Genomic DNA, 60679 nt, shown 5'->3' on the forward strand with positions numbered 1-60679 from the left:
CCCTGTTCACCGCATTTACCTTTCCTCCTGTCCACCTCCTCTCGGACTCCGACAACCTTCACTTGAACATCCACACAGTCTCTTTGGTGACTTTCTTGGGTAGCCCAAGGTTTACAATATGGTTGTAGCCACAATCAAGTACGTTCTGCTATTCTCTTTATTCCTTTTGCCCACTCCCCACGATTCTCGTCCTCCCACTCTTTCATTCCCCTCCCACCATCCCCCCCGTTTCTCTTCCTCCCGCAGCCTCTGCCCCCTTTCTTAGGTGTACTGGTCTTTTGGCCACTCTCTTTCTTGAGCGACTTGCTAATCTGTGTCTTCTCTATCTTGCAGGTGTGTTGTCGTCGGTGACGGTGCGGTTGGAAAGACTTGCCTGTTAATTTCGTACACAACGAACAAGTTCCCTTCGGAATATGTTCCCACCGTCTTCGACAATTATGCTGTCACGGTCATGTAAGTCGTTGCACTCTGCCCCCATGCACGGCAAGCACCCTGAAACGCCTTTGGGTGAAATGCGCTACATCATGCCTTCGATCGCGTCATTGTCGCCCTCCCTTCCTGACTTCGGATCCAAGATGATCACATTGGCGACTCTTCCGCAATAGATAGCTGACTCGATGACTATCATTCTTGCGCATTAGGATTGGCGATGAGCCATACACCTTGGGTCTCTTTGATACCGCCGGTCAGGAGGATTATGATCGCCTCCGTCCTCTTTCCTACCCCCAAACCGATGTCTTTCTCGTCTGCTTCTCCGTCACTTCCCCCGCCTCCTTCGAGAACGTCCGCGAAAAATGGTTCCCCGAAGTCCACCACCACTGCCCTGGTGTTCCTTGCCTAATTGTCGGCACGCAAACCGATTTGCGCGACGATCCCGCTGTTCGGGAAAAGCTTTCTCGTCAAAAGATGCAGCCCATTCGCAAGGAAGACGGAGATCGGATGGCCAAAGAACTGGGCGCTGTGAAATACGTGGAGTGCTCCGCCTTGACGCAGTACAAGCTCAAGGACGTCTTTGATGAGGTTCGTTCTGCCAGCACCCGTGATTTCGCATGTAGAGGAAGCTGACAGATGGGTTTGAAGGCCATCGTCGCCGCCCTGGAGCCTGCTCCCAAGAAGTCTAAGAAGTGTGTGGTATTGTAAAACAATCACATCTCTTACATCGCAGGCTGGTACGCGCCAGAGGATTGCACACTTGTCGTCGGGGCATCACAGACATGTCGTATGATTTTGGAGGAACGGATTGTTTTATTTCACAATACGGAGTTTTGGGAATATCACCCGGAGGAGGGGCTGGCTTACTCGACCACCGTCTAACCTGAGACTTTGATTTGTTTTTGTCTCCGATCATTGAGTGAATATCATCCATGCAGCCCGCAGCCCTGACACCCGAGAGCAAGACCCGCCGTGACTCGGTTGCACCGGGGAAAACTGCTGAGGGCTCTCCCAAGCAAGAACAGGGTCACCAACATATACTCTACCATATCGCCCATCAGCTCGTCTTCCGATTGATGCCGTGTACAACTGGCCCCCGATTTGAACCCCTCCGACCTCTTCCCACTATCTTTGCTCATCTCTCCGTGCTCATTCGATTGCCCTTCCACTGTCTACTTATCTCCCTCCCGCCTTCTCCGGTCCTTTTCCTCTTCTCTTTTCCCTTCTACTTCCTTTCTAAACTCTCATCGTCTTTATCGGCGTTGGAAGTCGAGGCGTCTTCTTTTGGCTGGCTGATGGTTCGATCTGTGCTCTTTTTCTTCTTTTCACATCCCTCAATATGTTATCATGCCTATCACAATTTGCTGTGCAATTTTCACCCAAATCATTCGTGCGAGGCCTGGATTAGATAACACAGATACAATAGTGATGACCGAAGTTTCATTTCAGATTCTACCATTCGAGATTGTGTTGCGTGTAGAGAAGAGTTGGGAAGATATGGGCCCGACCATTGACAAGGGCATGCTTTTGCTGGGATGTACCTGCATCAAACTGCTAAACGACCTCACTGACTCATTACACACATAGCATCATCAACACATGTATCGCATTTCACAGCTCGTCCTTGACCTCCTTCTCAACCGCGACGTCCTCAACCTCAACCTCGACCTCAATTTCGCCCTCGGGCGTTGCTTTGCGTCCGTACCACCCACCCAAATCCTCACCTGCACCAGCCTTGACCATGCTGGTGATGATCTCAAAAGCAACCTGAGCTGCTGCCAGAGCCGTGGTCTCACCCTTGTTGTCGTAACTAGGCGACACCTCGACAATATCCGCACCAACGATGTTCAATTTCTCGATGCCACGCAGGATGCGGATGAACTCTCGGGTCGTCCAGCCACCAGGTTCGGGGGTACCGGTACCTGGGGCGGTCGCCGGGTCCAGAACATCGATGTCAACAGACAAGTAAACTGGTTGTTCTGGATCCAGACCGATGCGCTCGATAATCCGATCCACGATACCCATGGGGCCCAGCTCATCAATATCATCTGCGTGGATCCGCATGAATCCCTGCTCAGGGCCAGGGTTGGTGTAATCACTATCGTCGACGCCCGTCAGCCGTGTGCGCAGTCCCGCATGTGCGGAGGTCGCATTGCAGATGAGGCCCTCACGGCTGGCCTTGTGGAAGAAGCTGCCGTGGTTGAAGTGCGACTGCTCCGAGAGCCAGTAGGCCGAGTACCGCACGGGGTTCCAGGTATCGAGATGTGCGTCGAAGTGAAGCACTGTGATGGGCTTCTGGTAGATCTGATACAAGGCGCGCAGGGCAGGAAGGGCAACGCTGTGGTCGCCTCCCAGGGTGACGAGCTTCGACTTTCCGGCCGAAATCCCCTTGGTGCCGTACGTGGAGGAAGCGCGGGTCACGGCCGGCCGGGAGCCCAGCTCCAGGAAGGCTTCGTACATTTGCCGCTCGGCCAACCCATTGTCGAAGGGGGTGATTGGAATATCGCCACAGTCCTTGACCGTTGCCCACGATTGGTACGGGTTGATTCCCGCGCGGGTGTTGTAGCTGGTACCGGCCATCTGGCGGGCGCTGGCCGCACGGATGGAGCGAGGACCGAAACGGGCACCTGTTGTTTTTGAGGAAGGCGTTTAGGCAATTGAGCGCGGGGAAGATAGGGCGATGTAGATGGCTGTTGGAGCTTACCTGGTCTGTAGCTGACTGCTGTGTCGAAGGGGGCGCCGATAACGGCGATGTCGTATCGCTCGTCCGGTTCGACCAGACACTTAACAGGCTTCATGTGGGCGAAGCTGGCAATGCCGGAGAAGGTAAACTTTACAAATTATCGAACGTTATTGAGGTGTTTAAAAAAAAGAAGGGGGGGGACTCGTGATTAGCCCACCTCCTGATCCCATTTCTTCAGCAATTCCTCGCGCAATCGCTCGGGGATCGTTTCGTCATGGTCGTGATGAGCGTGGGAGAGAGCGGTGCCGGCCAAAGCCAGACAGGCTGCCCAGGTGAGGGATCGCATCACGCAATTGGCAATTCTGCTTCTTTCTTGGGAACTGTGGACAGTGAGCAGTGGGAATAGACTTGAAAGAAAGAAGCTTCGATGCAACAGACTTAGGGGGCGGTGTCTTTTATAGGACTTTAAAGCACTGAGAATTGATCTTCCCCTCGTTCTTCGATGACCTCGTCCAGGCTCCGCCGAAGACCCTCATATACCGGGGAGAGGAAGTGGACGGGCTTATCGATAGGGGATGCGCTGCTGATTGGCTGTGTTGAGGAACCCGAGAGGTAAATTGACGGCCTTGTGGCCTGGTTTCTCTGACGTCGTGAGAACCTTCCCTTTCGGGTTGCTCTTCGGCATTTCCACAAGATCATCATTCCAGCGATTATTATTCAATTGCATTTTCTCATCCACTCCTTCTCCTCCACATTCTTGGCTTTGTTCTTACTATGGACTACAGTGTATGAGTGCATCAATGAATGTGTACTGTCTCGGTGAGCCCACTTTGAGTCCTCAATAATTGGTTGCATCTTCCTACCCGCCATACCGGGCAGGTCTGGTGGCTCTAGATTTAGCTCCGAAATAACCTACCGCGGAGCTTTGCTCGGTCTTCTCTGCCTTGCCGAGAACCTTGTCGAAATTCAGTACATACATCCAGACCGGCAGACCTGCAGACCGGAAGATAAACAAGCAGGCGCAAATCTTTCTAAATAGAATCCCATGCGTCGAGTCGTTGTAACAGGGTTGGGAGCAGTCACACCTTTGGGGGTAGGTAAGTCCATTCTCGATTCAAAATCAATCCGCCCGCGTCTTCTCCGCGGTGTCCTCAGTCCCTCCAACAGTCTCCACTCCTGGCACGCCCAAAAGGGAAGGTCAAGTACAACTTCAACTGCTTGCCCAGGAGGGTAGTTGGACACGAAAGCGGGACCCGATCCTTCCTTTAGCTTTTTCCCGTTTGCTAAGCTGAGGCGCAGGCATCCGTCGAACATGGAAACGCCTGATAGACGGTCATTGCGGCATCGTCAATGTCGTGCATCGCGATGCTAGGTTCAAGGATGTGCCCTGTCAGGTCGCTGCCGTTGTGCCGCAAGGGGCTCGAAGCGACGGCGGATGGACGACTTCGGAGTGGTTAAGCAGAGACGTGAGTATTGCTCTGGCCATTGCCATTGCATAGTCCCCAACTGATTGTCCGTGGCAGGATGAGCGCAAGATGGCTCGATTTGCGCAGTACGCAATGGCTGCTTCGGAAGAGGCGTTGGAAGATGCCGGCTGGATGCCCACGACTTTTGAACAGAAAGAAGCAACGGTGCATACCCGAAGTCGAGTTTTCCACTGGTGCTTTATTTCTTTACTAAGGGTATCATGTCTAGGGGGTATGTCTCGGGTCGGGTATTGGTAACTTTGACGAGATTTACGACACCGTTGTGGCGTATGAAAAGGGTGTGAGTGTCCCTTGTTGAGCATCAAGGATAAAAATCAGCTAAGTCTGTGCCAGGGTTATCGCAAAGTGTCGCCGCTGTTTGTACCCAAGTTGTTGATCAACCTCGGTGCTGGTCACATTTCTATGAGATATGGGCTCATGGTTGGCAGACAAACCCCCCTTCCAATACCCTATTATCACTAACTTGGCATCTAGGGGCCGAACCACGCAGCGACTACAGCATGCACCACAGGCGCACACTCCATCGGCGATGCAGCCCGCTTCATTGCGTGCGGTGATGCTGATGTGATGCTCGCCGGCGGAGCGGAGTCTTGTATCCATCCTTTGGCGGTTGGCGGTTTCGCTAGGGCCCGCAGTCTGGCTACCAGCTACAATGACAACCCGCAGAAGGCTTCTCGACCATTTGATGCGGATCGAGAGGGCTTTGTAGTAGGAGAAGGGGCTGCAGTGATGGTCCTAGAGGTAAAGCCAGCCTTCTTGGAAGCGGATTATCTTTACGCCAAGTGCTAACCCTACTGCCAGGAGCTCGAGCATGCGAAGGCACGAGGAGCTCGTATCTATGCGGAGCTAAAAGGATACGGCTGTTCTGGGGACGCGCACCATATGACTGCACCCAAGGAGAATGGAGAAGGCGCATTTTTGGCCATGAAAAAAGCGCTCAAGAACGCAGGGCTTCCGCCCTCCGCTGTCGACTACATCAACGCCCACGCCACTTCAACAGTTGTGGGCGATGCGGCGGAGAACAGTGCCATTAAAGCTCTGATTCTCGGTCCAGGCGGAAAGCAGAAAGCTACAGAGGTCAATATCAGCAGCACCAAGGGTGCTGTCGGCCACCTTCTTGGTGGTGCTGGCGCCATTGAGGCCGCCTTTGTCGTTCTCGCAGTCAATGAGGTAGGCGTGTTCTTCTTGGACTCGAACAAGCTTTGTCCTGGAAATACTAACAGTGCAATTCAGAATGTCATGCCGCCAACAATCAATCTGGAGCGGCTAGCAGATGGATTCGATTGCAATTATGCGCCGGGCGAGGCGCAAGACCGCCGTATCGACGTGGCTTTGACGAACAGCTTTGGATTTGGAGGGACCAACAGCAGTTTGTGTTTCTCGAAGCTCATCAACTAGGTGAGGTGTCTCATCATATTGCTGTGTGGTATAGCATGTACAGTAGTTTAGCGTGGACATGTCATACTTCATCAGCTGCAGAGGATACCCTGTCCGCCTTCTTTCATCGAGATATGATGCTTCGATACCTGCCACAGTCAGGTTATGAAAGTGTATTTTATATATGATGACTTAATTCCAAGGATTGTTCAGAGGATATTGTGGTCTGTGTCACAAGCCTAATGCCCTTGATCTATGCCTGGTGTTTGAGACTGGTCAATAGTCCGGCTCTTCTTTCTCAAGATATGATCAAGATACAAGAGAAAAGCTCAATAAGCTTCAAACAGATAGACACATATTCTACAACCTTGAATCTATTGTACAAGTACACCTTGATCTTGCGATTTTCACCTAGTCAAAGAAGCAGGGATTCCTTCACCAGTCCGCGCACGTGACCCAACCCCATGCGGGAAACCCCCCTCTCTCTCCCCGGCCCCGGACGTAGCCTCGACCATCGCATCGCAAGCCACGCTACTATTACTACAGCTGCTGCTGCTGTTTCAACGCTACGCCGTCGTGCTGGGTAGTCGCAACATCCCGATCCTAACACCATCCCTCCTCTCGACCAGTCGATCAGCATTCCCACCGAATTTTCCTCTCCTTAGACACGATCTACCTGCTTCATCTCCTCCAAAAACCCACCCTTCCGTTCTTTACATGACAGCGTCCCGCCCGTCGTCACCCTCTCTCTCTCTCTCTACGCTCCGAAACCCACACTGTGGACATAACATCAAACCTCCCAATCTTGCAAAGAAGGGCCACGGTAGTAGGGAAACGAAATATCACCAGCCGTGGTCGTGATCGTGATCGTGATCGTGGCTTCTTGGGTTTATATCACATTTACTATCTGAATCAGCCCTGCCCCCGGGGCTCGTTGTGTCGGGTTTACAAATCATGGCGACTTCCAATAACGGTGTGTTTCGCGTTTCGCGTTTCTTCTCGTCGCTATGTTTCTGTCTGTGTGTCTGCGAGGTCGTAATGGAGGGAGAGGAAACAATACCTCGGGACGGAGGCTATTGAGGGCGGATCTACTGGAGAAGAATTTCGGGCTAATTCGTGACTCACCATCGTACGCTGCAGCCCCCTCAGTCGCATCATCATCATCATCATCAACAACAACTGCTGGCAGTCTCGTTGATGCGTCCGGGTATAAATTCTCCGAGAAGGATGTGAAGCCGGGGAAGATCAAGTTGAAGAAGTCGGCGAAGTTGGGGGGTAGGAAGAAGGCCGATGGTATGTTGTTTTGTTTTTCTTTACTCAGCTCTCGTCTTCTCCCCCCGTGCTGTTCTTGTCTCTGTTTGGGAAGGGTGCGCTCAGGACACCTGGGGCGGAGGGCGGAGGGTGGGTGGAGATATTGCTTGGATGGGTTGAAGGAGGCAGAAAGAAGACGTTTGGGTTTATTACTAGAAGAAGGGAAGGATGCTAATGAAACCTCTTCCACGCGATGCAGAACCCCCCGCCTCCCCCGGCTCATCCCCGATTCTTCCGGAGATCGACGAAAAGACTATGGCCGCCTTCCCGACGGGCAAACCGCGAGAAGAAGATCATCTGGAGACGGTCATCTGTAAGACCTGCAAGAGGCCGGTCCTCAAGCAGAACGCCGTGGAACACATCCGCGGCTGTATTCGAGCGAAGCAGGAGAAGGCGCGCCAGCGGAAGGAGGCGCGCGATGCGGCCAATCGGGCCAAGGCCGGCGATAAGGATGATACCGAGGAGGTGGGCGTGGGCGGCGCCGGCGCCGGACCCGGCGGGGAGAAAGGGGACGGTGGAGAGGATTCGTCGATGAAGGGGCAGAAGGGCGCCAAGAAGAGCGCCGTCAAGGGGATGGCGGCGGAGATCGGGGCGAAGAAGGGCACGAAGCGGAAGACGGAGGCCGGGGATGGCGACGACAAGGATAGCAAGGAGCAGCCCAAGACGAAGAAGAAAAAGAAGGAAGAGCCCAAACCGAAGACCGCTAAACCGAAGGGCCCCGTGGATGTCGAGAAACAGTGCGGTGTTACTCTGCCCAATGGGGCCCAGTGTGCGCGCTCTTTGACTTGTAAGAGCCATTCGATGGGTGCGAAGAGAGCGGTCCCTGGACGTTCCTTGCCATACGACATGTTGCTGCAGGCGTATCAGAAGAAAAATCAGGCGAGGCAGCAGAGTAAGTTTCTCTTTCTTCTCTCGTGTCAGGATAGTGGAAACCGGGGGTCTAATGGACTTTTGACAGAGGCTGCTATCGACGCCAACGCCCCGCTGCAGGACGAGCAAGATAATAACGGTCCGGTCGACTCGGATGAAGAAAAGGATGCCGTGATGGCGGCGATTACGCGCTCACATCCACAGCCCCTTGTCAGTCACACCTTGATCTCGACCAAAAAGAAGTACCAGTATGTGCGCATCAAAGAGATGCTGTCCCATGCCCTGGGCGGCTCGCGCGGCGGTGGCCTCTTCTCGACCGGCGACCATACCTCATCTGCGCCTTCTCTCTTCTCCCATGGGAATCTATTCACCCCGGTGGACGAAGTCAACATGGCTTTACCGGTCTCTGCAACCGTGCCGGATAATGCGACAGATGCTGATGCGAAAACCCCGGCGGCACCTGCACCCAAGAAACTTTCCGTGGCAGCAAGCTCGTGAGCTTCTGGTCCGGGCAGGTGCGTGGGCGAATGGTTTATGAACTCAGTACTTTTTTTCCCTGTTGGATGGGTTCTTCAGGTCGCTGCCCATTGGTTTATCAAGGGGGTTACAAACGGCGATGGGTCAGCGGTTGGAGGCATGGACGGGTGGGTGACGGCGTTCTAAGGATGATTCAACTTTGCTGCGCTCTTTTGACTTCTGTGATGATATGATACCCCGTGTTGAGTGTGCTTGGATGCATGCATGCATTGTTGCGTTGCGTTGCGTTGCGTTGCGTTGCTTGGTGTACAGTTGTGTCCAAAATGGGTTGACGTGTGATTTGATAGAGATTCTAATGCAACTTCACATCAGATATTGTCAGTTAGTACTACTTCTTAGACCTTGTCAATATGACGAAAGCTTCTTCGATCTTTGATGAGTTGTGCGTGTTGTTTACCTGAAGGCTACTAAGAATCTATACTGGTGGGATGTCAACGACTGCCTCAGGCCACCACCGCGATCTCCGCCGAACGACGACAAAAGCCCGCCCACCGAATTGAGCTCAATGCGCCTGCCCTTTCTTTCACCTCACACTCCTTTCTTTTAACACCGCGCAAAGCTCGGCGCGGCTTTGCAGGCGAGGCCTCGGTCCGACCTCAATTCCTTTACACCTCTTAACATACTTTCAGCACTCTACAGACAGTCCAAAAGAACCCCATCGCCCCGCCCACCTCAACTCCGATCCGTCCATTGTCGAGTCCACCTCACCCGATTAAATCCCGATCCCGCCTCGCCCTTTCCTACGTACCAACCTACCTACGCACCCACCACCCCGCCCTTCTCTGCCTCCAGCTGCAAGATGGGAAACTCGGTTCCCGACCTCGACGCGGTCGGCGTGAAAGCCGAACCGGAGCTGGCCGACATGCTCCGGCGCGAGGTCGCTAGTCTTCTGGGGCGCAACAACCTGAACTTTCCCGGAGCGCAGCCGGTCAGTTTCGCGACGCGACATCTCACCGAACTCCAGCGGGAGGACTACTACGTCTGCGAGAAGACGGACGGCATCCGATGCCTGATGTACTTTGCGCACGGGGAACCGGACTCGGACACGCCGGAGGTGCACTACTTGATCGACCGCAAGAACGACTACCGGTGGGTGCCTGGGCTGCACTTCCCGCTGCCCGGCGATGATACCTTCCGGCAGTTCCACGTGAATACGATCGTGGACGGCGAGCTCGTGAACGACACCTACGAGGACGGGACGCAGCAGCTGAAATTCCTGGTCTTTGACTGCCTGGTGCTGGACGGGCAGCCGCTGATGCACCGCACGCTCGACAAGCGGCTGGCCTACTTCAAGGAGAAGGTGCTGCGGCCGTACAACGCCATGTACCGCAAGTTCCCGGAGGAGATCCCGCACCGCACGTTCACGGTGGAGGACAAGTCGACGCAGTTCAGCTACGGGATCGAGATGATGTTCCGCGAGATCATCCCCAAGGTCAAGAAGATCCACGGCAACGACGGGCTGATCTTCACGTGTCGGAGCACCCCGTACAAGATCGGCACCGACGAGCACATCCTGAAGTGGAAGCCGCCGGCGGAGAACACCATCGATTTCCGCATGAGGCTGGAGTTCCCGCTGCTCGAGCCGGACACCGACGACGAGGCCGAGGGGGTCCTGGAGCCGTACGCGGACTACGAGGCGATGCCCATCTTCCATCTTTTCGTGCTGCTGCGCGCCAACGAGTACCAGCCCTTCGGGGAGATGTTCGTCACGCCGGACGAGTGGGAGGCGATGAAGGCGCTGGGCCAGCCGCTGGATGATACGATCGTCGAATGCGCCAAGGATGACCAGGGCCGGTGGCGGTTCCATCGGCTGCGGGATGATAAGTCGGACGCGAACCACATCTCGACGGTGGAGAAGGTCCTGGAGAGTATCCAGGACCGGGTCACGGAGGAGGACCTCATCCGCATGGCGCCCGCAATCAAGACGGCGTGGAAGAAGCGGCAGGCGTTGCAGGAGGAGGAAGCGCGCAAACGACACCGACAAGCTCCTGGGGGCGGTGGACCCCCGAACGGCCACAACGGGGTCAAGAGGAAATTCGAGGAGTGATGGTCATTCTTGTGTTGTTCTTTTCATCTATGATTCTGACTCTCCCGCGGTCGATGAGCTTCTTACTACTCATGACCCTGACGGGGAAGGTTGGCTGGCCGGTTGATTTTGGTTTGCGAGGCGTTAGGTGCTGGCGGGTGGTGTGTGTGTGTATGTTGTTGCATGCGTGCTGCTCAATTCCTTCGGGGTTCCATTTCTCAAGGCCCGAAATGCTTTCTTACTAACTTATGTTGTGTTTCTTTTTTTCATTTCAGTGTTCTTCTGTGTATACAAGAACAGCAGCCGGCCTCAAATGTCGCATGTTGCACCCAGGGATAAAGCAAGCGAATGGATGGGAATTGTATCGACTCACCCATCTCCCCTTCATCCTCATCCCGTGGGCGACCAGTGTATAGAGTAATGGAATGAGATACATTTACAAAGGAAGGGTGAAAACCGTCCAACCTCGAAGAAACAAGACCCCCAAAAAAGAAAGCCGCGCGTTTGTTTCATTCCACAAACGAAACAATTTCATGCCATCCGTCTGGTAGTCTTTGCACGTCGACATACCACTCGCTGGATTCTGGCCGGAAATCCTTTCCTTTCTACAGAACAAATTGGGGGAGGGAGAGGGGAAAGGAACTGGTAAGTTCTTTAGGTTGGGAACCCCCTCTGTCGATCTTGGTTGGAAATGTCTTTCCCTGGTGCGTGCGTGTGTGTGTGTGTGTGTATGTGGGGGGACCAGACATGCTCTGCACTCCGTATAGTTCTATGCATTTTTTGCATGTAGTTGTAGTTGTAGTTGCCAGGACGGGTTTTATGAATCTGTTTATGTAGGTGCAGAGGTGTTCTGGCCGGGTTACCGATTCCGGTAATCAAGTGTGTAGGATCTAGTCTAGAACCATCCCTTTCATTCAGGTTCAGGTTTACCGCGTCCTGTTTTGCCCCGTGCAGGGTCTTTGTGTCTGTTTGATTTTTATTCTTATTTTTTTATTTAGTTCGGTGGGTGGTTGGGTGGGTGGAAGGTTGATCTGGGGAGAGGATGGGAGATGGGGATGGGGATGGGGATGGGGATACGGTACCAGCTAAGGTAGGTAGGCAAGATCGACGACGGAATTGTACAGTACGATTAAGTAGAGTCCGACCTCTCTCCCTCTTTTCCCCTTGCTATGCTGCGGTATGACATCAGTGGATATGGATCATGCATATGTACTGTACATGTACATGTACTGCATGCATACAGTATGCGGGATGGTGAAAGCTGGAGGTGAAGGAGGAGGAGGAGGTGGTGGTGGTGTTGCGAATGGGTGGATGTATGATGGGATGATGCTTGAAGATGGAGCGGGAGGAGATAACTAGAGTGTATAAGTGACATCAATGGCACTAATTGAAGGATGGCTATTCAACATTCAATAGATTAGTTTTTCTCTTGTGGTTGAGGGCTTGCTTTCGGGGGCAGGGCGATGAAGGCCAAAAAGAAGAAAAAGAGGGTCTGACGAGAGCATGTGCTGCTGCTGCTGCTGCTGCTGCTGCTGCTGCTGAAGCTGTTGATCATGACTGCATGGGATGATCTGCTTTGCTTGTTTTGGTTTTTTCGTTGTTTTTGTTTGTGTACAGTACGGAGTACTGTCTTCAGAATGATGGGGGACGGATGGAATGTGGGGGACGGATGGGACTTGTGGATCTTGCTTGGTTGAGAACTAGTTGTCTCTATGTTTGATGGATTCTACAGGGTGCAGTGCACTACAGTCCTGTACAGTACTGTACATGGTAGCATTGGGTGAGAAGGAAGGAAGGGATTCTGGAATGAATCATGGATGACTCTGAACTACTGGAAAGGGACAATGCAGTTGCAGTTGCAGTTGCAGTCATTTCTGGGGTATGTTTACCGAGGGCTCAGTCTAACTTACCACGCCATACGGGGATTAAGGGGAAAGGGAGGGAGGGAGGATCGGCTTCGGTGGCGTGGCGTGAGAGGAGAAAATAGAAATCAGATACTCGTACGGAGTACTCACTAGGAAGATGAAACCGGGGGCTGTTGCCACTCATTGAGCACTGTTACTGTTGACTTCACAGATTCCTGGGGGAGTCTTTCTTTGTTACTGAGTATCTTTCTAGAAGGATGGGGGGATGCATGTTGCTGAAGTGTATGTACATGCTGTCCACATACTCCGTGAGTGGACTCGTCAGTCAACATATCTTTCCTCCAGGTCAATTCCATACTCTGTCCAGCGTCTGGCATCCATCATACCCTGAGATACTCGAATAGTAGTCCCCTTGTTTCGCTTTCCCCACAAAATGCACACGTACGTTTCTCCATCCCATCCCATCCCTTCCCATCCGCCCTGGCTGAATCCTTACCCCATCGGGTTTTCTCCATCCCTTGGCGACCCGGTTTTTTTCTTTACTTCTTTAATTCCTTTGCTCTTCTCCTCCCCCGGAAGAAGCCCAGCTCTTCCCCGGAAGTTCTCCCGCCCTGCCCTGTCCTGTCCTGTCCTGTCCTGTCCTGTCCTGTCCTGTCCTGTCTTGCCGTCCCGTCGTCGTGGCAAGCATGCAGGCTCCATCAACCCACCCTTTGGACCGAGTCGCTGGGTGAGGCGGCCCCAGCCCTGAACCTAGTTGGGATTCTCGAGTCGAGGACCAGGCCCAGGAGTAATAAATAGTACAAAGGATCGAGCATGAGAAACGATCCACTGTCCGTGTAAAGTCCACTTGTTCGACTAATTCGCATTGGAATTCCATCTGTCGGTTTTGAAAACCCTCGGGCTACTTCCCATCCCCAACAGATTCACCCCTACGCTAGATATTCCTTCTTCAACCAACGAATAGCTGTGCTTCCTTGTATACTGTTGACTGTACACTGCTGGCATCGAGTGGCTTGTTCGCCCTGCATTCTGTCGGCCCTCCTTACCCTTCTTTCATTGGGTCATTGTTCTCTGTCAATGAGGATTTAAAAAGCATCTCCCCGTACCTGTTCAATCCAATACGTTCCGCTTGACCAGACACTGCTCGGAGCACTACTTACTACAACTACTATTCTTACTGTTACTGTTACTATCTTAATTCCACTTCTGATCCACTAAACGAGGTAAGCAATTTACTGACTTTCCATTGACACAACTGCGCCCCGGGAATCCATTTTGCCTCGGCGAATTTCGGAGCTCCAGCATGTATACCCCCGGAGCTTCCCTCTCGGCCCTACGGGTCCTCGTCTGCCGAATTGTCACGACGAGCTGCATATCACTTATATTTACCTTGGCCCACGTCTTTGTAGATACAGTTCTTGCTAACTCTTCAATTGCAGTGCTATCAATCTTCCAACCTCCGCCTCCACACCAAAACCCCAAGAATCACACATCTACACCCCGAACTACAACCGCCGTCACAACCATAGCAACAACACAACCACCGACGAAAAGCATAACAAACGGCAAAATGGCCAACACGTCCCCGCAACGTCATCGCCCTACTCTCATCACCCCCTCCTGTTCCTCCACATTCCCGCAGGACATCTCCGCCGCCATCCTCTCCGCCGCCAACCACATCCCCAAGTCCATCGCCGTCGAGTCCGCAGCCCGCACGGCCAACGCGGCCGGGTCACCAACCCCAACGACGAGTACAGGGCTCCTGGAGGTGCCCATGCCGCCGCCTCCACCCCCTCCGTCGCCGGTCGAGACGAGAGCGCTCTGGGGCCGGTGATTCTTAAACTAGAAGCAGCGGTCAATAGCTGTGTCTTCCCTCTCGCTCTATTGCAAGAACTCGGTCCAAGCTGGGTGCTGAACCTTCTACTTGGACCCAGCTACACTATCTATGGGAGGTAGTTTACATTCCAGACTACAGACCGTGCAGGTTCCCTTGGTGTCTTTTTTTTTTTTTTTTTTGTGCTTAACATTGGGTTGCGTGTTGGCTTTCGGTTGATTTCCTGGTGTCGGTGGGTCAAAAATTCCTTGCCTCTTTTCATCGCTTTCGGAGTGGTTTTGCTACTGGTCGTGGGGGGTTCTTTTTTTCGTCTTCAGTATGGAGTGGGGGTTGTCTTTGCTATCTTTGAAACCTGGTTCGTTTCTGTTGGCTTATCTTCAACGGGGATGGAGATGGGGTGTATATTATGGAGATGGTGGGGGCGGTGATAGCTTTGGATAGTAATCATGTCAATGGAATGAGAGATTGATTGACCAAACCAAGTTTGATGCAGCGGACTCGAGTCAGAGTACTACTGCAGTGCTTTGGATCGATTGACCTTTGGGGAAGTAGATCAGTGCCCGATACATCTACTCTGTATGTTGTTGTCTTATGTTTTGAGGGGGCGAGAGACACCAAATCATCTTGGATATTCGATGATATGGGATGAGATCACATTTCGTCATTTGTTAGGCCGAATAAATCATTTCCCTAATCCATCCCTCTCAAAGCAAACGTGCATGCCATCCAAGCATGAGGATCAACCCTGATGGTGAACGCGTCGCAGATCCCCGGACTCCCGGTCACATGCAGAGTGGGAAAGGCGCATACACATCTATATTATACGTTGTGAGTACCTGCAGCCAGAGACCCTATGACGCCATGGTTCATCATGGTCGACATGGAAGAAGACCGACCTCAGTACAGTACATCCGTACATGGTATCGTGATGGGAGCTCCAGTGTCTAGCTTCTACGCGGTTGCGGTAGTTCTCGTCTGCTGCAGGGCGCTAGCTACCTTAGTTGGAACTTAGTAGGGTAGCGCGCATGCATAATCATCGGGCCCATCTCGGATTCCGATTCGGGTACCGCCAACTCTCTTATTCATACTCTTTTCTGTTCGGCGTTCAGGATTAGTGCTGGCGAGCCTCGGTAGGGCCAAGTGAGCCCGCCGGGCAGTGCGGTGGAAATAGTACTCGTGACTATTAAAGCTTGTTTCCCCCCTCAAAGATGGACCTCGGCTGGGAGCCTCGGATCATGGGCCTCTCACGTGACCCATCTGAAGAGGATCAACCGTCCTGAACAGAGGATGCTGTACAGTCAATCCAAGAGCATGGATCAAGGCTGCGACTGCTGGGTATCTCGACGAGCCTGCGAGAGTAACTCTTCCGGGTCAAGGTACTGGTCGTGACTTGGATCCCGCGTGGGATCCTCACCCGCAACCTCCGGCTCTCCCTCCACGTCTCCCATCTCAATATCATGATCATTGCCGTTATCGTCATCATCGCCCTCATCGTCGTCGTCGTCGTCGTCATCGCTCCCCACCTCCCTCTCAACATCCTCACCCAGCCGGGTGTACAGCGCCTCCAGCTCCGCCATCGCAGCCGCATCACCCTGCAACGCCAGCTCATTCAAGCGCTGGATTTCCGCGAGCTGTTCGTCGGTGCGCGCCCAGCCGAGCGCCCGCCCGCCCAGCGACGATGCATGGTCCGACTGAATCCGTTTCGTGCTGAAGACGGTCCGCACCGTGTCCGTCTCCCCCTTGCTCCGCTTCAGACTGGCCAAACGTTCGAGGAACCGCATTTGGTTGCTTGCAGGGTGGTTGGGGGCACGGATGATCCCGGTCGTTGATACGGTGGGCGCGAGGCCGGCGGGAGAATTGTCAGATTGTCCAGGGCTAGGGTTTACCCCTTCATCTGATCCCGGTGTTGCTGCTGTTGTTGTTGTTGCTGCTGCCGCTGAGGATTGGCTAGCGGAGATGAGATTGGCTTTGCGGCCTATAATCTTAACGCTGGGGGCGGCGAGGAGGTCGTAGTTGTGTCCGTGACGGAGAGGGGTATCGGGGTGATCTGTGCGGTGGATACCGTACGGGCCGTGGGGTGCAGTCTCCCCTGGTTGTTCCTCTACTCCTCCTCTTCTGCCTTCGTCTGGACGAGCAAAGATCAGGTCCGTGCCGAGTTGGTCGGCCCAGGTGCCGCTGAAGATTTGGTTCTGGTACGAGATTATGGGATTGGGGGTATGAAGCCCAAGGATCTGTAGGTCGTCGGATGGGGACTCGACATGAGTGAACCCAGCGGCATCGGCCTCGTCGGAGATGTTGGTGGCTGTTGCTGATGAGGCGGCAGTCGCGGAAGGTTGTCGACGGCGAGGCGGTCGGAGTGGGCCGTGAAGAGAAGTGAGGTCAAGGGTGAGGTAGACGGTCTAGATGGGGAATAAGAGATTAGAAGCTGAATAAAAAGAAGAAAGAGCCGAAGGAGGAGGAGGAGGGAGGGAGGGAAAAAACAAGGCAGGGAGGGAGATGCCAAGGCGGACCTCAGTTTCGGTGGGATGATATTCATATTCATAGTCGGAGTCGATGTCGGAATCGGGATGGGGCTGGTCCACTAACATGGCCGGATCGACCGGGATGGGCGGAGGAAGCGACATGGTGTGGTTGTTCTACCCTCAAGAATCGTGAGTTGATGAGTTGATGAGTTGATGAGTCTATCCATCAACCATCATCCATCAACATGAATCGAATAAGTTTAAGACCGGCATATCAAGGCGGTGAGCCCGCAATTGATCAATCGGCCATCGTGGGCGGCTGCCCGATTGGGGTAAAGATCTATGGTACTTACAGTAAGAGTAGTAACTAAGTTATAGACGGTGTAGTCATCCTCCTCCTTCTCCTCCTCCTCACCTACTACTACCGTACACTCGACCTCGTTCGTTAGCATCATTCATCGGCATCTCTCACCGCATGATCCAGCTGATCATCCACTCTAAAGTCAACTCCCAGTGACGGACTTCCTTCAAGTCTAACTGGTTTCAGCCTTAACTCATCGATTGACGAATGACTGCTGCATTGCATCATTCATTCCCTTGGCTCTGCTTTGGGCCTTAGGCTTGTTTCTGTCGTCTCTCTTGCTCTTGCTCTTGCTCTCACTCTTTGACTTATCGCTCCATCATCCCCACTCCATCATATCATTGTTGATCATCATGGCTTTCTATCATCACCATCACCATCGTCATCAAGACAGCCGCAGTAGCAGTAAGTGAAATCCCGTTCCGTTCAGGTGTCTACACTGTTTGTTTTCTCTCTCTATGCATTGTCACCGGCTCACCGCGGAACGCGGGCATTCCTCTCTCCACCTGCATCCGTCCGTCTCCAGTTCCAATCCACTTCTCCCCTCCCCCCTCTATTATGATCTAATCATTTGTCCCTCTTTCCCATCCTTCCATTCGTCCCGAGTCACCGATGCCCTGTTGTCCTCAGCCCTAAACCATCCCATATATGGCGATCCTCTTCATATCCGGATGTCCCCGGATGCGCCGCCCTGGCTCTGCCCTACCCGGCAAGCTCCATGACCAACGAAAGAGCCCTGACTCCATTCCTCAATTGCTGTTCTCGACCTACGGACCTGGTCCGGCTGACGGATCATGGCCGCGTTTCGCTCGGCTTCTTATAGTGTCTCCCCTGCTGCCCTGGCGCCCAGCTCGGGGTCTGGTTACTCGGTCTGATTACTGCTTTTCTTCCTCTACCCTCCTCTGCTTATTATTATTACTCTCCTCGTCGTTGCTCTGTGCCTCCTCCCCTCTCAGGACTCATGATCTTTCGTCCCCTGTCGACCCTCTCGATGCGTTCGCATTGATCGCTGAGCCCGATCCATCCTCGACCACGTCTGCTACTTTCTCGAACGGGCAACTGGTCACGCACCCTTCGTCGACCACAGCCCACCGTGATTCCGAGAACCAAGTTTGCGATCAAGACAAGGTCAGGTCGGTAGCCTTATCGGCCCAATCGCATTCGCAACCCGCCGATCCAGCCGTCTCTGCGAGTGTCGGTCAACAGATGGTGCGCGCAACGACCGCAGCGATTCTCACTCTATCCTCACTGATTGCCTATGTCGTGATTAACAGTGTCGCTCGCGCTGTTAATCCGTCGGCCTTCATTTGGTACGAGGAGGATCAGGACGAACGTCGCTGGATTTCGTCATCTCCATCCTGGCTAGACCGGAAAGCTTGCCGCTGGTTCGGCCTATGTGGGACCGCCCACTTTCGCTTGGTGCGCCCCCGCTTCGGCCACCGCAAGGCCGTCGCGGCGGCTGGCCAAGGGTCCAATGAAGACTTCTCCGCCTGGCGTGCCGCCCAATTCAATGACTCCGCCCATCCCGAGGCCGCTTGGGATGAGGCGGAACGCTCCCGCCGCGAAATCCCGGACTATGTCTTTCAGTATGCGCCGTTGGTTCATTTGTTCTCCGATGAGCAATTCTGGCCCTGCGACATCGCCGAACACCTGTACCATATCACGCCGATGCTCAATTACACCCCCGTCCAATCGTACTGGAATCATCCCACTTTACATGACCTGGATCAATTGAACCAGTGGCAGGATGGGCACAATGTGTTTCTCACCAGCAACGATAATGTCGAGCATCGACCTTCGTGGATGGAAGGCGACAAGAACATCCCTGACGATCCTGATAGTGATTTGGAAAAGTCTTGGCCTGACTGGGATGCGCGGGTCGATGGGCCCATTCCGAATGACACACCTGGCGACCGAGCGCAGTGGTACGATTCAGCCCATGCCCTCCGCGAAGGGGATAACTTGGATGGAGGCGACAACGATGCTGAGTGGTCGCCTGAGAAACTCGGCTACTTGCGCCCAGAGGATCTACAACAAGATGAAGGTTTGCGGGACGAGTTGCGCAAACGTTTTGGTGGTGAGCCCATCCATGTTGAGACTACGGGCGGGCGCAGCAATGCGCCAGCCATCCTGCTGGTGATGGACAAAGGCAACGGCATTGTGGATGCCTTCTGGTTCTTCTTCTACAGCTTCAACCTTGGCAATGTGGTGTTGAACGTACGATTCGGCAACCATGTTGGGGACTGGGAACACTGTCTTGTGCGCTTCCATAATGGCCGGCCCAAGGCCCTCTTCTTCAGCGCACACTCAGCGGGAGAAGCATACAGCTACGAAGCCGTCGAGAAGATCGGCCAGCGGGTAAGTCATGACCCATCGGCACTGCTCCATGCGGCCCCGGTTCGCTAGTCTCTCCCACTAACCGTGAATCAGCCCGTCATATATTCCGCACTTGGCACCCACGCTATGTATGCTACTCCTGGTGTGCACGCCTACATCCTGCCTTGGGGCTTGCTGCACGATCAAACCAATCGCGGTCCATTGTGGGACCCGCTCTTGAACGTGCACACATACACGTATGACTTCCCCAACGACATGCTCCGGGCCTCAACTGTCAGCCCCTCGGCGCCTATTGAGTGGTTCTACTTCAATGGGCATTGGGGCGACAAGTTCTACCCGTTGGGCGATGAGCGCCAGTACCGATTTGCGGGTCAGTATCATTATGTGAACGGGCCTCTAGGCCCGCGCTTCAAGCACCTGAATCGGCGCAAGGTCTGTCAGCAGTCTGACGACAGTCCTTGCGTGATCAAGAATTACATCGGTGAACAGGCTCGCCCTCGCCGCTGGGCAAGTGCAGGTGTCGAAAACCCGGGTGAGCATCCACGTAATTAGAGGTTAATGTCGGATGCCTATTTCTATTGTTCGTTCTTATGATTATTTCTGCTACTGCCATTTTGGTGGGATTATATACCCCTGCATGTTTTTGTCTGCATGATTGCATTGATGACTGGCGTTCTGTTCGAGTCTGGGCTGGAAACCAACGAACCACGAGGCGATGATAGACATGAAAATCACGGAGTACGTACCACTAACCATTTACCTACATGATATACATCGTTGTGTTTGTCCAGGCCGGGGATCATAGGCAGTGGACTCACGGCCTGTTCGTCGTTAATATCTTTTATATGTATCTCGGGTCATTTTATATATATACTGGTGTTACTGGATGGTTCTGGTAATGAAGAGAAACATATTCTGCAACTTTATCTCTCAATCAAGGACATCATGCTAAACACGTCAAACATGCCCAAGTTGAACCATGCCTTGAGGGCTGACCTGATCTCTGAACCTTGGCGATCAGCACAACTGGCAAGTTTGGCGGTTTTTCTGTGACTCTGCTGTTTAGGACTACCTAGTACCAACTTGAGCATCGACAGCCAGTTGGTCAGTCCCCATAGTTTCGGCAGTCCACGAGTTAATGTCCCATGATTCCACCAGGTTAGGGTAGAAAGTAGCAGGAGGGGAGCGGAGGCGGGGCGGCAGGGAATCCAGGAGCCTTTGATTGGGCCCCTGGAGACTATAGAGCAAGGCGCACACCGTGGACACCGCGGCGTCCTCCCTTAGTAGTGGGAGTGAGCATCCCATAGATATTACCTCAGATCATCCAGTCCAAGCATGGGTAGACCTTGGAAACGGGACTTGGACCACCTAGTGCTAGCAACGAAATTACCTCCCTTACTTACCTACCTACCCAACCCGATCATAAAACCACAGACTGTGCCCAAGCATCAGTAGCTTCTATGACCTGGCGGGATGGCAGGCTTTTTTCAGCAGCACCATTCTCTGACAAGAACTTCTGTTTCTGTGTTGCATGCGGCGATCATCGATGGCGGGTGCCAGTGAGGGTGGACGGTTACCGAACGGGGAAGGAGGTATTTAGATTGTCATTCATGGAGCAATGGGTTCAACTGTACCGCAGGGATCCGGCTTCCCTTGCAGAGTCAGCCATACATCATGGCTTGGGAGAATGGTGGGATCTGGGGTCTTTGGGAAGCATCAGAGAGAAAATCCCAGTAGAGATAGTGTCCGGGCTATTGCGAAGGATCAAACATAATCCCAGCCCCGTAAGCTACGGTGTGCTCTATATGTATCATGGAGGTCAAGCAGGGCAACATGAAGATTTTTGTTAGGGAAGATTACTCGCTACAATCATATAAGATGGGGAAATTGCAAGGCAAGCTAAGTATGGGCAGGCAGGGAGGGGTAATACCATGAAGCAAAGGGATGAAAAATGGTGAAAAAAAAAAAAAAAAAAAAAAAAAAAAAAAAAAAAAAAAAAAACTAAACTCATCGCAGGCACTGCGAGGTGGCGAAAAGACGGAAGGGAACGATCAACAACCACCCAGGTTTCGTCCAGCAACACGAAGGGAATAGGTTCTAAGGGATCCCCGGATTAAGATGAAGAGTAGAAACAGCGCTGGGATCACATGAATAGCAGCATGGAAAGCAGCAGGTCGCCTCATATTCGGAGGACGATCCTCCCCATATGGGAATGAGATTTGAACGTTGACCATGGGTCAGGAGATAAAGAAAGAAGCCAGAAGGAACGACTGGACCAGAAAGAACATCATCTAGACAGTCGACTGGCCGTATCGGAACAGCCCAACCCTAAAACAACAACGCCGGATACACACACCACACACACACGCACACACACAAGGTGAAAGAAAAGGCTGAAAGGGTTCTCGAACGATGTAAGCAAGACGGGGTAATGGAAAAGCTGCAAAACACCCAACCAAAGAACAGAACGCCAAATGGAATCGCAATCCATGAACCAGACCAAAGAATGATGAAAACAACAAGCATTACCATGTCCGTCAGACTCCCCCAAACTCTCAAACTCCACATCCTAAGGAAAAAGCCGAACCGGTGGGTTGAACCCTTCTCGGTTCGGACAGGCCGGTTGCCCGATGAAGGTAATCTAGATATATCACTCAATGAAATTAAATCCAACCCCAACTGAAGAGATCAACGGTCAATTCACGCTCTCGTAGATCGCTTCCGAAGACCGAATTCGGCTTCCTGAAGTTCGCGGATCAGACGAAGACTCTCAGCATCCGGCTCGTCGTCAGCCGCACGCTTCGTGGGTTTGTTGGGTTGGCCCGGGGAAATCGAGGCTGCAGTAGCACGCTCGCCTTTCCTCTCATCCATCGACCAGAAGCTCTTCTTCGCATTATGTGATGACGAGGGCCGTGATGCTGCTTTCTTGGTCCCCGAAGACGGGCCGGGAGTAGGCCTACGTACACCGGTGCTTGACGCGCCGAAGGATGAACGACGTGCGCTGGGCGTGTGCGTCGTCGACTTGCTTGTTTTGATCACATGAACCTCAGGAATATACCGGTCGACCTGGCGAGGCTGGCGGGAAGAGTGTCGCGAGCTAGACGTGGGCGTATGGAGAATCACAACATGCTCTCCTTCACCATCTGCATAATCGTTGGGAACGTCGGTATCGTCCGCCAACGAAGTCGGTGGCGATACGAGCGTAGCTGTGGGCTTAGACGCAAGAGCAGAGTTGCCCTCGTTTGTCACCACAGTGTCGGACTGAAAGGCAGGCGGTGATGCGTATGAGGTCTGCCCGAGCTGGGCCTCCTTGTCCGTTGCCGCTTGTTGTGGAGAATCTTGATCCTCGGGAGGGAGATCGGCATATGGGTCATGGAGGTCCAGATCCTTAGAAGCATGACCGACATGATCTACATCCAGCATAGCGTGGTCTCGACCACCAAAATGAAGCGGCCGAGACACGGGAGAAGTACTTTCTTGCTTCATCCGTTTGCTGATACCGAAGCCGAGTCCTTCTTCATTGGGACGTGGCCGTTTCACAGAGGCCGCGGCTCGTGGCTTTGCTCGCTCTTGAGCTTTGATAGGATCAATTCTTCCATACTCATCATGGATACACCGGCGCTATGATCAGTTAGCATATGTATACCAAGAGATGCGAAACAGTATAACGAACCTTGCTCTTCCGACAGTCGTCACAGGCCTTGCTCCGGCCTTTCTTACCGGTGTTCTGCCCTTCGGGGCTGAGTTCATTAAGCCTGTTGGTCGATGCATGCGGGGTGCCCACGGTGATCAATGACGCTTCAAAGCGATCCATGTTCCTACAGACGCCATTGTCCTGAAGACCTGCTTCCGATGCAATGGCCGCCAATGAGTTCAGAGCAGACGCTGCATCATGCGCCGGCGAATGGACCCCGGTACTAAAAGCACCCATGGCCGTCTGTTTGGATGATAGGCTATCATTCTGTTCGTCCTTGTGATGGCAGCGGATTCTGCGTTTGCGACAAGCATCACATGCAACCCGTTTGGGACCGAGCCCCGAGCCCCGAGGTGCTGTTCGAGGCTTAGGCACGGTCTCCTCTTTAAGACCTGCATTGGCGCTGGAAAGGCTCGTTGGAATATGGGAATCCGTGATCGAAGGCACACGGGAGCTGCTCTTGTTGCTCGATTGAATCGGCAGGTCCTTAAGTGGCTCGGGGAGTCGCTGCACAGCCTGTCGCTCTGCATAAGTACGCTGGCTGTCCACGTTGCGCTCTGAGCGACGACTAGGTCTTCCAGCTGGCTTTTTCTCGACAAGGCTGAGTTTTGGGTTGCTCTCGATCACGCCGGGGCGGGTCCACTGAGGTGCTTTCTCGTTTCCACGCTTCCATGCGACCCATATCCCAAACTGCTTAACAACGTCGACTGGATCGCCTGGCGTCCTGGGTATTGATCGTTTGACTGCATTCCTAGCATCCATCGTTACTCCTTCCACAAGGTAGGACCCAGCGATCAAGGCGGTACGCAGAAGGTATTTTGCAAGGTCTGGCAGACCTTCCAACTCTGCTTGTGAATAGAAGCGTGAATTATGATAGGGAGAGCCTGGCGGGGCAGTGTTCGTCCTGTCTCCGAACTCATAGTATATGGGATAGTCTCGATGAAAGCGATAATTATCGTCCTGTGCAAATGCGTCGAGAACGCCCTGGGGAACCGGGTCTTCCTCGAGGTACTTCAACGCGGTATACCACTGAATTTTCTGGAAGAACGGGTACCGGAATTTCCTTGGTACCTTGGTGCCCTTCTCAATGTTTGCAATCTTGATCTGCATCCCGTAATTCAGCCTTGTCAGGAAATTGCCACCAATGACCAGACTATTCTCCGGAGTCCAGACAGCATGGATCCAGCCAGAGGGGATCAACATTGTGTCGCCTTCGACAAGGTCCACGCGGTAGCATTCCTTGGTTTGGTCACCGAGAAAGGTGGTATCCTGTGCGGGCGAATTGCACCATTCCTCATATTTCTTCAAATGCTTGTCCGTAGGCGGGATGAAGAAAAAAGTCTTCTTGCCTTTCAAAATATGATAGTAGACGGACGACCCGCCAAAGTCAATATGAAAGTCGGTGTAACAGTCAGCCACCGACATCAAGCAGTAAAACTGTACTTTTGGGTAGTCCCCCACTGCTTGGAGTTCTTGAGGCCAGACTGAATCTTGCAGGTCCAGATCACGAACCACCTTTGGTCGTCGGATGAGCCTGCCCAATGGACTCTGGGACACTTCTAAGCTGATGACATTTCGCACTACCTTGTCACCTGTGCTCTCATAGTAATCAGCCCATTTTTGCATGGTCCATCTCTTGTCCTCTCCTTGTTGAGATTTGACATCGATGACTTCGACCCTCTCTTCGGGTCCGTAGAGCTCGGCCACCTGTCTGACCGTCAAGCCTTGTGGTATCACCATGTCCAGTTGATCCTGGCCGCAGTCTACCACCTGCTCAAAGCTTTGCTCGCCCGCATCGAGATGGTCTAAGAGTTCATCGAACATCTCTTGCGTGGGCGCTTCCTGCGCTAGTGCATCCAAGTCCGAAGGAAGCGTTGGGGCCGGGTTTTGAGTATTCCACTCGGCAGGGATGACTATCGGTTCTGTCATACCACTTCCTCTCTCGAAGTACTCGGCCGTGATGAGCTCCGGGCGCATGCGGGGGAAATTCTCAGGGAGGAACCGAATCTTGCCTTGGCGAATAGGTTCAATGTAATGATGTTCTAGTGAATCTGTTGCAGCTTTGACAAGCCCTTGGTTCAGACCAGCATAGTCGATTGCGGTACGGGCGCGAGATGACTTGCGAACAAATGTCGTCCGTCCATGCAAGGGCCCACAGGCGCGGCAGATGAACTTATCCACAGTCCGCACCTCTCTATCATTTTTGAAACCAGCGCAGACGATATGAAACCAGCGCTTGCAGCCATCACAACTGATCCAAGTCACATCACCTTGTTCACCAGTGTCGGTTGGTATGCGGACGAGATTACAAGCAGCACAGCTGGCCTGACCGGACTCCTCCGACTCTGTGTCGTCTTCCGTCTTGGGAGGCAGGTCCGCCGGCATCGGTCCTGCATGTGGACCGCGCATAACATCGGCAGCCTGAACATTGGATTGTGTGCCGCTGGAAATGTGTTTGTTTGCTGAACCCCAGTGATCGTCCTCCGCACCCTCTTCATCCTGCCAGAGTATCGGGGGAAGAGTTGAAGAACTGGTGTTAGGCCGCAAGCCCTGTATTGTTGGTCGCGCAATGGCTGCTGATCCATCGGACTGTGACCTCATTCGAGATGGTGGGAGGGCGCTATTGCTTGAAAGAGTGTGGGTATGGTTTTCGGTGTGAGCGGCCCATGATCCCACCGCGGACCCAACCCTATCGAAACGCCGGGTTTCACTTCCGGCGTAAAGAGCGTGCTCATCTATGCTGACTCGTTTGGCGGGCTGAATGGTAGGCTGGAAGTTGGTGGGTCGGGCAAAGTTCAATAGAAGCTCTGCATCCGTCTTCATGCTATCAAGCACCGCGGAAGAATTTGCATCGGGCACGGGCAGCGACCGGTGGGAATGGAACGGCGATTGATCTTTTTCGGAGCGCGGTCGCTTGGCGGGACGTTCGGAGGATTCAATGGGTTCGGAAGGGAAAAGCGACAATGCGGGTGTCGAGTTTTGAGAAGGGGGACGGTAGGAGAGAGGTGCGAAGGTAGGGCTGGTGGCTAAAGCGATGGTCGCGAGAGCGTCGATGGTCGAACTCGATCTGCCATGACTCGGTCGATGAGCAGCGGAATGATCTGCAGCATGATAGCCGCTATGACTCGGGGGGTATTGGTCACGATCGGAGTCAGCCACCCTGGCGATGCTGCGGTCAATCCATGAGGCTCGGATGTCGGAGGTTGAGCAGGGTGAAATCGGCTCGACGGCGCGTCGCGGAGGTGAGGGAGTGCGGTAACGCGGTGGTCGAGTCCCGAGATGGGTCGAAAAGGATGTTGCACTGATCATAATGAGGCCTGAAGATGGAAAATCGAGCGGGAAAGGAGCGAGAAGAGGCCCGGAGGAGAGACGAGGTGCTTGCGGCAGACGGGTGCAAAGCGGGGGATATTTGACCACACGGGCTAAAGACGGGCCACCGCAGGCAAAGAGAAAGTCATTCCTGGCAGAATGGGAAGCGCACGAGGAACAATGAGATTGAGTATAGAAGTCCGAAAGGGAAGGGTTGGCGGAGGAGAGGTGGTAGGGGAGACGGAGGAGAGAGGAAGTGGACGGAGCAGAGTCGCACGGCGGAGGTTGAGGGGGGAAGTTGAGCGAGCCTCTGCCGACGGGCGGGAGAGAGAGAGCGCGCGCGCAAGAGCAGACGACGGAAGAGAGCTGCACTACAGTAGGGTGCGGAGCGGAGATAGAAAACGGCGAATTCAAGAAAAAGAAGATCAAGGAAATTTAGCGATTGAAAAGTTGCGCCTCAAGATAAGGCCAGAGAAGGAGGAGGAAAGAAGAGGGGTTTGACAAGGGACGATGGGCGGCGATGGGAGGCCGAGAGGAGAGGAGAGGGGAGGAGGAGAGGAGGAGGAGGAGGGAGTCGCCGGACGGAGGAGGACGACGAGGCGCCCGGCGCAGAGACACACAAGAGGGAGAGAAAGAGAGAGTCCTCGGCTGTATGCCTCAGGCAGCCGTACTGCCTAAAAAAGTATTGCTGTTGTTCTCCTTCGTGATAATCGTTTGCGGCACCAGCCCCTCCCCCCCCCCCCCCCATGCATGACTGCAGAGTACTCGAACACCATTCTAATTAATCATATCCTGATTCCGAAGCTAAACAAATATCTACTGCATCTTTCCAACAGTTACGAGAGCTATAGGAAGTTGAATCATCTTCACTTCTTGATCAAAGTGAGGCTCCTCCTCCGAGGCCACTAAACCGGATCAGGCAAGGCAGCCCAGTCTCCCGAACCTCGTGCTCGTCGCGGATATTGCTTCCCTCTCTCTTGCTCCTCTCTTGCCTTCTTCTCCTCTCCTCCTTCTCATATAACTTCCTCCAGACCCCCGTTGGGTATCTGACTCGACCTTGATCCCTTCTTTCACGTCTTTCTACAGCATCTACTGTCCCGCCCGAGAATGAGCCGAAAGCTCGCCCCCGAAGCCAATCGGTAGGTTCTGTTCGAACAATTCTACCCCTCCCCTTCCGGTAGCCCGCCATAGTCTCGCGCTGCGCTCTTGGGCTTCAGGATGCTTGGCCATGGGGTCTTATCTCTATCAGAGGGTTGGAAGTTGGATATGGTTGAAAGCATGACTAACGGGCCATCAGGATTCTCTTTGTCAAGAACCTCAAGTATGCCCTTCCTCGCACTCGGAATCTTTTGAACCCGCCTGTCGATCGTCGCATCGCCATTCAAACGGATACACTCAGCGACATATGATCTCGTCAATCATGACATGAATGCTAACAATTCGGGTTTTGTCCAGCTACAACGTAACAGCGGAGCAACTCTTCGACCTCTTTGGCAAATTCGGTCCCATCCGGTAGGCGTCTCCGTGACTCACGCGCCATCGTCCACATTATCGTCAACTCCGCAACTAACGCTGTCTCCGGTAGACAAATACGTCAGGGAATCGCAAACAACTCCAAGGGCACTGCCTTTGTGGTATACGAGGACGTTCACGACGCCAAACAGGCATGCGATAAGCTCAATGGATTCAATTTCCAGAACAGATATCTCGTTGGTATGTTATTTCCATGCGGGGGAGACTCTGAACGGCCATCGGATGAGGAGAATTGCGCGGCTGACCTTCGCTGCTCCGACTTCTAGTCCTGTACCATCAGCCTGAAAAAATGCTTAAATCGAAAGAGGACCTGGCGGAAAGGCAAGAGAATTTGGAACGTCTCAAACAGCAGCATGGTATAGAATGACGTGATGATATGCTTTTTTTATCGCTTTCTCCGCATGCCCTTTGCCGGCATCTGGTTGCGTATTCACATGGGTTGGTTGTGGGGTTTTCGGCGTTTATTGTTCTCCTCTGGGTTTGATGATGGCTCTTATTCATTCATGGGTCTGAAAGGGTTGCCGGCGGGTAGAATGAGACTCGGGCTTGGCTGAAGTCCGGAGTAGAAAGTGGTACAGAATGGGTTATTTCAGGGCTGGGATCGATTCCGATGCACCGGTTAGTCACTGCTATCAATATAATCATTTCGATCGCCGGCCACTTGCGGCTGTTGCGGCAAACCTATGGAATGCGGCGTGAAGGTTGTAGAAATAATACCACTGCACTGTATCTACTGGGGACGATTAGGGCCCAGGGCCCCAGAATGCTGACTTAGTCCATGTCTCCACGATCGCCCACCAGCTGCATCATACGTTGCCAGTGGATCAGCCCGGTGAAGATCATGTAGTTGTATGCCTGGTGGTCCCTGCTCCGATCCTCCCCTGAGCGGCCTGCGTAAGGCTAGCCAACTAGTGCGATAGCTTATCTTCTTGCCAGTTTCGCCTCAACTATAGCCACTCTTTACTTATAGGCAATGAAGTATCCACTTGCGAGTCGTTGGGTGCGGTGACTTAGTGCAATTATAGCTAAGGATTCCATATCGTTTTCTATACACACTGTAGTTACAGTCTGAAGCACTGGCTCGTGCCATACATATGTACAATAGGAGAGGAGCCCCGAAGATGGTGAATCATCAGACTCATCACAAATCATACATGTTCCAAGAGAAAGTGCCAAATCGATGCCAGCTCGGAGCCAGGAATTCTTTAAATACAAAAATGCAAGAGTACTCTCATGAGACCCCAAGCCCAAACTACTATGTACGTTAGTGAACTAACCTAACCTAGCGCTAAAGCGGTGGCTGCCGCCGAAGCTGCCTGAAACCTCAGACATCGAGATTTACCGCTTCGGTTCTAGACTCGTGCCGTCTGCCAGCCTGCCGGCCCCACCGCCGCGACCGCCCTCCAAAGATTTTCTTTTCCCCATGAAGATTGGAACCTCCAACCACCAACCTTCCCTTCACCACCTTCTCTCCAGCATCTCGACCTGCACCGCGGCAGTGATCCTTTGCGTGAGCCTGCTTCTTTTGACATCTCGACATCTTCCGTCCTTTCCAAATCTTCCCCATCTATCATCATGGCTGATACCTCTGCTGGTAAGAAAGAACCTGTCCCCATCCCCCCCCCCCGGGAAGCCATTATCGAAGAAAAAAAAATTCAGTTACTAACGAGAATCTCCTGTATTCAGCCTGGCCCTTGGCCGACGAGAGCCTGACTCAGAGCCTTCTGGACCTTGTCCAGCAGGCCTCCCACTACCGCCAGCTCAAGAAGGGAGCCAACGAGGGTAAGCATATTCTCTCTTTTCTTCTCCAACCGCGCCTACATCTTCTTTCCCTTCAACCTTTTTTTCAAACCTCGCCTAACCCCATTCCCCATCACCACAGCCACCAAGACCCTCAACCGCGGTACCGCCGAGCTGGTCATCCTCGCCGCCGACACCTCCCCCCTCGCCATCGTCATGCACATCCCCCTCCTGGCCGAGGACAAGAACTGCGTCTACGTCTTCGTCCCCAGCAAGCTCGCGCTCGGCCGTGCCTGCGGTGTCTCCCGCCCCGTCATCGCCGCCAGCATCACCACCAACGAGGCCAGTGACCTGATGGGCCAGATCCGCACCCTCAAGGACAAGGTCGAGAGACTCATGCTGTAAAACGAGCGGAAGTCTTCTCTGTCTCTCTCTCTCTGTGTGGGCTGGTGATAGGCCGGGTAAAATGATGAAAACATCGCCCATTCCAGCCGGGTCGTCCCAGCCGGGATGGATTTTCATGTCCCCCCCTTCGGTATGCGTGCAGGAGCTAGTAGCTGGCTTTGGGAGAGGGTGACTGGTTGAGGTGGGAGTTTCACTAGTGGATGGGGGACTGGATTTTGCTTTTGTTTGTCTTTCTCGGTGCTGTCATTCAAGACTACAGAGAATTTTCTTTTCTGTAACTCTGCTCGCTGAATACGTTTCGAGTGGAAACCCATGTACCCCTCCGCTTTTTGCTTGGGTTTAGACAGTTTATTGGCTTAAATGTCGAATCCCACGATGTTCGCTTGGCTTGTCAGAAGATGTGTTTGATTCTTCCTGCGTATGGAATTGTAGTATACTGTTCTGAAGCTGGATATCCAAACCGGTCGGTCTATCGACCAAACCATAGTTGCCAGTATAGGTCACAGTCGTGCTGTCACGCCAGCCAGCCGAGAAGGGCCTCGAGCTCACCAATTGAACACGAAAAACATCAGCTTGCTACGTATGCAGGGTGTATTTCTCACTATAATGCATTTGTATTGAAACGCCCCCCTCACTCACTCCTTCACTCTGGGAATCGTTCTCATTCCTGACTTTGCTCCCAGTCGAATGAGCTTCAATCCATATATAGATCACGGTAAGATGATGTACAGATACATGGTCTCCGTAAAGAGACAAAGAGAAGATTGCAGGGAAAATCCACAACAATGAGATACGTCCATCCACCACTCTATCGCGAACCCCGCCTTTAAACACAAGATAAGAGCAGGCTCCATGGGAATCATGCGGTGCATCAATATGTACCGATACAGAAAGGAACAAAGTCACAACCAGACAGCCTCCAAAAAATACAGCCGTCATGAAAATAACGTCACAAAAACAGATCAAGGCTCATTAAGGGTTACTTTTGGTGTCAATCCGGCCCGGGTATGGTACTGAGGAAAGCAGAAATATCAGACAAGCAATAAGCATCTCGCAGTATGCAGTATGGGCCATGACTCCGACAACCATTCAATCATCATGCACAAATCAGATGCACGGAAGAAACTGGTGGAGTGTTAGCACATATCCAGGAACAGATCGGAGGAGGCAAACTCACGTTCATCACAATCAGCATTGGGATGTCGAATACGTCGCGCTTCACTGTCCAGCAGTAGGCGCAGTCAACCTTGCCATCCTTGAACCCCAGCTGATTCATTCCCGCCTCGCTAGCGATCCCACCCTTACGCAGGTGGTTGTTCCATCGTTGGCTATCTTCCGATGCCAACTCCATATCCTCTTTCGTCTTGTACTTCAACAATTTGCATGTCCGCATCACACTGCCACGGGAGTCCCCAAACGCCAATCGCGCAAAATCCTCGTAGAATTGCACCACACTGTCATCGTCCAGCAATTCGGCAAGAAAAACGGGGTGCGGCCGCCCTGGGGTTTGATTCTCGCCCGCCGACCCGCGCGGAGTGAAACTGCGGGAGGAGGCCCCTGAGCTTGGAACTGATGTACCCCCCGTGTTCACATTTAGATTCGGCTCCTTGCCCAGAAGCACATCCTTCTTCCATCCGGTTAGAATACTGAATTCCTTGCCCACCGCGGCAATCTCACCCGTTCGACGGCAGACAATCGTAGGCGTTCCGCAAGCGTTGATAAAGTCTTCGTACTCCCAAAGGGTCCGCTGAAAGCACTTCTCCATGAAAATGAGATCGTCCCTATTTAACGTCTTTGTTGTCGCGATGAACGAGGGTCGAATCGATGCCAGCGCCTTGGCAATTTGTAAAGTCTTCTGGGGAGGAAATCGCCGTTGAATGAAAGCAGTGAGATTGTGGAAGCGACTAGTATATGCGTAAGGCTCCTTTACACTCTCGTAGATCGAGGATGGATTTCTTTGACGCCGGCGCACTCCCACATGTAGATTCTGGTGCTTCAGACTGGGTGTCGTGATGGCGGGTCGTTGATTGGTTGGAGCCAGGCCATTCGCCTTCTTGGCAACAGCGACGGTAAACGGAGACTCTTCGAAGCCGCTCGTCATCTGAGGACTAGTTGTTGCGCCAGGGCTGTTGAAATGGCCCGGGCCGCTTTCGATCGCAAACGCATGAGGCGCATCGGCTTTGGATAAGTGTCCGGGTATCACGTTCCCTTGACTGGACTGAGGGTAGACGCTGGGAACATTAACATGCGCCTGGCTTGGAGCCTGGCTGCTCGGCCATTCGTTTAGTAGCGGGTCACCGAACATGAACGGCTGCTGGTTGCCGGGACTTTCCCCGAACCCCGGCCCTCCGGTAATCGGAGTCGACGCAAACTGGGCAGATCCACTGCGACCCATAGACCCGCGCTGCGTGGCTGAATCGCTAGGCGAATCCCCAGCACCTGTCGCCATGTGTCCCAGCATACCAAATTCCAGCGCACCGTACCGGTTTTCGAAGTTCATGCTAGAAAGATCAAAGTTGAACAAGGCGGGGTCACTGGGATCGAAAAATGGACCGGCGAACGGGTTGGGGTTCTGGGTAGGCGGACCCGAGGCACTCGTGGTCGTTGGCTGTTGATTGACTGAGGACGGAAGGCTATTGTTTCGAATGGTAGGGGTGGCCTTGAGATTGTAGGACGGTGAGACGGGCGACTGCGATGGGAACGAGGCCTGGTTCATCGGGTTCTCTTGGTAGACATTGTAGGACGTAGATTGGGGAGTCGGGTAAAAATTGGCTCCAGAGTTCTGCGGTGCGGCCGTGTTGACGGCGTTGGCGCCGTTCCTTGACAACGGCAAACTGTTATTGCGCATGGGATTGTTGTAGAAGTTTCCCGCAATACCCGGCATCAGGGCCCCGTCGGGCGCATCATGGAGGTACTTCGCCTTTTTCCGGACCCCATCCTGACATGCATCCTGCAACCCACGCTTGATACACCGCTGACACGGCCTCTCATCACCTGTGCGCAAAAAGCTCGATTAGTTGCACGTCCTTAATCCAGGTACGCAATCGGCAGTCCGCGACGCGTCACTCAAGAAGCGCGAATTAGAGCGCCTGAGCAGGCAGATAGGAAGAAAAGCACGAGAAAGTCCAATGCAGGAGGGGAGGAGAAAAGGAAAGCTAAAGACAAGGTCAGTCATACCGCAAGTCAAATGCGCCCGCTGGCAAGCGAAACAAGCCCTGCGCGCCTTTTTCCTCCGCGGTCTCGACGGGTCCTTTGCATTGGCTGCCTTTTGCCCAAGGGTCACGACGCCTTTGTCCTTCTCATCACCGTTCGCCTCCGTCTTGGGGGTTTCCGAATGCTCATCGGCAGACCTGATGTCATGATTGGGTTCAGTCGGCTCTACCGATGGAGCTGGGGAGCTCTTCTCCTTGGCGTCCACGTCCATTTCGGCATGAATAGCCCGACGGAGCGGTGACTCGGTAAGTCGGTCTAGGGTGAGAGCCGAGTTGCGCACGTGCTGTTGCGTGTCGAAAGGAAGCTTTGCCGCCTCAAGGTTCGAACGCGAGCGATATAGCCGAGGATGTGTCAGAGGCTCAGCGCCACGGTGTTTCCCTTGGAGTACGATCTCTCGGGCGCCCTCCAGAGAATCGATCTGGAAAGAGCAGGTATGTGGTTGATTCGTGGTTTAGGCGCATGAAATCCAAGCACGGATGTCCAAGTGCGAGAACGGAACGAAGAGCGGAATCGGCCGCAGAACGGAGGGTTGTAGAGGACGGACGGGCGGAGGAGAGGAGAGCCGAAGGAAGCCTTGCGTGCGGGACCGAGGGTAAGATGACGAGGTGGTCTACAACTCGATAGAGAAGGGTCAAATGCGATGAGTATTGAGAAAGCTGTGTAGGACTAAAATCCCGGCAATATCTTCACAGTCACGCGAGCGACAATTCGAATGGAGGGGGGAAGGATCGTTAATGTCGTAATAGTGGTAAGGTAGTTGGAGTGGAGAGCGAAGACTGGGCTCAATTTGTCAAGGCTGCGGGGAAAATCCAAGAGCAGGCGCGCAGCCAGAGTCGGTCGGGGAGGAGTTATAAGGCACCGAACCCGGGGGGAGAGAGAAGGAGGGGAGAGAGGGGAGAGGGGATTTGCAACAGGAGGGGTAGAAGACTCAAGAGGAGGGGAGAGGAGAGCAGTCAGTAGAAGGATAAAACGCGGGGGTGAGAAAGTCAGAAAACAAGAAGAAGAGTTTGCGTTGAGTAGTTAGCGACAGAAATGAGGGAATTGACAGAAAAAAGAAACAAGGGAAAAAGCGACAGACACGAGGGCGTCAAGGATGCTGCGATCGATGGTTGGAGTTTCGGTACGGTTACCGTACCAGATTTACTCTTAGATACCAGACACTTTCTGCAATGCATGCATGCATGCAAGCAAGCAAGCAATCCACTGTCGCGTGTCGCGCAACTCTCACCATTCGTGTCCGTGGTAAGTCGAAGCAACTTGGATGAAAAGGATGTTGTTGCGGTCTGTTTCGAGGATCAAGCCCGAGTGGTTGCTCGTTCAAGAGATTGGGACTGTGAAAGCCATCAAGGGCCATGTGAAGATGTACTCCGTAGAGATGTCAAATTATGGAAATGGCTGTCGCATGTGACACCAAAGGAAGACATCATCACTCCCGAGTCTCCAACGAAACAAACTATATCTGATCTCCCGTGTTACACCGCCACTGTTCCACGATCGTTTGAAAAACACCATTCAGTAGTTGAAGGAGCTTGACATTCATATCATGGAGTTCAAGGATAGTATAAGGCACTAAGGGACCGATTGGACTACATGTAATCATCCTAGTTGCGCAATTGCCCAATTGAAGCAGATATTCCCTCACTGTTGGCCTAGAGAATTGTCCCTCGAAGTTACCGGTTAACTAACTACCGCCTGTACATTACGTACTGTACAATACAAAAGCCTTCTTAGTTGACTTGAGGTATAACTACCTTACTGCTTTAGTGTCAGAATTCTCCCACGTGTAAGCCTCTAACCTCCCAGGAACCGAGAAAATCAAACACAAAAATCCAAAAGCAAAGAAAAGCAAAACTGCACTGCAGCCCAGGAAAAGAAATGCCTCAAAGATGAACCGGCGCACCAATCATATTCTGGCTGTATTGGTCTGACCCCGAGTTTTCCCGTTGGGTTGGCCCTGGTTGCCCGATCCTGCCCGACATGACTGCTGCTCTCTGCTCTCTGCTCTCTGCTCTCAAGTCTCAGTCAAGTACTCCGTACACAATCGAGGTTGGCATGGGATGGAGTATGCCTCGGCTATATTTGAAATGATGTGATGTTTCTAGTCTGTTACAAAGGTAGGGAAGGGAGCAGAAGTTCGCAAAGAGGTGTGGCAAAGTATAGTTCTGACCATGTAAATATGGATGGATGGATAGTTGTCGGTGTTCACTAACAATTGGTCCGCTGGAACTAAAGAACGGTGTGACTCTAACCCGTCCAGCTAAGCCATAGAATCTCTATTTATTTCTAGAATTGTTTCGTGCCGGCTGTGATCTAACAGCTAGATCCGCCAAGGTCGCCCAGCGCCTCGGGTCGTCATCGGTCGTTTAAAAAAGCCCTACAATAGTAGTGCCCGCATTTGCTGTAGGCCACTTTTATTGTTCCATATACATCATCCAAGAACCCATTGGATCTTGTCTCGCATCGGCCAAATCTAGCCGGCAAAGTGCTTCCCGGTAAGACGATGTCTACATCTTCACAATCTTGGAAGATATAGTGGGGACGATCATGCAGCAAATCGGCTCTTCTTCCGAATGCGGTTGCCATAAAGATAGAATATGTACCTAATCAGAGGGAAAGAAGCATTGCAGTCAGCACTCATAGCCAGATTGACTCCCGGGATAGTTAGATTGCTGCCAGAGAGAAAGAGACGTGGATGTGCTTTCAGGCGTCAGATATGTCATGTTGCCGCCGCTGCAGATTTCTATGCAAGGGGGCATCGGCGGTCGCACAACGACATTGCAGAGATGGCATTGAAGGCAGACAAGACGACGCAGGCAACACACCATCAAACACGCAAAAGGAGTACTTACGGGAATGGTGCCATAACCAGGGTCAGAAAAGCAAGTAGCGATGTTGCCCAGTGATACCCCAGGTTGTTGTACACTGGAGTCATGCGTTAGCGGTCGGCGATTAGGATGCATTTCCTCCAAGGATGGCAGATCTCAGCGTGGAATCAAACACGCTTGAAAGTAGAAGACACCCAACAGGTTTGATCTCGCATGAATTTACCAATCTTAGGCTTTCCATTCGAGCTAATATCCGGGGAACTTACTTTGAATACCGAAAAGAGGGAAGACTCCGCCAAAGATAGAGCGCGCAAAGCTGTTCGCGGCCAGGGCACTGGCAGCATAGGTCGGATATGCGTCAACTAGAAAAGTGAAAATCCCCGAATATACGAGAATGGTCCTACGTGCGACGAATCAGAACTGATGAGAGGCGAAGAAGCTTCAAAAAAGACCATGTCTGAACGAGTGGCGCATGAAGATTGGTACAGACAGGAAGCTCAAACGATGCACAAACTTACCCTGCTCCAAAGAAGGCACTGCCGATGAGTGGTACGATCCAGTGCACATGGGGATAAATTGTCCAGGCGAATATGAACAGGCCGATGGTTACAAGGGGACCCCCGGCAATTGCTGCAACATCATTGCCATCAGAAGCTGATCACAAAGTTAAGTATGGCTAACATACCTGGTGGGAGCCGCCATTCCGGCTGGAAGTCATCCAACTGTCCAGTTGCCTTCTCGTGATTTTCCTCCAAGCGGACATAGTTCCGACGCCACAATGGGTCCGTGAAAATGGCAAGGAGCATACCGACGAAGAGGCCGAGGAAGCAGAGACCTCGCTGCCACAGCTCAAAGCCATAAACATTTTCGAAGACCAGCTGGAATGCACCAAAGAACAGATAGAGAATACCCAGCAGAATCGCCGAGAAGATACAAAGGTTCAAACACATTGGCTCCAGGGTCAGCAGGAGCAGGGGTCTGTAAGTAGACCGCAAGACTGTCTGTGCTACCGAACGTTGCAGTTTCTCAATCGGTGCCTGCCACCTCTCATCGCCTGTCTCTTTGCGCAATTTCCGGGCTTTGTGTCTGAGCAAACTGCATGACCGTTGTCAGGCGGCGGTCATGAACAGGATCAAGGTACAATACAGAAAAGGCCACTTACACGGGATGATACGTTTCCGGGACAGAGGAAACAATCAAAACCAACAGAACGCCTGTCCATATCAGGAGGACATAAAATGTCCAGCGCCTTGCAAGAAGATCAGCCGAGAAACGTTCATTGATGGAGCAGAAAGGAAGCTTACCAACTGGTAAATTGGTTGATGAACCCACCAACACTGGTGTTGTCAGCATGCCTTGCAACGTCATTTATGGTGACCAAATACCTACAGTGGACCCAGCTCGGGTCCTATGAAGGGAGAGCTGGTGTATAGCATCATTGGGGCGCTAAGCTCATGGCGGGCGAACAAGTCGCCTACAGTACCACCGGCGACACTCAAAAACGCACTGCCAGCAATGCCACCAAAGAAGCGACAGATAATCAATGTTTGGATATTTTGGGCTACAGCACAAGGTATGAGCCAGATCAAGAAGAATGAGAATGAGCAGATGTAGATATATCGTCGACCATAAAACTACCGAGGTGTCAGTCGATTTGTCTGCATATGCCCGTTGACAGTCCAGCTCCCAGAACAGGGAGCAGAGAGTTGCACAAACCTCGGACAAAGGAGCTAGGAATAGCGGCCCGACCGCTTCATGAGTTCGAGGTTAGCATTGCCAACATTTTGGAGGGGAGGCTCCTTCACACTAATCGTACTAACTTACCAAGGCCCCAGATGAAGAATGATAATCCCAGCGTTGCGACCAAACGAGAGCAGTTGAACTCCTCTATTAGCTGGCTGTAGGTGACAGTGTACATAGACGATGTGCAGGTCCTTCAGACAGAAGGCCATATCAGCATTGGTCAAATGAATGATCCGGCATGGGGACACTTACACGCAAAGCGAGCCAAGAGAGCAGATAATCACAATCAGCCATCTCCGCAAGGTGTTGAGATTGCGTGGGTTCATCGGGTCATGCTCGTCCCAGCCGACAATGAAAGCCTCAGGGTCATCGGCGGCTAGCCCTTCCTTTCGACTGGGGACCTTCCCGACCTCGTCATCGTCTGGCATGTTATAGCTATAGCCATCGGTCAGGGAGTAGCTACGCGAGTGCACTCGGCGCATCTGGCTCTCATGTGACGTGACGCGACCTGTGATGGGAGCGTAAGCCCCATCAACCTCAAACTCCGGATTCCTGGCAGTCGTATGGTTTCCAATATCTTGATGCGAACTCGCGGAGCTTCGGTCGAGATGTAGCTCGGACGTCTCTCGCGAGACCTCCTCTGTCTGCCCAGGTTCAGACATGGTGTCGGGCCGGACAAGATGAAGGACTGTATACGACCATGGAAACAATCAATCGCTGTGGTCTGTTGAATCTCGCGAGCATGTGTGCTCCTCGGCCTCTGTATGTTCTTGTTGCCGGGTGACCTTCGTCGAGCTGAATCCCAGTTGCTGCGGAATACGGAGTATATCTTCTGCAGAACCGGAAGCGATCTGCAGGCCAATTCGACGGGAACTGACAGCTATCGGAGAATTACTCCCGGGAAAGCTTGTGACGGCTTGGTCAATGTGATACGCATGGGCATAGGAGAAGAGCTGAAACCACAGTTGCAGAAGAACGAGGGGGACAAAACGATGGGGAGGGATTGACCGAGAGAAAGTCGGGGGAAATGGCAGCAGCTGGTCAGTGGTAAGAGACGGAATCCCCACTCCGACCAGGAAAGCGAGCTTGTTCCGCGGGGGTGCAATGAATTCTCCACTGGTGCTCAGTGACCTCAGCGTGCTCACACTGCACAGGCTCACAGTCACGGCTAATGGCTTACATATAGAGACTACTCATAGAAGAGGGCCCAGCCAAGAGCATTCATTAGCTTATCGCGCTGGTCGTTTGCAGGTTCGACGGTGTGTCTCGGTCATTAGTCTCGCCCCTCGGCCTTGAGCAAAGACCGAGCAGCAGCCTATCTATCGGTTGACTCCGAATCACTAACTACATGTGTACGTACAATACGTACGTACTCGAATGATACCCGAGTAGGTTAGTTGATACCAAAGATAATTGACTCAGAACCACGCGCTTTTCAGATATTGTCCCTTATGAAACAAGCCGACATCCGCTCTCTCGTGATAGATATCCAGAAGGACTTGACTTGCAGCGAGGACCAAACCACTACGTGAACCATTTGACCAAAATTCTTACGGAGATGGTTTCTATTACACTTGAAAGAAAACCTAGCTATCGCCCAAACACAGTCTTCGCCCCACAACCCGCAGAGCAAGATCCCGGCTCTTAAACACAATTGATTCAATAGCCGCCTTTTCAGTCCCAACCTGAAGGAAAGAGAATACCCCCAAAACGCCAATCAATTCCACAACAAAACAATCGCCGACACACAAAGTGAACAGTCCCAAGCGCATCACAGCCCCCAAATTCACACTCTCTTTCTCCCCCCCATCCACTCCTGCCCCACCAACTCATTCGAACTACAGTCAAAGATGTACATGAACACACAGGGAGAAAGTCATTGCACAATTTAGGCGGTAGCCGGCGTTACTTGCGAAGCCGCCTCTTCGCTGGCTCCCTCCTCGGCCCATGAGCCCCAAAGAGCCCGCTTGCCACGGATTTTGAGAGAGCCACCGACAGTGTCAGGGCGTTGTTCAACCTGAACCGCATCCTTGGTGGCAAGGACGAGGACCTCGAAGAACATCTTAGTCGCATCCGCCTTGGAGGCCTTCTTCTCGGGCAGGATTTCCTGGAACTTGACGCTCTTCTTCTGCGCCTCAGCCGATTCTCCGAGGCGTTCGCGAAGAATGTGGACAGCGTGCTTCGTGCCCAGAGAGACCGGTCCGCTATCTTGAACGATTGTATCTTCGGCTTCCTCCAGCGTGTGATCCATTCCTTCGTCTTCACTCAGGTGCAGAGCGTGGTTGTCTTCTTCGTCGCCTGGGAAATCGATGTCCGAGCGCTGGTGGAGTGTAGAGTCCATACCCACGCCCTCATCAATCGGCAAAATCGTGTCTTCTTCGCCGAGTTCCAAAGCCGGGGCGGTAGCCGCCTCCACGTCCATGTCTGCGATTCCACTGTCACGCTTGCGCTTCAACTCACCGGCCTTCTGAACCGTGTCGAAAGAAAGCAGGTCCCGAAGTTCAGGCGCCCAACCACGTCCCCGGTCACCGCCGAGCACACTCGACACAAAGTCACCGTTCTTTTGCATGTTCATTAAAGTCAAAAGCACAGGGTCCCGGGGTAGCCACGACGAAGGCTTCATGATGTGCGTGCAGTCCTTGGCCTGGTCTTTGACTTCATTCTGGGGGCGATCGGCCACCTCGTCCAGGCCCATGATAACAACCTTGCGCCGCTTCGCCCGTTGCTCGTGCTGGGCCATTGTCTCCTCCCCAGCTTCGTCATCTCTCTCTTCGTTCGCGGCGGCCTCCTCGTCCGAATCGAGAAGCCTGTTGACCCGTTCTTCCGACATATCGGTCAGGACGGTGCTTTCGCGCTCAAATCGCTCATCGACATCAGGGACGGCTTCTTCGGCGTCGCCAAGATCCATAGGGTCGTCCAATTGCATGAGGTTATCGTGAAAGCCGTCATCGCCAAGATCCATTTTGTCCAAGGGAGCGTCGTCTTCACCAAGATCGAGGTCCAGTTGCAAGTTGTCGACATCGTTGAATTTCCCACCATCGCTGAAAAGATCCTCTTCGACGGGGCGGGGGGCGGGGGCATCTCGACCAACTTCCATACTGAAATCGTGACCCAATGGCGTCTCATCTTCTCCCAGGTCCAGATCAACCAGCGTGTGGTCTTCGAGGCGCGCAGGTTCTTGCGAGGCCGAGCGCCGCAAACCAGTATCAGGCAGAAGTTGGCTTCCAAAATCCATAGATCCCGGTCGCTTGCCTTCAGGTTCCAAGTTGAGCGACTGCGGGATGAGAAGAGCAGAATCCAGGTTCATAAACAAATCAGATTCGGTGAGAACGTCAGGCAATGTGATACCACCGGGGGCGACGACCGTGGTTGTCAAGTCATTGTTGTTTGTTAGGCGGAAGGCCTAGACAGTTAAGTAGTTAGAAAACAAGGAAACGAATCGATAAACGTAGCGGCGAGGCGTACCATCTTGATTTTCATAAGAGCCTCGTTACAATCATCCAAGAGATAACGCGCTTTGCGGCTATAGATACGGACAACACCCAACAGCAGCTGACCACTGAGTCGCAATGCCATGGGCGCCTGTCCTTGGTCGACAATGGCGCTGACACTGCTTTCGATATCGGACTGCAGGATATGCGACTTCGAAAGCTTGCGTTCTAGGTTAGCGGACAGCCAGACGCGGGCTAGCGGCCCGGTCTTCGAAAGAAGCGTCTCCGAGTAGAACATATTGGCGCTGAGATAAGAGAGATCAAGCCAAGTTTAATCGTAAGATGAAGCCAACGATAGAAGGACCCTTCCAAAAAGAAACCCGCCCGGTGCCGGGGGGGGGGGGGGGTGTGGTGATAAGTTCCCTGGCAACCAACGTACGATGACGCGCCGGGAGTCAAAAACAACAGGATCAGCGAGTGGTGCTCGCCCCCTACGGCGTTTGAGGAGGTGCGACCACACTAACCCGACTGATTTGAATCAGGTAGTAATGGGTAAAATGTGATTGAATAGTAGTCGCGTCAGTTGCGACCTCAGCGTAAACCCTACAACAAATAGGTTGGAGGGGAAACGAGATGGGAAGGGGTGGTTGAGTTGGATTGAGAAAAGCAGGCGGTTGGGGGGGGGAGTGAGTGGGAAGATGAAAGGTGGTGGTGGTGTGGTGGGTGTGGAAATGGGATGAGAGGAAACAAGAGGGAGCGCGTCTCAATGACTGGTGGTTTCCAAGGCGGAAAGGACTGACTGACTATTACGGTACTACAACATTAAAGCTACGGTTTAACTGTTGCCCAGCCTCCCTCCCATGTCAGCTGATTGGCGGTAAGGCAAGATGGCTGGGGTCACGTGCTGTTGTTATCCAGCTTTTTGTTTCAACAGTTGTTATGTAAGCAGACACTCAAAGCAGGTGCACTGCGGCTCGCACTAGTCCTAGTGCGGCATTCACGGATCAACGCGTCATCCGGAAACGCTAGTCTGCATCGGGTAAAGCGAAAAGAAAGTCCCAAAGAGGCAGCAAAAGACTCGAGCATCTGTGGTTGAAGGTCCGATTCAATCCTCAATAATGATTCTATTTCACCTGCCTGCATAATAATACAGCGTTTGCGCGTTTCACTTGATTCCTGCTTATCGTGACTCTCCGATTGTGATTTCTTTAAACTCAAGGCACATACATACATACATACATACATACATACTCCTAGTCAGTTACTACGACTTACTGAGCACAGTACAGTACTCCCCCCGTACCAACCACGACTAATCAGTGGCCGCAAGCCGACCCTCCCCTCGCAGCAGCGGCAGCACGGCCCTGTCCTGTCCCTGTGTCCACTTGCTAGTGACCAGTGACCACTCCCCATCCTGGCTTAATCCCAACTGAACTATTATCGATGCAGTTACGGCCTGCTCGCGCCTACGAGTACTAGAACGTGGCTTTCTCGCCGTACCCGCCGTTTTGGAATTTTCCTGCGATCTGGAACATTCACCCTTTCTTCCCCTAAAAGCCACACCCCTCAAATCATACACTCCCTCAAGTTGAAGTTTGGTTCCCGACGGGATGGTAAGAGCTGGTGCTTGATCTTCTTGGGCCTTATTTTTCTTCCCTTTCTTTCGATAAAGCATGAGAGATGTCAAGGTCCGAAACGCCCTCGCTACCTCTTCATAATGCCCAGACCGATTTGAGGCCTCAATCGACGACACCGGCGGGTGTACGTTCTACTATCTCCCCCTCAGTAAGTGGACGAAAGTTTTGACTTCGACGGCCGTCGCATTCGCATTTCATGATCTGTCTGCAGCTTTTGATGTGGTTCATGGGCACGGCTAATCTCGAGCGCCACGCACTGGATAGACATCTACCTCTACGTACTCGCAGCTAAGCCCACAAGAAACCGCAGAGCGATTGCAGACCTCGCTCATTCATGGACTCACCCCGGCGGAGGCGGAGGTTCGCCTCGCACGCGATGGACCGAACGAACTACCTCATGAAGACCCGGAGCCTATCTGGCTTCGGTTTTTGAAGCAATTCCGTGAGACTCTGATTCTGCTCCTTCTGGCCTCCGCGGGAGTATCCTTCGTCATGGGTAATTACGACGATGCAATCAGCATTACCCTCGCCGTCACTATCGTCGTCAGCGTCGGCTTCGTCCAGGAATATCGGTCGGAAAAGTCCCTGGAAGCCCTAAACCGTCTCGTCCCTCATCATGCGCACCTGATTCGCGATATACCTTCGAACAGTCCTCCCATGGCAAATTCGGGCGCGGCAGCCACTGCGGAGATCGAACTGCAGGAGCTTCAAAGCAAGAGCCCGTCTATCTCCAATGCCGTCAAAGCGTCAACCACTGTTCCAGCAAACGAGTTGGTGCCTGGTGATTTGGTCCTGTTCACCGTCGGAGACCGCATCCCAGCCGACATTAGAATTACGGCAGCCACGGACTTGGCCATTGACGAATCCAATTTGACTGGCGAAAATGAGCCAGTGGTCAAATACTCCGACGCCATTCGCAGTTCAAAGTCCCTCCCGATCCAACCACCTCGGTCACCGTTTTATGATGCACCTGCCAGCGGCGCGGTTGGCGCAGATATTCGTTTAAATGAACAACACAACATCGCTTTCATGGGAACTTTGGTACGCTCCGGATATGGACAGGGGGTTGTCATCGGAACTGGTGCGCAGACCGAGTTTGGTAGCATTTCCATGTCGCTACAGGAAATTGAAAGCCCACGGACTCCGCTACAGCTATCAATGGATCGGCTCGGCCAAGAGCTGAGCTACATCTCCTTTGGGGTCATCGCACTGATTGTTGTGATCGGTTTGATCCAGGGTCGGAAGCTGCTCGAGATGTTCACTATTGGTGTTTCGCTCGCAGTTGCTGCGATTCCAGAAGGGCTTCCGATTATTGTAACGGTGACTTTGGCTCTGGGGGTTTTGCGCATGGCCAAGAGAGGAGCCATCATGCGAAGGCTACCCAGTGTCGAAACCTTGGGATCGGTCAATGTTGTGTGCAGCGATAAGACCGGCACCCTGACTCTCAACCACATGACTGTAACTAAATTGTGGCACTTCGATTGCCCCGAGCCATTTGAGGTTCACAGCGACATCACGTCGCTGACTCCAGGGCCCGCAGCTCGGACCGTGCTTCGTATTGGTAACATCGCCAATAATGCCAGATTGTCTCGTGTACATGCGAATTCTCCGGCTAGCGCATCCTCTGCTGCCGTGCTGTCCTCAACTGATGATAGGGCTTCGGGGAGCGTTCGGAGCAGATGGGTTGGGCAGCCGACAGATGTTGCGATCCTCGACCTACTGGATATCTTTGGCGAGGACGATGTACGCGATCGAATTAGCGCTCGTGTTGCAGAGACTCCGTTCAGTTCCGAGCGCAAATGGATGGGTGTCATTATCGGTAGCGGCACACCTAGCGAATCATCTTCACTAGCCGCTCCAGGAGGCACTAATATGGCCTACATCAAGGGCGCACTTGAGCAGGTCTTGGCGCGTTGCGATACCTACCTGACCAAGGACGGGCGGGAGGTGATCCTGGATGAACCTCGACGACAAATCGTGCGACAGGCGGCTGAACAGATGGCATCAGAAGGGTTGAGAGTCCTTGGTTTTGCTAGTGGTGTATCGAGAGACGGCAAAGGAAGAACCCTTGGCAGCCGATCGGGTACGCCTGCATCACGCACCAGTCAAAGCGATGACGATGAGCGATATACCGGGCTTGTTTTTGCTGGGCTGGTGGGAATGAATGATCCCCCCCGCAAGGATGTGCACAAGTCTATCCGGCGGTTGATGGCCGGGGGCGTGCGGATCATCATGATCACTGGAGATGCCGAGACTACTGCAGTTGCTATCGCTAAGAAACTAGGAATGCCCGTTAATCATACCCCTGGGTCCCGGCCCGTCATCAGCGGTGAGGAAATCGAGCGGATGAGCACTACCGAACTCTCCCAGGCAATTGCTTCGACTTCGATCTTCGCCCGTACGAGTCCAGACCACAAGATGAAACTGGTTCGCGCCTTGCAAGCTCGCGGGGATGTGGTAGCCATGACTGGGGACGGTGTCAATGATGCACCAGCCCTGAAAAAGGCGGACATTGGGATTTCTATGGGCAAGTTAGGAACCGACGTCGCCAAGGAGGCGGCGGATATGATCTTGACAGACGACGACTTCTCGACCATTCTGCGGGCCATCGAGCAAGGCAAAGGCATTTTCTACAATATCCAGAATTTCATCACCTTCCAGCTCAGCACCAGCGTGGCTGCCCTCAGTCTTGTTTTGCTGAGCACCACTCTGGGCTTCAAGAATCCATTGAACGCGATGCAGATCCTCTGGATTAGTGAGTAGTCCTGGCCTCATGTCATTCCTATGCCCTTGCTGATATATTTCACCTAGACATTCTTATGGACGGTCCCCCAGCACAATCTCTGGGCGTAGAGCCGGTTGATCCCTCCATCATGAACCGCCCTCCGCGCCCGAGGTCAGCTCGGGTCTTGACGAGGCCACTCATTCAGAGGGTTCTGACCTCGGCCATGGTGATTATGCTCGGCACCTTAGCCATCTACGTGTACGAGATGGGTGATGTGGATGATGTCGGTCATCCCGGCAAGCGCGCGCGCGTGGTCACGGCTCACGATACGACGATGACGTTCACCTGCTTTGTTCTTTTTGATATGTTTAACGCTCTGACCTGTCGCAGCGAGGGCAAGTCGGTCCTGCGGGGCGAGATCTCGCTGTTCAGCAACAAGATGTTCAATTACGCCGTGCTGGGCTCCTTGGCTGGGCAGGCATGTGTCATCTACCTGCCATTCTTGCAGCGGGTGTTCCAGACGGAGGCGTTGAACCTGGCACACCTTTTCAAGCTGGTGTGCATCTCCAGCAGTGTATTCTGGGTAGATGAGGCGCGGAAGTATTATCTGGCGCTGCAGCGGCGGAGGGCCGTTGGGGTGGGGTATAGCTCCAATGTCTGATAGATGCATGGGTATGAGTGGGTGGGCTGGGTTCAAGTTTCTGGGTTAATAATGCCATCATGGCTCAAATGTGTATAGAACAATGGACGGTTCTTGTGTATTTTACTTAATAATGGTGAATACAACAACAACGCAGCTTGGAGATACGAATCTGTGTGTAATGCCATGCCCCGCCGGTCTTGACAGCAGTGTAGACTGCATGACTATCTGGGTAAGGAACCCCTTGGTTAGCGGACCAGGCCATGGTTTGCAGGCGTTAGGGTTAGGGGTACTCGCAGGCGATGTAGGATAGGAGAACTTGTACACTTGGTCGGGTCATGGCGACATTGATAAAAGAAAACGGTGCCACTGGCCTGCACTCCTCACACTTTTTGTCCGGTCTTGCTTCGGGTCTATCCTGTCTACCTACCAGTGTGCAAACTTGGTGTGAGCAGCAGGCCCGCGTATCCCAGAGCTGAGAAGATACCGTTAAAAACAGATGACCTACGCAGGGCTCGAACCTGCAATCTCTTGATTCGTAGTCAAGCGCCTTACCATTGGGCCAGCAGGCCTTGCTGATGACGAGATGTTTTTTTTGATGCTCTATAGAGCTGATCTTAGGCTTGTGGTTGTCTTTCGCACTTCGTTGCGACTATGCAATGTATAACTTCTCTAACTTGTGATATCTTTGGCCTTGTTGTTGTCGGTGAGGTTTAGTGTCTCTTGGATGCTCTCTTCTCCGCGCTCGGAACTTGCTGGGGCTGATGGCAAGTTGCGGGGGTTCGTTCATCGCCTGAGTCGGTATATATTCTAGGTGGGTGGTCCCCTGTCTTCCAGAGGTACCAGGGCAGGCCTACGAATATCGAGACTGCACGCTTTGATGATCACACTATCCCCGCGCAAGGGGTGTAATCCAATGCGACGACAAGACAGGCCACGTGTGTACACTCGACGGAGGCAAGCAATGGGAGGAGAATATGCAACAAGCACGGCGCCCCTGGCGCAACACCAAGCGCTATAACCACATAATAGAGTCCTGAGACACATGATACAAATGACCACGGCCATTACGGATGGCTGATCAGATGCCACATGTATACATACAACTGGAGACTGTAGTGCCGTGCGATTAAGCACCCTCAGCCCTGAAAGGTACGGTGCATGCTAGGCTGAAAATTGGCCCTGGTCTGGTCCCAGAGGGGCCTGTCGCGCTTCCCTTGATCGGCCCCAGGTCAATTTCTACTATGCATGCCCTCTTCGCCCCGGGGGAGACTTGCATCTTCTGGAGATGAAGTAGCTAAGGGAAGCATGAGTGAGCACTGGAAGATACAGCAAAGACACCGAAGAATACACACATCCAGCCCGCCAATGAGCCACAGTCATCACGACTACAAAATATTTGCCACAATATCTATGATCCCCGTCTCGGTTATCAGCTCGAGATGCGAGAGGGTCCCACGTTCGTCGGGCCCACAAAAATCTTCTCACCTCCTACTCGTACCAGTCCCAGCACCAATTTTTATCCCCAATCAGTTTTTTTTGGGGGTCACTTCTGCCTCTTGTTTCATTCGTGAACACACTAGCCCAACCGATCCTTCAAGATCATGTCTCAACCCACACTTTTCGCATCCCTTCAAACATGGAGACCCGAGCCTGCATCTCGGTGCCCGGGGAAATCCACCAAGATAGGGTTGCGTGGAGACCTGGGGCCGGCTCCGCAAGTACGTAAGCACATAATCCGGCGTAGATTACATCATCACAGCCCGGATGGTCTAGTGGTATGATTCTCGCTGTAAGTTCACACTTTACAACATACCACAAGCAAAAAGACATCTCTAACTTTCCTAGTCGGGTAATAGCTCGAAATGCGAGAGGTCCCGCGTTCGAATCGCGGTTCGGGCCCTGATAACTTTTTTTTTTCAATCTTTGCTGTTGACTTGACGAGCTAGCTAGCTAGCTAGCTATTGGGGGCAGGCTCATGGGCCATGGTGGTTCCTCATTTTCCCGATGCCCGCTCGGGATGGCTCGGAACCCTCTCCGCGGGTTGCGCGCCTCGTTGCTTTCGCAGTCGCCGCCGCCGCCGCCGCCGGCCTGCCGAGTGTTTCGGAGACCTCCGGTATAGGCGGATCCTTTTTTCAAACTATCGTGATTCCACTCCGTGGACCGGTTTCGAAGCTATATACCTACACAGTAGATGTAGACTGTCCATGCGGTCGGCTGGAACCAGCTTTACTCTTATGTTGGTAGGTATAATGGATGCACATTGATGACTGATATGCAGGTGCAAGCATCATTGCCTTGTCCGCGGCAAACTCATGTAACTACCGGGAGAGGCCTAGATTGGGAGGAGGGGGGAGGGGCTTCGATCCAGTGCCCACAGTACGCAGTACATTGGACCTGGACAGAGGAGCAAAAAGGTGGGCAGGTGGGGTCAAGATGGACTCCATCCCTCCGCCCCCAGGCTTTTACTACTCTGTCTTCTGCAGCAGTGCAGTCAGCCCGGACCCAAGCTCTGGGTAAGTTAACCTAGTCTATGACTGCAGGGGTTGGTGGAAGAGCCGATTTGAGTCCCGATGGCCCAGGCACAATAGCCCTGGAAAAGGCCTGCCGATATTCGGATATAGGCCTATGAGTAAGTATGTACTCCGTTAGTAGTTCAATCTACGTCTGGTTGCCCCAGTGAACTACTGGATGGAGGCTAGTTCATATGTCTGTCAACTTAATTTCAGATTCAGAGGCCTAAGAATATACCCCCTCCGCTTGGTAACTCACCCCCATGCTCCTGTCTGTTTTTCCCTAGAGAGGGGTTATGTCAGTGTCAGGCCGTGCCCGATTGACCATGGACTATAGCATATTGGCGCTCAAGGGCGTAACTTATAGGTAGTTAGACCTTAACTACCGGTACGGATAGACAAGCTGACTGTATACTGCCAAGACCTCCAGCCTGCGGGTGATTTAGGGTAGTCCATCCTTCGCAGAGAAAGGTCGACCCACAAACAGAGGGGCTTCGATTGGCCAAGCTTCTTGTTATCAGCACGATGGAGCCGCTTGACGCTTGGGCTAGACTGTTTCCGGCGGTAGCGGAGCCCCAGCCCGGCTTGGGTGGCGTGCAGCACCTTATCGTTCCCTCCCAGCCAATCGTTCCCAAGCAATGATGAGCTCAGAGAAACCAACCTTGATAAGACCGTATCTTTATCTTTCAGGTTCCAGATTCAAGGTTCCCTTTCCCTCCGTCCAGGTTGGGTTCCACGGAACAGGCTGAGTGGATTCCTCCAGACAGAATGGAAGGAGGCAGACAGGCAGGCGAGACTGAAACTGTGAAACTTCCAACCTGGGACACCCTGGGATCGACACTCCTCCGCAAGAGAGTTTCGTATCCTTCGTAATAGTGATAGTCCATTCCAAGAGACAGGGGCGAGGAGTACGCAACTATGAAATTGTTTCTTGTTTCTGGTCCGAGAGTACAGTACAGGGACGACTGCTTGGACCGGAACCTATATCATTCATAGGGGACATCGTGCCGGAGCGCCAAGTCTCAAAAATGCGATGCCTGGAAAACCAGCAGTAAGCGACCTCTGCTTACAGCCAGTAGTAAAGTAGACATTCAGATGCAATCTTATGCCTCAAGCCGACCACTGTCCGTTCTGTTATCGTCGGGAAAGGAGCGATAGGGAAAGCGAGGTCGACAGGATGGATGATACGTAGCTATCTCCCTACCGTAGCTGCCCGGAGGTCCGTAGGCATAAATACATGTTCATCGAGCCCTGTTGTCCCTTTGCATGTCGGGGGATATTTTTCTTTTCTCGCCAGACCAGCCGTACCACATTGTCAATGCTGATGGAGAGGCGGACGGTGATGGAGGGCCGGTCCATACATGCACCAGGCTGAATGTGACAGTACTGACAGTACATACCCCCAGTGCAGTATATCCCCCACGACCAACAGCTCTCAAGCCACTTGCTTCAGTGACCCCTCGACTGTCCTGATGCATCGGAGGGTCAGGTCTGGGCAGTACTTCTTGTCCGCCAATGATGAGGCCAATGGAAGCGAGCGGGATGATTTCTCGTAACCTTGATTGTGATAACCAAGATTGAGGGCAGTTGATGCAGTTGATGCTGATGACGGCCATCCGCGGCTGACAGGGTAGAGTGATCAGCTTATTTGTTGACCCCAGGATTCCTCCGCTGTCCGCTGTCGCGCGACAGTCAGGAAGCATTCACTGTGCTTCTGATATATGCCTACATAGGATATACTATGTAGAGAGCTGATTTGAATCAGTAGTATGGGCAGGCGGTGCCACCGACTAAACCGCATTCTGTAGGCGCATACCGAGCCTTGCCTGGTTTCGGGGTGGTCTGCCCCGTCTCTTCCCGGCTTTTGCCACGAGGGAATATTCGATATGGCAGATAAAGCTGAGGAGAGCCATTGACATGGAACAGTCGATGAAAAATGACGAGAGAAGGCAAATGAGAAGTGTTAATGACTGACGAATGAAAGCATTCTAGATTGACGGCTTCTCATCATCAATCAGTACATAACTGTACAGTTGATGTATGTGCACCGCACAGTACTGAGTATCCTTGAAGAAAGTTGCCGTGGAAGGGAAAGTTGCAACTCGCAAGGGTTCGCCGTTCGGTCGAGGATCGTCGGGCCCGAGTTTATTTTATCCCATTTGATTTTTCAACTCTTTCACTCCCTTCGTTATCGCACGCCCTCTGATTGAGCAGACCACCTTTCTTTTTTTTTTTTTTTTTTTTTTTTTTCTTTTTCAATTTTCAATTTCAATTTTCCCAATTTATTATCATTATTATTGTTATTTTTTTGGAGTTTCTTTTCCCGATGGTCTTTTTATTTTCCCCGTCCAGTCCATCATCGTGAGCTTCTTTTCCATTTCATCATCATCCTCCTCCTCTTCCTCCTCTTCCTCGTTTTCATTCTCATCTTCATTCTCACTTTCCCTCCATCAAAGTTGCCTGGAAGCCTTCCAGCTGCTTATCTCTCGCTTTTCGACGCAGTTCCAGCCAGACAGGGCCGATCGGTTTCATCTGGGCCTGGGAGCAGAGCAATTCTTCGGTTCACCGTGAAAAAAACAGCTCCACCTTGCCCTTCCGGTGCCCAACGGGGGGGATCGGGATCCATTCTTGCTTCAATTCAGAATTCAGAACAGAACAGAAGAGTTCAGGGAGTCTTTCCCACTCTATATCTACCACTCTACCACTCTACCACTCAATCCACTCAATCCTCAAGCGTCCTGTGGTTTAATTCGACCCACTCAGGTGTCTTTCCAGAAAACTCGTTGCCAGTCAATTACATTTCGTATTTATATCTTTCCCACGCCTCCGCCCCGTGGCGGTTTCTCCTTCTCCACATCCGACGGCGGAGTTCTTCTACTACGCATACTAGACTCCTCCTACCCTCGACTTACTTCATTCATCCTCTTCGCCTCTCCAATTCCTCTTTTCCTCCCTCCGTACCATCTCTCCCCCTTCGCTGACGTTGACTCCGTTAATTATTCCGATCTCGGGTTGACTACGCCCTCAATCCCGACTCCTCCCTTCCTACCTTCCAAACTCTCTTTCGTCACGCTTTTCCTACTCACCCTCTCCTCGGTGCTTGACTTCTCTCCAGCTCCCCCCTCTATCACTTTATACCCTCGGTCAAGACAGAAGGAAGAACATCTGGTATCGCTCGAGAAATTGCCACTGGTTCATCCCGTCACTATACCCCTCCGCCATCCGCCAGTTCTCAGCGTGAGGACAACTTGGGCGGTGGTGACTCAATTTGCTCTCAACCATATCACCTCAATTGTGTGCATCTAAATCTACACTATCCGCCAATTGAACCGCCACGATGTCGGGCAACGTCGGCGTCTACATCCCCAAATATGCGTCTTACAACTGGACGGGCGCACCCTCCGATTACGAAGCCCTTGCTACCAATGAACTGGGAGGCGATTCTCGTATGTGATCCTGTGCGGGCTAGACGGCCTCCCGTTGCCCCTCACACCAATGCTTACCCCGGTCATAGGAACGGAGAACCTGAACAAATGGTTTCAATCCGGAGACCAGGCCTTCATCATCGTGTCCGCTGCTATGGTCATGGTCATGATTCCCGGTCTAGCTTTCCTATACTCTGGTCTTGCCCGTCGAAAGTCGGCTCTCAGCATGATTTGGGCCTGTATGGCTTCGTTCTCCGTCGTCACGTTTCAGTGGTACTTCTGGGGCTACTCCCTCGCCTTCTCACCCACCGCCACCAACGGATACATCGGCAACTTGCGCAACTTCGGTCTCATGAAGACGCTCGCCGACCCCAGCCCGGGATCTCCACTCATCCCAAATCTGCTCTATGCCTTCTATCAGGTACACTTCCCTACCATGCTCATGGATTTCGATTGGGAGACTGACCCTGTTCTTGGTATTTAGATGCAATTCTGTGGTGTAACGGCAGCTATCATTATGGGAGCCGTGGCCGAACGAGGTCGTATGCTACCAGCCATGGTGTTTGTTTTCATTTGGGCCACGATTGTCTACTGCCCATTGGCATGTTGGGCCTGGAATGTGAATGGGTGGGCGTACAAGTATGGTGTCTTGGATTATGCGGGTGGCGGCCCCGTTGAGATCGGATCCGGGTTGTCTGCTTTTGCCTACTCGATGGTCCTCGGTCGCCGTCAGGAACGGATGATGCTCAACTTCCGCCCGCACAACGTGTCGCTTATCCTGCTGGGTACAGTCTTCCTTTGGTTTGGATGGTTGGGATTCAACGGTGGCTCGGCTTTTGGCGCCAACTTGCGTGCCACCATGGCGTGCTGGAATACCAATCTGACTGGAGCGTTCGCGGCCATGACCTGGGTTTTGCTCGATTGGCGTCTTGCACGCAAGTGGTCCATGGTCGGCTGGTGTTCCGGCACTATCTCCGGCCTCGTCGCAGCTACTCCGGCCTCGGGTTATATCCCTCCCTGGGCCAGCGTGATTCTGGGTGTCGTCACAGGCATTGTTTGCAACTACTCCACTAAGGGTAAGTCCGATTATATCCTCACTGCCTAATAATGCTGATTCTAACAATCACAGTGAAATATTGGGTTGGAATCGATGACTCCATGGATGTGCTTGCTGAGCACGGAATTGCGGGTGTCGTCGGTTTGATTTTCAACGCCTTTTTCGCGGATGATGCGATTGTCGGGCTGGACGGAGTCAACACAGGATCCGGCTCGGGTGGCTGGGTGATTCACAACTGGAAGCAACTATACATTCAAATCGCTTATGTCGTCGCCACTTGCTCCTACGCTTTCGTCATGTCTGCCATCATTGCATACGCCATCAACGCCATTCCCGGTCTCAAGCTGCGCGCCTCGGAGGAAGCAGAACTTCTGGGTATGGACGACGATCAATTGGGTGAATTTGCCTACGATTACGTGGAAGTCCGCCGTGACTACTTGGCTTGGACCCCCCAGAAGCACGACCAGCTGGAGGATGGCCACGAGATCCCTGCTGCAGCGCGGTACGGTATCGGCGAGCACAGCGAAATGATGCTAGACGGACACGCCCCGGTTGGCGTGGACAGTCGTGGCTGTAGCGAAGGCGACTCGGGCATCCAGGAGATCAAGATGGCGCCGGCGCCGCGCCAAGTGGCCGAGCACCACCCGGCGCACGAGCCCGAGCCCATGGGCGAGCCGGTAGCGGCGATTCCCATGCAGGAAAAGATCGACGCCTGATGAGCATCTCGCATATTTATTATCTGTTTTTCTGTTCTATTATGATATCCAGCGTCGCCTTGCCCCCGAGCCAGTTTTTGCGGTTGCTTTCCATTTTCTGTGTATAATTTCCGGTGTGGGGATTACTCTTCGGATTATCTTGTTTTTTTTTTACCCCCCTAAACATGGCGTTATGTTGGGTCAGCACACCCGCGGGTTCTGTATACCTCTCTGCTGGGTGCTTTGTATATACTAGCTTCTTTAGCTGGCGGGAGGGGTCTCTTCAGTGTTCAGGATTGATACCAGCACAAGCATAGATTTGATTAATTTGACAAAACATATATAATTCGAACACGGCGCAATCATATAGATATGCGATTCAAGGTGGTTTCATTGGTAGGTGAATTCAGATTATCACCACACTCACTCGCCCACACTAGCTCAGTTGTCGTCCGGCCTGGCGAGAACAAAGCTCATGGATCATCATCTAGCTACCTAATTTGTCACATGCATGGCCAGCGGGGCTCCCAAGCACGTGGTTCCCATGGCAGAGCTGCAGAGCCGCAACCCACTGTACTATTCTATGTTTGAGGTACGTACATGGAAGCAAACAATCTGCTTTGATCGGCGGGCGTTGGTCGTTCCTCGCCCAATAGCCTTGACACGGCCACGATATACAGGATATATGTACTGTACATTCATTCGTACCCTCGAATCAGTTACATGCATACCCTTTGACGGGAAGCAAAATGGGGTGGACTGTTGCCTTCCCGCTGATGTACATTTAGCTAGTCTCTGTCTGACGACCCTACCTCTGACGCCGAAACGGAAATCCATGAAAGGGGCCTTAAGCTCGTCGCACCATGGCCCGAACCCTCATCCGCTCCTCCCGACTCAGCTTCTCGACGACCTCCGCCGTCTCCCCGCCGCGCATCACGTCTTCCCACTCGTCCTCGTCCATGCCCATCACCAGCACCATCTGCAGACACCGCACGAACGCGTCCCGGTGCCGATACCGGCCCTGCGAGCCGCCGACGTCCACCGCCGCGCCGACCACGCCGGAGACGTCGCGCTCGAGGCGCGTCGCGCCGAGCGCGTTGACCCGGCCGTGGTAGCTCCAGAGCCTCTTCTCCAGGAGGCGCGCCAGATACGCCACCGTGACGGTCAGGAGGCGGTCGAAGGCCGAGGCGGTGAGGATGCGGCTGATGGGGAGAAGCAGCTCGTTCCACGCGGTCGCGAAGCGCGGGCGCACCAGCTCCGCGCCCGGGTCGGCTTCCCCGTCGGCGGTCCCCGCGTCGGGGCCGCCGATAATCGGGTCGTCGGAGTCGTAATACTCGTTCATGCTGGGGATCACCGGCGTGTGGTAGACCGTGCGGACCGGGTCGGTGTCGTCCCGGGGCTGGTATTCGATGTCGCGGAAGGAATCCGACAGGATGGGCCGGAGGCGGTGTTTGATGACGTTGTTGAAGATAACTTGGATGCCGTCGTTGAGGAGGTCGGTGACCTTGGACTCGAAGGTGCTGGTGAGGGAGTGCAGGGTTTGGGATGCCAGTTGGGCTTCTGTGGGGCTGGGGAACAGCGCCTGGATCGGGTCGGTGCTGGTGGACGACGGTTCGGTTTGGCTGGCAATCTTCTGCTCCGTATGTTTGTGAAGGATGCGCCGGATGTAGTCGACTGCGACGTCGAGGTTGTTGATGAGCACGAGGAAGGAAATGGTGAGTGATTCCGGAGGCTGGGCGCCTTGGACTGCGGCGCGCGGATAGCATTCGTCACGCATCTTCCGCTGGGTCATGCCGATGAAGTCAGAGCCCAGGACGCGCGAAACCGTCGGGACGACGTTGGTGACGACGCTGATCTGCGACGTTGCGAGGGACTGTTGCAGGACTTTGTTGACAATGTACATGATGTCGTCTACGGCGGAGGTGATGTGTGGTGGGTCGGCCTTCAGCGGCTTATGCGGATTGAGAGTCAGGCCGGATGGTTGCTCGTCGAGCTGGAAGGCTTTCTCTACGGATCGACGGAAGAAGAAAGTCGTCATGGTGTTGAAAGGGGCGGCGAGACGTTCACTAATCTTTCTAGCAAGGGAGGATTCGCGAAGAAACTCGGGAAGGGCGAACTGGTTGGTGGACTCATTCTCCCCGGGAGGCTGGCATATTGTCAGTATCAGGTTAAAACTGGGGGAATTTCAGCAGGGCAAACTACATTACAGGTGTCTGCTAGGAAGCGGCAGTATAGAGACCAGCGTCCTAGCATAACGGCCATTTCGTTGAGGAGCCCGTCGATTTCCTTCATGTCGACGCCCTCATCCTCGGCAACTCCGTCGCGGGTGGCAGGCGAATTGGATCGAGGGGTGCCACCGCCGCGCTGGGGCGGCAAGAAGCTTTGCACGAGGAAAGTAAAGGCATAGGACTTGATATCGGTCAGCTTGCGATCTACATGACGCTCATCGCTCCAGGTGTCGAGGATGATGCCACCCTGAACATCAGCCTCAAGCTGGAGACGCTCGATGACGCGGTTCATCTTGCGAGGGCCATAATGGCGCTCGACTAGGCTGCCATGGCCGTCAATAATCTGGGCGATATGTTCGAACAGCTTGGTGAGTGCGCTGGCATAGAAGAAGCCGTCTTTGGCCTGGCCGCCGCTAGCATTAAGATTGGATCGAGCGCGAGCGGCGACACCCTGACAGACGTAGCGGCCGTAGACGTCGAGACCGACCTCGGAGCGGCCAATGAGGGGAAAGAGCTTGAAAAAGCGCGTGATACGGGCACCATTGTTCTCCTGGACGGCCTTGTCGAATTCGCGCAGGAAGAGGCCGCAAAGTGACTCGGCGGCGTTGTCGAGGGTGACATGGGGCGGGTCAGGCACCTCTGCGGTGGGCACCATCTCCGCCGCAAAGGCCCCATGGATCACCTCCGGGGGAATCTTGGCTGCGCGGTGCAGGTAGCTCGCCGCAGTCTCCCAATCCTGCGGGGCCCCCATCGAGCCAGCCACTCCCAGTACACATGCCTTTAGCTCAGCAACCTGATCCACCACAGCGAGGGTGGCCTTCACACGAGATTGTTCGTGATCTAGACGACGAACCGCGCTGGAAATGCGATCGGCGGTGGTGGCCGCATCGGCGAGCATGCCATGGCTGATGGCCCGCGTGGTACTAGTTTGTGAGCCCAGGTTCGCACGGAGCAAATCCAACCGTCCGAGTTCGCGCGAGAAGTCTCTCTGGGAAGCAACAAGAGCATCTAGGCGGGCAGTCACCGAAGCTTCCTGCTCATGTAGGTGAGACAGCGTGGCCTTGATCTCGGCGACGGAGCTGGCGTTGAAGACGGTAGTAACGGTGTTGGTTGGGCTGAGTCCGGCATCAGAGTGGCCATTGACCTTGCTAAAGGGAGGATTGGCCATGGTCAATAAGTAAAAGGAGCAGCTCTGGGCTGCGACAGCAGTCAATGTGTTCTCACAAAGGATGGAAAGGAAAGGAGGCCATCGAAGCCATTCCGAACAACATGGCCGTATTACGGAAGGCGGTCAGCGGGCGGGGGCTTGATGCCTCAGGTGTGTGGATTACCTTGATAAACTGTAGTAAACATGAGTCTGCACTGATAGTTCGGTGCGTTGGAAGAACGGAAAAGAATCAAAGCTTCTTATAGCTTCTTAGTACAAGCCTGACCCGTTGTCAAAAAAGTGACCCGGCTGGTGCGCGCAGCTGTTTATACTGAGTAGCATCTAGTTAGATGGTTGACACCTGAGGCGGAGACAAGCTTGATGATGAGCTTTTCTTTTTCCGGAAATTGACCGTTTTTCATCTCGACGTCATCTCGGAATTTCTTCCATTGCATTGCACGCCACTTTCGGCTACTTCTTTTCGTGTCTCGAGGGGATCACGCTCTTCTCCACGCGCCATCACTATCCTATTCAAGTACGGCCTTGAATTGGCCGTGTTGCTCGCATCATGGGCAACGAATCCTCCAGTGTGGTGGACGAGAAGGCTCCCCCGTCTGTGCTGGAGAAGCGCACCATCGAGGCAGTCGCCAAATATATCCTTGAGAAAGATGTGCGACGCATTGTGGTTATGGTAAGGGGCATCTCCGCACCCGAAATAGAGTCATCGCTGACGAGAGAAACCCGACCATCAGGTGGGTGCAGGCATCAGCACCTCGGCCGGCATTCCCGATTTTCGCTCCCCTGACACGGGCATTTATTCCAACCTGGCCTACCTAGATCTACCCGATCCCGAAGCCGTATTCGACATCAGTTTCTTCCGCGAGAACCCCAAGCCCTTCTACACCTTGGCCCGCGAGCTCGCCCCGGGCCGATACCGACCCACGATCGCACACTCATTCATCAAACTGCTCTACGACAAGGGGCGTCTACTCAAACATTTCTCGCAGAACATCGACTGCCTTGAACGTCTGGCAGGGGTGCCAGGGGAGATGATTGTTGAGGCCCACGGGAGCTTTGCAACCCAGCGGTGTATCGACTGCAAGGCGGACTACCCAGGGGACCAGATGAAGGCAGCCATCGCTAAGGGAGAGGTGCCTTACTGTCCCGAGTGCAACGGGCTTGTGAAGCCGGATATTGTTTTCTTTGGGGAAGCGCTACCGTCGGACTTCTTTGACAGCCGCGATTTGCCGGAAGAGGCCGATCTCTGCATTGTCATGGGCACCAGTCTGACGGTGCAGCCGTTTGCTAGTTTGCCCGGGTTCTGTCGCGATGGGACACCGCGGGTGCTGATCAACATGGAGCGGGTTGGAGGACTGGGGTCGCGCCCAGACGACGTCCTGGTACTGGGGGATTGCGATACCGGGGTGCGTCGATTCGCTCGCGCTTTGGGTTGGGAGGAGGAGTTGGAGGCGCTGTGGGAAGCCACCAAATTGCCGGAGGAATCCGGCGCACAGACGGTAGAGGATACACCGCCTCGGACGCGCGAAGAGCAGTTACAGGAGGAAGTCGAGCGTCTCACGGAAGAGGTCGATCGCACGCTGGGTATCTCGCAGGCCTACGAACAACGTGTCCGCCAACAATTAGGGGGCCCCGTCGCGGGGAAAGCGGATCGCGCAGATCGAACCGATCCGGCGAATAACAGCAGCAGCTCGCATGCGGGGGAGACAAGCACTCAAGGGCTGGCCCATGTCTTCCCTCATCTGACACGGGCCACAAAATAAGATGATAGATTGGAAAGTTTCTTAGCAAGAAGTTGTGGCTCATTGGCTCCTTTTTTTTTTCTTGATTTGGACGAAGACGGGAAGGGCATGAGAGGGAGAAAGATGGGTTTAGGTGGCTGGTCGACCATTCCGCCCGCATTGGGCGTGTCGACCGCGAAGGGGGGATTTGCTGATGAATTCTAATGACCTTGATGAGTAGACGATCGATAAAACAAAGACAGACCAAGACAAGAGTCATATTCGCATATAGTAATGATGAGACAGGAATCCAAATGCATTAGGCTTATGCCTGGTGGGAGTCAATTCCCAGCCCTAAAGCAATTCCCTTTCTCCCTCCTCCCTCCCCACCTCAACCATCTGAGCATTCTTGAACTCCGCAGAAGGAAGTGGGAACAGCCGGATCGAACCTCCATATAAAGACCGATCATGTTTCAAGGATTATATTTGAAGAAGACGATTGACTACTCCGTAGACAACATCGTATTTATTTTGACCCGCCGCGACCCAAGCCAGTCACCGGTGAGGAGAACCCGCGCCGAGTGGCCAGTTGCCCCCGATAATATTCCCCGCCAAACCCGACCTTTTGCGACCTTTTCCAACCTTTGCCCCACGTCGTCATCGCTGTCTTTCTTTCTTCTCGCTCTTCTTGTCTCACTCACTCTTGCTCCATCCTCTCTTTCTCTTTCTCCTCCCTCTTACACTCACTCCTCCTTCCCACCCATTATACATCCCAATAAACCTTCTTATTTGTTGCGATTTCTCTTATACCCCTCTAATCATCACGATTCACAATGGTTGGACTCGGTCCCAAGCGCCCCCCTTCCCGCAAGGGTATGCCTCCTTGCCCTTGATTCCCCCCTCGGGATGCCGATTTCCAATTGACCCGACCATAGGATCCATGGCCGATGTGCCCCAAAACCTCCTGCAGCATATCAAGGAGTTTGAGGACATGTTTACCGTTGACCGGGCCACACTCAAGAAGGTTGTCGACCACTTTGTGAAGGAATTGGAGAAGGGTACGTCATAGAGCTATTTCTTCCCCCTAAACAACAACACCACCACCACCACAACAACACAATCACAAAATTCGACACTTTCTATACCTACATTAATTCCCAGACAACTTCCACAGTTCCAATGATCCCTTGAAGCTGACTAGGTCTGAGTTGAGCGTGAACAGGTCTTAGTGTCGAGGGTGGTAACATTGTGAGTATGGCCTGACCGGGCAATGAGCTCCGTCATAGATAAGGATCGGATCGACTAACTGGCTGGCTTCGCCTCAGCCCATGAATGTCACCTGGGTCATGGGATTCCCCGATGGTGATGAACAGGGAACTTTCCTCGCCTTGGATATGG

At 53.1% G+C, this 60679-nt stretch overlaps 23 protein-coding genes and 2 non-coding genes across 25 annotated transcripts in view; 14 read left to right on the top strand and 11 right to left on the bottom strand.

Annotated features, from left to right (window-relative positions):
• The first annotated feature begins 2 nt into the window (after window positions 1-2).
• Window positions 3-1252, top strand: cdc42 (Rho family GTPase CDC42). Its single transcript, XM_025666908.1, has 4 exons — window positions 3-138; window positions 334-453; window positions 642-1020; window positions 1081-1252. Exons 1-4 carry the CDS (start codon window positions 119-121, stop codon window positions 1138-1140), a joined length of 579 nt encoding a protein of 192 aa, XP_025523329.1. The 5' UTR covers window positions 3-118; the 3' UTR covers window positions 1141-1252.
• On the top strand, window positions 1134-1899 carry BO86DRAFT_220096 (uncharacterized protein). The gene has a single exon (XM_025666909.1). It carries the CDS (start codon window positions 1365-1367, stop codon window positions 1842-1844), a length of 480 nt encoding a protein of 159 aa, XP_025523330.1. The 5' UTR covers window positions 1134-1364; the 3' UTR covers window positions 1845-1899.
• Window positions 1900-1935: 36 nt separating this feature from the next.
• Window positions 1936-3617, bottom strand: BO86DRAFT_370592 (agmatinase). The gene is made up of 3 exons (XM_025670285.1): window positions 3333-3617; window positions 3137-3263; window positions 1936-3059 (listed from the first exon to the last, which is right to left on the bottom strand). The coding sequence occupies exons 1-3, from the start codon at window positions 3459-3461 to the stop codon at window positions 2044-2046; spliced, it is 1272 nt and encodes a 423-aa protein (XP_025523331.1). The 5' UTR covers window positions 3462-3617; the 3' UTR covers window positions 1936-2043.
• A 543-nt stretch (window positions 3618-4160) lies between these two features.
• Window positions 4161-6000, top strand: BO86DRAFT_323100 (putative beta-ketoacyl synthase (Cem1); the record flags this gene model as incomplete). Its single annotated transcript, XM_025668417.1, has 8 exons — window positions 4161-4212; window positions 4415-4581; window positions 4639-4746; window positions 4811-4882; window positions 4936-5022; window positions 5077-5343; window positions 5404-5772; window positions 5836-6000. 8 exons carry the CDS (start codon window positions 4161-4163, stop codon window positions 5998-6000), a joined length of 1287 nt encoding a protein of 428 aa, XP_025523332.1.
• Window positions 6001-6498: 498 nt separating this feature from the next.
• BO86DRAFT_459150 (uncharacterized protein) lies at window positions 6499-11173 on the top strand. The gene is made up of 7 exons (XM_025677334.1): window positions 6499-6952; window positions 7120-7272; window positions 7490-8182; window positions 8249-8654; window positions 8737-8804; window positions 9010-9018; window positions 9327-11173. The coding sequence occupies exons 1-7, from the start codon at window positions 6934-6936 to the stop codon at window positions 10742-10744; spliced, it is 2766 nt and encodes a 921-aa protein (XP_025523333.1). The 5' UTR covers window positions 6499-6933; the 3' UTR covers window positions 10745-11173.
• Window positions 11174-13097: 1924 nt separating this feature from the next.
• Window positions 13098-13715, bottom strand: BO86DRAFT_220187 (uncharacterized protein). The gene has a single exon (XM_025666910.1). It carries the CDS (start codon window positions 13463-13465, stop codon window positions 13136-13138), a length of 330 nt encoding a protein of 109 aa, XP_025523334.1. The 5' UTR covers window positions 13466-13715; the 3' UTR covers window positions 13098-13135.
• Window positions 13716-14158: 443 nt separating this feature from the next.
• On the top strand, window positions 14159-14544 carry BO86DRAFT_403669 (uncharacterized protein; the record flags this gene model as incomplete). Its single annotated transcript, XM_025673954.1, has 2 exons — window positions 14159-14418; window positions 14523-14544. 2 exons carry the CDS (start codon window positions 14159-14161, stop codon window positions 14542-14544), a joined length of 282 nt encoding a protein of 93 aa, XP_025523335.1.
• Window positions 14545-15738: 1194 nt separating this feature from the next.
• BO86DRAFT_323151 (TFIIIC subunit 6 family protein) lies at window positions 15739-17046 on the bottom strand (the record flags this gene model as incomplete). The annotated part of the gene is made up of 2 exons (XM_025668419.1): window positions 15739-16821; window positions 16933-17046. 2 exons carry the CDS (start codon window positions 17044-17046, stop codon window positions 15739-15741), a joined length of 1197 nt encoding a protein of 398 aa, XP_025523336.1.
• A 993-nt stretch (window positions 17047-18039) lies between these two features.
• Window positions 18040-20470, top strand: BO86DRAFT_459153 (uncharacterized protein; the record flags this gene model as incomplete). The annotated part of the gene is made up of 3 exons (XM_025677335.1): window positions 18040-18101; window positions 18202-19603; window positions 19676-20470. 3 exons carry the CDS (start codon window positions 18040-18042, stop codon window positions 20132-20134), a joined length of 1923 nt encoding a protein of 640 aa, XP_025523337.1. The 3' UTR covers window positions 20135-20470.
• Window positions 20471-21790: 1320 nt separating this feature from the next.
• jhd1 ([Histone H3]-lysine-36 demethylase) lies at window positions 21791-26585 on the bottom strand (the record flags this gene model as incomplete). The annotated part of the gene is made up of 2 exons (XM_025669274.1): window positions 21791-23203; window positions 23256-26585. 2 exons carry the CDS (start codon window positions 26583-26585, stop codon window positions 22283-22285), a joined length of 4251 nt encoding a protein of 1416 aa, XP_025523338.1. The 3' UTR covers window positions 21791-22282.
• A 987-nt stretch (window positions 26586-27572) lies between these two features.
• On the top strand, window positions 27573-28774 carry BO86DRAFT_392592 (putative pre-mRNA branch site protein p14). Its single transcript, XM_025672839.1, has 5 exons — window positions 27573-27724; window positions 27883-27906; window positions 28041-28097; window positions 28171-28298; window positions 28385-28774. Exons 1-5 carry the CDS (start codon window positions 27693-27695, stop codon window positions 28483-28485), a joined length of 342 nt encoding a protein of 113 aa, XP_025523339.1. The 5' UTR covers window positions 27573-27692; the 3' UTR covers window positions 28486-28774.
• A 684-nt stretch (window positions 28775-29458) lies between these two features.
• BO86DRAFT_392594 (ribonucleoprotein-associated protein) lies at window positions 29459-30660 on the top strand. The gene is made up of 3 exons (XM_025672840.1): window positions 29459-29712; window positions 29805-29900; window positions 30001-30660. The coding sequence occupies exons 1-3, from the start codon at window positions 29694-29696 to the stop codon at window positions 30261-30263; spliced, it is 378 nt and encodes a 125-aa protein (XP_025523340.1). The 5' UTR covers window positions 29459-29693; the 3' UTR covers window positions 30264-30660.
• On the bottom strand, window positions 30610-31286 carry BO86DRAFT_220374 (uncharacterized protein). The gene has a single exon (XM_025666912.1). The coding sequence runs from the start codon at window positions 31200-31202 to the stop codon at window positions 30840-30842; it is 363 nt and encodes a 120-aa protein (XP_025523341.1). The 5' UTR covers window positions 31203-31286; the 3' UTR covers window positions 30610-30839.
• On the bottom strand, window positions 31287-33811 carry BO86DRAFT_220359 (transcription factor). The gene is made up of 3 exons (XM_025666911.1): window positions 33441-33811; window positions 31441-33257; window positions 31287-31388 (listed from the first exon to the last, which is right to left on the bottom strand). The coding sequence occupies exons 1-3, from the start codon at window positions 33685-33687 to the stop codon at window positions 31371-31373; spliced, it is 2082 nt and encodes a 693-aa protein (XP_025523342.1). The 5' UTR covers window positions 33688-33811; the 3' UTR covers window positions 31287-31370.
• A 2085-nt stretch (window positions 33812-35896) lies between these two features.
• BO86DRAFT_450975 (MFS transporter) lies at window positions 35897-39159 on the bottom strand. The gene is made up of 11 exons (XM_025676833.1): window positions 38297-39159; window positions 38126-38235; window positions 38018-38052; window positions 37691-37935; window positions 37606-37638; window positions 37464-37550; window positions 36987-37396; window positions 36820-36931; window positions 36568-36701; window positions 36326-36398; window positions 35897-36076 (listed from the first exon to the last, which is right to left on the bottom strand). Exons 1-11 carry the CDS (start codon window positions 38704-38706, stop codon window positions 36019-36021), a joined length of 1707 nt encoding a protein of 568 aa, XP_025523343.1. The 5' UTR covers window positions 38707-39159; the 3' UTR covers window positions 35897-36018.
• Window positions 39160-39713: 554 nt separating this feature from the next.
• BO86DRAFT_370625 (kleisin alpha) lies at window positions 39714-41899 on the bottom strand. The gene is made up of 2 exons (XM_025670286.1): window positions 41510-41899; window positions 39714-41447 (listed from the first exon to the last, which is right to left on the bottom strand). The coding sequence occupies exons 1-2, from the start codon at window positions 41771-41773 to the stop codon at window positions 39933-39935; spliced, it is 1779 nt and encodes a 592-aa protein (XP_025523344.1). The 5' UTR covers window positions 41774-41899; the 3' UTR covers window positions 39714-39932.
• A 929-nt stretch (window positions 41900-42828) lies between these two features.
• Window positions 42829-46586, top strand: pmr1 (Ca(2+)/Mn(2+)-transporting P-type ATPase PMR1). Its single transcript, XM_025670287.1, has 3 exons — window positions 42829-43260; window positions 43377-45867; window positions 45924-46586. Exons 1-3 carry the CDS (start codon window positions 43156-43158, stop codon window positions 46496-46498), a joined length of 3171 nt encoding a protein of 1056 aa, XP_025523345.1. The 5' UTR covers window positions 42829-43155; the 3' UTR covers window positions 46499-46586.
• A 391-nt stretch (window positions 46587-46977) lies between these two features.
• Window positions 46978-47049, bottom strand: BO86DRAFT_t278. The gene has a single exon. It is a non-coding gene; the product is annotated as a tRNA-Arg (tRNA).
• A 972-nt stretch (window positions 47050-48021) lies between these two features.
• Window positions 48022-49220, top strand: BO86DRAFT_459160 (uncharacterized protein; the record flags this gene model as incomplete). Its single annotated transcript, XM_025677336.1, has 6 exons — window positions 48022-48198; window positions 48240-48269; window positions 48452-48593; window positions 48759-48993; window positions 49102-49109; window positions 49180-49220. Exons 1-6 carry the CDS (start codon window positions 48082-48084, stop codon window positions 49218-49220), a joined length of 573 nt encoding a protein of 190 aa, XP_025523346.1. The 5' UTR covers window positions 48022-48081.
• Window positions 48239-48379, top strand: BO86DRAFT_t277. Its single transcript has one exon. It is a non-coding gene; the product is annotated as a tRNA-OTHER (tRNA).
• Window positions 49221-50054: 834 nt separating the features above from the next.
• BO86DRAFT_220445 (uncharacterized protein) lies at window positions 50055-50860 on the bottom strand. Its single transcript, XM_025666913.1, has one exon. The coding sequence runs from the start codon at window positions 50691-50693 to the stop codon at window positions 50232-50234; it is 462 nt and encodes a 153-aa protein (XP_025523347.1). The 5' UTR covers window positions 50694-50860; the 3' UTR covers window positions 50055-50231.
• Window positions 50861-52327: 1467 nt separating this feature from the next.
• On the top strand, window positions 52328-54517 carry BO86DRAFT_370630 (ammonium transporter; the record flags this gene model as incomplete). Its single annotated transcript, XM_025670288.1, has 4 exons — window positions 52328-52436; window positions 52505-52836; window positions 52900-53491; window positions 53545-54517. The coding sequence occupies 4 exons, from the start codon at window positions 52328-52330 to the stop codon at window positions 54186-54188; spliced, it is 1677 nt and encodes a 558-aa protein (XP_025523348.1). The 3' UTR covers window positions 54189-54517.
• A 362-nt stretch (window positions 54518-54879) lies between these two features.
• On the bottom strand, window positions 54880-57614 carry BO86DRAFT_459162 (Golgi transport complex subunit COG4). Its single transcript, XM_025677337.1, has 2 exons — window positions 56370-57614; window positions 54880-56313 (listed from the first exon to the last, which is right to left on the bottom strand). The coding sequence occupies exons 1-2, from the start codon at window positions 57561-57563 to the stop codon at window positions 55015-55017; spliced, it is 2493 nt and encodes an 830-aa protein (XP_025523349.1). The 5' UTR covers window positions 57564-57614; the 3' UTR covers window positions 54880-55014.
• A 233-nt stretch (window positions 57615-57847) lies between these two features.
• BO86DRAFT_347234 (SIR2 family NAD-dependent protein deacylase) lies at window positions 57848-59583 on the top strand. Its single transcript, XM_025669275.1, has 2 exons — window positions 57848-58233; window positions 58295-59583. Exons 1-2 carry the CDS (start codon window positions 58111-58113, stop codon window positions 59321-59323), a joined length of 1152 nt encoding a protein of 383 aa, XP_025523350.1. The 5' UTR covers window positions 57848-58110; the 3' UTR covers window positions 59324-59583.
• A 244-nt stretch (window positions 59584-59827) lies between these two features.
• BO86DRAFT_392603 (putative hexokinase Kxk) overlaps window positions 59828-60679 on the top strand; it is a 2378-nt gene continuing 1526 nt past the window's right edge. Inside the window, exons 1-4 of the mRNA XM_025672841.1 lie at window positions 59828-60154; window positions 60217-60339; window positions 60504-60529; window positions 60607-60679. The exon at window positions 60607-60679 is cut by the window's right edge and continues 335 nt beyond it. Of these exons, the coding sequence (XP_025523351.1) occupies window positions 60115-60154; window positions 60217-60339; window positions 60504-60529; window positions 60607-60679 (262 nt within the window). The 5' untranslated portion in view covers window positions 59828-60114. The remainder of the gene's footprint in view (window positions 60155-60216; window positions 60340-60503; window positions 60530-60606) is intronic.

This window comes from Aspergillus japonicus (assembly GCF_003184785.1).
Source record: "Aspergillus japonicus CBS 114.51 unplaced genomic scaffold BO86scaffold_73, whole genome shotgun sequence".
NCBI classification, from domain to species: domain Eukaryota; kingdom Fungi; phylum Ascomycota; class Eurotiomycetes; order Eurotiales; family Aspergillaceae; genus Aspergillus; species Aspergillus japonicus.

Bases quoted from the DNA above. Each gene is read 5' to 3' on its own strand.
- BO86DRAFT_220096 (XM_025666909.1), top strand. From the start codon at position 1,365: ATGCAGCCCGCAGCCCTGACACCCGAGAGCAAGACCCGCCGTGACTCG.
- BO86DRAFT_220359 (XM_025666911.1), bottom strand. From the start codon at position 33,687: ATGGACGTGGACGCCAAGGAGAAGAGCTCCCCAGCTCCATCGGTAGAG. The intron at 33,258-33,440 runs GTATGACTGACC...TTTTGCGCACAG, and splicing joins GCGGGCGCATTTGACTTGCG to GTGATGAGAGGCCGTGTCAG.
- cdc42 (XM_025666908.1), top strand. From the start codon at position 119: ATGGTTGTAGCCACAATCAA. The intron at 139-333 runs GTACGTTCTGCT...TCTATCTTGCAG, and splicing joins ATGGTTGTAGCCACAATCAA to GTGTGTTGTCGTCGGTGACG. The intron at 1,021-1,080 runs GTTCGTTCTGCC...ATGGGTTTGAAG, and splicing joins TCAAGGACGTCTTTGATGAG to GCCATCGTCGCCGCCCTGGA.
- BO86DRAFT_220445 (XM_025666913.1), bottom strand. From the start codon at position 50,693: ATGCTTCCTGACTGTCGCGCGACAGCGGACAGCGGAGGAATCCTGGGG.
- BO86DRAFT_450975 (XM_025676833.1), bottom strand. From the start codon at position 38,706: ATGTCTGAACCTGGGCAGACAGAGGAGGTCTCGCGAGAGACGTCCGAG. The intron at 38,236-38,296 runs GTAAGTGTCCCC...TTCTGTCTGAAG, and splicing joins TCTCTTGGCTCGCTTTGCGT to GACCTGCACATCGTCTATGT. The intron at 37,639-37,690 runs GTAGGTATTTGG...TGACAACACCAG, and splicing joins GGACCCGAGCTGGGTCCACT to TGTTGGTGGGTTCATCAACC.
- BO86DRAFT_220187 (XM_025666910.1), bottom strand. From the start codon at position 13,465: ATGGAATTCCAATGCGAATTAGTCGAACAAGTGGACTTTACACGGACA.
- BO86DRAFT_459162 (XM_025677337.1), bottom strand. From the start codon at position 57,563: ATGGCCAATCCTCCCTTTAGCAAGGTCAATGGCCACTCTGATGCCGGA. The intron at 56,314-56,369 runs GTAGTTTGCCCT...ACAATATGCCAG, and splicing joins TCCTAGCAGACACCTGTAAT to CCTCCCGGGGAGAATGAGTC.
- BO86DRAFT_392594 (XM_025672840.1), top strand. The intron at 29,901-30,000 runs GTAAGCATATTC...CCATCACCACAG, and splicing joins CAAGAAGGGAGCCAACGAGG to CCACCAAGACCCTCAACCGC.
- BO86DRAFT_370592 (XM_025670285.1), bottom strand. From the start codon at position 3,461: ATGCGATCCCTCACCTGGGCAGCCTGTCTGGCTTTGGCCGGCACCGCT. The intron at 3,264-3,332 runs GTGGGCTAATCA...TAATTTGTAAAG, and splicing joins TGAAGAAATGGGATCAGGAG to TTTACCTTCTCCGGCATTGC. The intron at 3,060-3,136 runs GTAAGCTCCAAC...CAAAAACAACAG, and splicing joins AGCAGTCAGCTACAGACCAG to GTGCCCGTTTCGGTCCTCGC.
- BO86DRAFT_370625 (XM_025670286.1), bottom strand. From the start codon at position 41,773: ATGTTCTACTCGGAGACGCTTCTTTCGAAGACCGGGCCGCTAGCCCGC. The intron at 41,448-41,509 runs GTACGCCTCGCC...TTAACTGTCTAG, and splicing joins CTCTTATGAAAATCAAGATG to GCCTTCCGCCTAACAAACAA.
- BO86DRAFT_220374 (XM_025666912.1), bottom strand. From the start codon at position 31,202: ATGACGGCTGTATTTTTTGGAGGCTGTCTGGTTGTGACTTTGTTCCTT.
- pmr1 (XM_025670287.1), top strand. From the start codon at position 43,156: ATGTCAAGGTCCGAAACGCCCTCGCTACCTCTTCATAATGCCCAGACC. The intron at 43,261-43,376 runs GTAAGTGGACGA...CGCACTGGATAG, and splicing joins GTTCTACTATCTCCCCCTCA to ACATCTACCTCTACGTACTC. The intron at 45,868-45,923 runs GTGAGTAGTCCT...TATTTCACCTAG, and splicing joins GATGCAGATCCTCTGGATTA to ACATTCTTATGGACGGTCCC.
- BO86DRAFT_392592 (XM_025672839.1), top strand. From the start codon at position 27,693: ATGAGCCGAAAGCTCGCCCCCGAAGCCAATCG. The intron at 27,907-28,040 runs GTATGCCCTTCC...GGTTTTGTCCAG, and splicing joins CTCTTTGTCAAGAACCTCAA to CTACAACGTAACAGCGGAGC. The intron at 28,299-28,384 runs GTATGTTATTTC...TCCGACTTCTAG, and splicing joins CCAGAACAGATATCTCGTTG to TCCTGTACCATCAGCCTGAA.
- BO86DRAFT_347234 (XM_025669275.1), top strand. From the start codon at position 58,111: ATGGGCAACGAATCCTCCAGTGTGGTGGACGAGAAGGCTCCCCCGTCT. The intron at 58,234-58,294 runs GTAAGGGGCATC...CCCGACCATCAG, and splicing joins TGCGACGCATTGTGGTTATG to GTGGGTGCAGGCATCAGCAC.
- BO86DRAFT_459150 (XM_025677334.1), top strand. The intron at 7,273-7,489 runs GTATGTTGTTTT...CACGCGATGCAG, and splicing joins GGGTAGGAAGAAGGCCGATG to AACCCCCCGCCTCCCCCGGC. The intron at 8,655-8,736 runs GTGAGCTTCTGG...TGGGTTCTTCAG, and splicing joins CTTTCCGTGGCAGCAAGCTC to GTCGCTGCCCATTGGTTTAT.